This window comes from Bufo gargarizans, chromosome 6 (genome assembly GCF_014858855.1).
Source record: "Bufo gargarizans isolate SCDJY-AF-19 chromosome 6, ASM1485885v1, whole genome shotgun sequence".
NCBI lineage: Eukaryota > Metazoa > Chordata > Amphibia > Anura > Bufonidae > Bufo > Bufo gargarizans.
The window spans coordinates 181,041,840-181,113,928 of record NC_058085.1 but is presented as its reverse complement, the minus strand read 5'-3'; positions in this window follow the sequence as shown (position 1 = coordinate 181,113,928).

Below are 72,089 nucleotides of genomic sequence, written 5' to 3'. Positions count from 1 at the left end.
ACTACTTGTGAATGAATGAGTTGACATGCCTTAGGCCATTGATGGAGCTTAATTATCTTTCTGTCCCACTACAGACTAGACACAGCAAGGAGGCTCCTGCTCCTGCCACTTGTCTTACAGCTAGTCACATGACTGTGAGTAGGACACAGAAGTTCTCTATATATATATTTCTCAGTTTTAAGTGGGTCTCCCAAGATTCTAATATTGATATCCTCTGGAAAGAACACCAATATGCGACGGTCCAGATGTGAGGGGGAGGGTGTCTTCTGAAACCTGGGACCCCCGCTGATCAGAAGACACTGAGGTGCTCTAGTGACTTGAGTGCTGCAGCCTCTTCCTAGGCCAGTGATGCACGTTCGTCGGTCATATGCCCTAGGGGCAGCTCAGTTCTATTCAAGTGAATGGGCTGAGCTGCAATACCAAGCAGAGCCGCCGTACAGTGGGCGGTGTAGCTGATCTCATATTAATGGCCTATCCTGAGGCTAGATCATCAATATCAGAATCTCGAAAAACCATTTTAAGAGTAGTTTGAGGCAAACTAGGATAATGGAAAATGAGGAGATGAAGTAAGGAAGTTCTGGGATATTTTGTTGTGTATTTTCTGTGTTTAGTGTTCCTTTAATAATTATTATGTTATGCAGAAAAGTACCTGCCCAATGCTTTACAAAGGGAGATGCTCTGTTTTATATATGCTAATATTTTTTCAGATGTATACTGTTAACTGTACAATGAAACATGGTATATACAGAGTCTTATGTGGCACCTACTTTATAATGGTGATTGGTAACTTGTAAAATATTTTTATCTTACTTTCTACCCTTTACCATCCATATAAATCCACAAATTATGGTATTTCTAGGTATTTGTATATATTTGATGTAGTTATGGATTCATCAGCTTGTTATGATTATTTAGCATGTTGTTATTGCTTGCCCAGAGTTATAGGATTTGAAAATAAATCTTGGAATACTTTTCTTTTATGTACATATTAAAAATACATACTAATCCTGATTTTAATATTTAATAATTCACTTTAATCTTCAATCTACTTATAAAGCACAAAGTTAAACTCACAGCACAAAAGGGCTTACAGTGAACACTGGATTAAAATGATTTCCTCTATAATATAATATTAAAACAAAGTTGAATTCTATCAATGTTTTACTGGTAAATGTTCTGAGTGCTGAAACAGAGGAAGAGCTTGCGAACGAGCATATCTTAGGCTCTGTTCACATTTAGTTTTTAACACTGGTCGACATATATATCAGAAAATTCCCCTTGCTCTTAGCAGAAACCTAAAACATATGCAATTGTATGCTTTTCTGTTCCATAGGTTTCCATAGACCCCAATGTAAAAGAAATGTGTACCACACAGTTTAACCTTGTTAGTGGGATACATCTGCAATAAAGAGCTTAGTAAATTTTACATTCCAGTACAGCTGAAAACAAGGTCAACAAGTCAACAAGTACCACCAAAAATATGTCAAAAGGACATTCTTAATGGAACACTATGGCGTATGCATACAAAACAACAAAACAGAGTCCATTGGAGTCTGATTGTACAGAGATATTTTACAGAATTACTGCATGGAGCCTAGCGGAACATGCTGCAGAACAAAAAAAACAAACAAAAAACTTTCAACTTATGCACCTCTATGGAAGCGCTATTGCATCTAAGCCTGAATGGTGCGCTCACATAAACCACATTTGATCCAATTTGCTGGTATAATATTCTACCACATTGTTACATATGTTGTTGTTACATATGTTTTCGTTCCAATGATGGCAGATATTAACAAGGGACATGATGGCAGATATTTTGCATGTTACTTATTTACAAGAGCACTATGGTCCCACATTTAACAATATTTACAGGATGCACTATAATAGCACTCAATTTCAGGGGGTGTTATTTGTGGCACTATGAAACATTTGTCTAAGCACAGAAGATAGGCATGTGTAAAAGTAGGAATGTATAAAAGTGAAGAACTGAAGACTTTGTCATCATCATGATATAGGCCAAATGAAGAAAACACAAAAGGAGAATGATAAATCTGAAAAGATCACAAATAAAACATTGATGGATGGCAGCATTTCAGCCAAATCTGGATTTTATTGTGCTTTCATCCCAAACACAACAAGACGTTTTGGCTTCAAATAAGCCATTTTCAAGCTTGAACAAGGCTTCTGTGAGGCCGAAACATTACATAGTGTTTTGGATGAAGGCACGATAAATGCCATACTTGGTAGGAATGCTGATGTCCATCTTTGTATTATTTGTGATCTTCTGGAATGATATCAGCTAACCATATGGGACAGATTGTTGCATATGACCCTGTTTGATCAAACAAGGACAGTTGAGCCCTAAGGGCTCATGCACACGAATGTGTGCTGGCCAGGCCCATGCTGCGGACCGCTAATTGTGGTCTGCAATGCACGGGCACCGACCATAAGACCGCTGAATGCGGATGCAGAACCCATTCACTTGAATAGAGTCTGCAATCTGCATACGACGGCCCACACTGCAAAAAAGTAGTGCATGCATGGACAGAAAACCCATGCCTCCATTCCGCACCGCACCTTCTGGATTGCGGAACCATTCAAGTGATCAAATGGCCGATGCGCATATATTGTGGACCCACTGTTTGCGGGCCACAATACGGGCACGGACCGACAAAGGTCATGTGCATGAGCCCTAAGGCTAGAAACCTTCCTACTTGCAGGACAAGCCTTAGATAGCTAGAACGCAACTGGTCGGCGGTCCCTATGCTATTTAAGTGCAAAGATGGACAAACAAAAAAAGACAAGCAATCACAATCATACGTAATGTCATACGTAAATGAGTTAGAACCAGACATGCTATGCAGTACTGAATGAGAGACAGAGAGTGTTCAGATCACAAGCTGAGATCAAAACCAGACGACAATGCGAGAGACAGAAAGTCGTCAGAGGACAAGCCGGGGTCAGAGGAACAGACAATTCATATACACAGGAACACAGCTAGTGGGTCAGAGACTATCACTGGCACTGTTGTATGGCCAGGAAGGGGTTTAAATAGAACGCAAGGTCCCTGGATCAGAACCTGATAGATCTATGACTTGGTGGTCCATTAGTCAGAAACACTAGCACACAGTAATAGAACTGCTGAGCAATCAGCCCACTACTAATCTCCCCCAGCAAACCCCTGCCGCAGGGAGAAGCAGAGCATTGCATTCTGTTTCTAAGGATGCTGTCGCGTCACCAGGGCTCATCTGTCCTGGCTCAGCTGCGCTGAATGGAGGATCGCACCTCTGGTGCCGAGACAAGTTAGTTTCTTACAATAAGGGTCCATTCACCGACCGTAGTGCATTGCGGATCCGCAATACACCCAGCCGGCACCCCCATAGAAATGCCTATTGTCCGCAATTGCAGACAAGAATAGGACATGTTCTATTTTTTTCTGGAGCCGCGGACCGGAAGATCGGTGGCACGCTCCGGAAATGCGGACAGCACACTGTGTGCTGTCCGCATCCATTCCGTCCCCATAGAGAATGAATGGGTCCACACCCATTCCGCAATTTGCGGAACGGATGCGGACCCATTATTACGGACGTGTGAAAGGAGCCTAAGTGACATTTGTGCTGCTTCCACTTTCCATTTTCACAATAATCCAAGAAGATGTCACTGGATGTACAGTAAATGTTTATTCTGCCTGTGATTATGTCTGACTAGTGCTGTATCTGCTCACATTGCCAGCAGCATGATAATGGGTGGTATCATTCTTGCCTATCATTCTAACCCCAACATACCTTTACCATTGCTTGGATCATACTGAGAAATGTAATTTCACTTGGTTCAAATTTAATTTACAAGGGTTAACCTGACTTTGAGACTGATCTCTGAGCTTGGTTTTGTGTATGTATGTGTGACATGGTTTGTATATGTGTTGGTGCACAATAAAAGTGAACAATTGTTCATGGCTGTGAATACTAAGACTGGAGTTTGATGGCATTCGCAGGGCCGTCTTTAATATTGATTGGACCCCTGGATCCCGTCTTCCCACACCTTAGCAGGCAATCACGCCCTCCACCACAACACACACACATAAAAAATCCACACATCTGGTAGAGTACAGTGAATGACTGTAAATACTTCCAGTTCTGAAGACTGCAGCGGCTCAGGATCAGTGTTCTGGGCAGCTGGGCTCAGGCTGGAAGTGGGCACCGCTCTGCAGGAAGGAGACCAGGGCTCAGCTCACCCTAGTGTTACAGTGCACCCCAGCACCCAACAGTATGCAGTATAGCACCCTATAGTATATAGCACCACACAGTATGCAGTATAGCACCCCACACTATACAGTACCCCACAGTATATAGTAGAGCAGTATAGCAGCCCACAGTATACAGCACCCCACAGTATACACCACCTCACAGTATACAACACCTCACTGTATACAGCAACCCAAACTATACACGATACAGCCCCCCACACTATACAGTACAGCAATATAGCACTCCACACTATACCGCACCCACAGTATACAGACCCCCACAGTATACAGTACAGCAGTATAGCACTCTACAATATACAGCCCCCCACACAATACAGGCCCCCCACACTATACAGCCCCCCCCACACTATACAGGCCCCCTACACTATACAGGACCCCCCCACACTATACAGGCCCCCCACACTATACAGGCCCCCCCACAGTATACAGCCCCCCCCCCACAGTATACAGGCCCCCACACAGTATACAGCCCCCACAGTATACAGGCCCCCCACAGTATACAGCCCCACACAGTATACAGCCCACCACACAGTATACATTCCCACACAATATACAGCCCCTCACAGTATACAGGCCCCCACACAATATACAGCACCCCACTATACAGTAGTTTACAGTATATTAACATAACAGCCCCTGTCACCTTTTTCTGATGTAATCTTCACACAAAAAAGCTCCACAGTTAACTTCTGCAACACTACTGGTAGGACCTGTGATGACCTCATAGCCATGTGACCAGTAATTGCTAGGTTACTGGTCACATGGTGATGATGTCATCTAAGGTCCTAGATCACAACGTTAAAGTACACAGACAGCTTGACACACGGGGCAGTAGCTAGCAGGGCTCAAGAGGCAGCTGCCTTGGGCCCCCCAGGAGCAACTGGGCCCAGGGCAGCTGCCCCTTTTGCCCCTTGTTAAAGACAGCCCTGGGCATTTGTGAAGGCAGTGTTAGTGTATCTGCCCCGTTGCTTCTGTTTGCCCCATTTACTCAAATTGCTCAATCTAGTCAAGGAAGAATTTCTCCTCTGAGGTAGGATATATGTTCTACCAAGCAAGGTTAGGGAAAATCATTACAGATCACGTCTGCCTTAGTTTTGGTATTTCTGTAGTGATTAGTGTGGTTATAGCACCATCTAGCAGTGTTAAGTTGTATTACACTTAGTTTTTCCTGTTACAAAGACTGCTGCATTTTGGGTGGTGCAAAGTCTCCAGAACACAGTACAGAGCTGTCCTATGCATGTGCCACAGGGCGCCAGCTTCGCGCGCTTTCCCTTCGGTGCCGCCGGCAATAACTTCGGAGCGAGGATGTGCGCTGCGTCCTCGTCTCCAGGGCAACGGGGGGCGGAGAGGACCCGACAGCACACGCCTCCATAGCGTGGTCGGCGTCCTCCGCTCCCGTAGTTTCGGCAAAAAGTCTGAGCGCTGAACTGGGCACTCGGCGATCAGCAGTATGCAGGGGGATGAGTCATGTGACGCTGGCCACATCACATGACTCCCTCTCTCCCCTATTTAACAGGCAGCCTGCTGGCCACAGGTTGCCTGTGATTAAGGTCCTCACTTGCTTCTCCTGGTATTTACTCTCGGTTTGTACATTGACGCTGCTTCTGCTTGTTCCCTGGTACCGCCTTAGCCTCCTGGTTTTGACCTTGCTAGTTCCACCTCTCTTTGTTTGTCTGTTTTGTTTGTCTCTCCGCACTTACGCAGGTTAGGGATCGCCACACAGTTGCGCTTCATTGCCTAGGACGGGTAAGTGCAAGTAGGCAGGGACAGAGGTGTGGTGGAGTCAGTTTGCACCTACCCCTTCACCTTCTCGTGACAGCATGTCTCCTCCTCAAACTCCACCATCCTTTTAAAATCATATCTGGTAAGAGATCTACCTTAGTTTCAGGGACATTATGTTATGCAGTGTTTAGTTAGTTATAATTGTAACTTAGAGAGTTATAACTGTTAGACATGTAATCTTATGTATAGGCAGCCATTTTACCATGTGCCTCAGTGTTATGCAAATGTTACAGTACATGCTATTCAATATACACTCACCTAAAGAATTATTAGGAACACCATACTAATACGATGTTGGACCCCCTTTTGCCTTCAGAACTGCCTTAATTCTACGTGGCATTGATTCAACAAGGTGCTGATAGCATTCTTTAGAAATGTTGGCCCATATTGATAGGATAGCGATGGAGATTTGAGGGATGCATATCCAGGGCACGAAGCTCCCATTCCACCACATCCCAAAGATGCTCTATTGGGTTGAGATCTGGTGACTGTGGGGGCCATTTTAGTACAGTGAACTCATTGTCATGTTCAAGAAACCAATTTGAAATGATTTTAGCTTTTTGACATGGTGCATTATCCTGCTGGAAGTAGCCATCAGAGAATGGGTACATGGTGGTCATGAAGGGATGGACATGGTCAGAAACAATGCTCAGGTAGACCGTGGCATTTAAACGATGGCCAATTGGCACTAAGGGGCCTAAAGTGTGCCCATAAAACATCCCCCACACCATTACACCACCACCACCAGCCTGCACAGTGGTAACAAGGCATGATGGATACATGTTCTCATTCAGTTTACGCCAAATTCGGACTCTACCATTTGAATGTCTCAACAGAAATCGAGACTCATCAGACCAGGCAACATTTTTCCAGTCTTCAACAGTCCAATTTCGGTGAGCTCGTGCAAATTGTAACCTCTTTTTCCTGTTTGTAGTGGAGATGAGTGGAACCCGGTGGGGTCTTCTGCTGTTGTAGCCCATCCGCCTCAAGGTTGTGTGTGTTGTGGCTTCACAAATGCTTTGCTGCATACCTCGGTTGTAACGAGTGGTTATTTCAGTCAACGTTGCTCTTCTATCCGCTTGAATCAGTTGGCCCATTCTCCTCTGACCTCTAGCATCAACAAGGCATTTTCGCCCACAGGACTGCCGCATACTGGATGTTTTTCCCTTTTCACACCATTCTTTGTAAACCCTAGAAATGGTTGTGCGTGAAAATCCCAGTAACTGAGCAGATTGTGAAATACTCAGACAGACCCGTCTGGCACCAACAACCATGCCACGCTTAAAATTGCTTAAATCACCTTTCTTTCCCATTCTGACATTCAGTTTGGAGTTCAGGAGATTGTCTTGACCAGGACCACAACCCTACATGCATTGAAGCAACTGCCATGTGATTGGTTGACTAGATAATCACATTAATGAGAAATAGAACAGGTGTTCCTAATAATTCTTTAGGTGAGTGTATATGTTATACTTATACATGCTATTTGTATTCTTGTATTTTTATCAAACAATCCTGTTTTGCCAATCAATCAAATACTCCTGTTTTACCAATAAACAAGTTAGATTACAAAGAACAGTCCTCTTATTTGGAAGACTGGCATGGTTTATTCTGAATGTCAGACTGCACACTGCGTGAACGTGTATGAAGACAGAACAATATATTTAGCAGAGGCATAGCTATAGGGGTGGAGAGGCAGCAGCTCGGCCCTGGTGCCAAGGGGGGCCATACGCCCCTCTGCCTTATAGAAACACACAACAAATATCATTGGCACATGGTAGGTGCGTGAGTGGACTATTTCAAAGTAAGACCTGAAGTATGCTATGAAAACAGATATATCTCACTGTATTATTTTTTTCTACAGTTGTACTGAAGAGTACAGTCTATGAAGGCACCCGCCAGCTCCACAGAAAATCACGTTATCAGAATTTTAGAGACGCAAGGAAGATTTTTCTATGAATGTTGCCATCACAAGGCATGCCTGTTCCCTGGACAAAGGAGATGGCATTACAGTGAACCAGGAGAACTGTGTAAACTGGCAGTGAAGACTGAGCCGGGAGGAAATTCTGTACAAAGAGATCAGGTGATTGTCAGCTTAGCCAGTTGTAAGAAGGTCAGAAAGAGCTAAGGGAAAGCTCTAGCTCAGGGGAGGCAGAAAGTCTTTTTAAGCCAGAAGGAGATCTGATTTGCTCTGCTGTTTAGGCAAATATAAAGTGTAGCTGTTCTGTCTAGTTTTATTAAAATAACATTATACTTAAGGGGGTTCCTGCTTCTCTTCAGGAATTCCAGAATGTCAGACTATGAAGTATATATTAATAAAATTTTATTTTCTGTTGCTTTTATATTTCTAACTTATGCCACATAATTGTACTGAACTTGTCACCATTCATCAGTGTATGTCCCCAATAAGACTTAGGGCACAACTACCGCAGGACGAGCGCTGATAGACAATAAGCACATCCATCAGCGCTCGTTTGCATCCTATTAATTATTGGCAGCACATCCTGGATTACACAGGGAGATGTTCTGCTCCAAATCCTGCATCTTCTTCTGTTTTTTTTGTTTGAAAGATGAAAATCAACCATCAAACAAGCTTTTGCTAATTTATCGGCGGTTCAGCAGCACAATTATATGGGTCAATTATTGTGAATAGGTAGGTGTTCTTATGATTGCTTGTTTCCCATAATTGACCCGAAAATTGTTCAGTGTAATAGGTCCCTTACAGTCTAATTTACAGACATGCACACAAATTATGGCCAATTTCATAGGAAGCCAATTTCCCATCTGCATGTTTTTAGATACAAACTCCATACAGATGTTGTCCTGGGTCAAATTCAAACCTAGGACCCTGGTGCTGAAAGGCAACCGTGATAACCACAGAGCCATGGCGCAACCTTTTTAGTGTTGTTTTTGATGAATTTTTACAGTTTCACTACGTGTAATACAAAAATGCCCCCAACAATGCTTTCTATGTTTTGCATTTCATAATGCCCTGTAGACTGGTCTCCGGCCTAATAATAATGTGCAGCCCACCCCCACAGACCCGCGAAGGGAAGAATGCTTACTTGCCCACTGCTTGGTTTCCGTTCATTCGGTACAAGGCTCTGGTCACTTACAGAATAGATGGGGGTCACATGTGCCGCTGCAGCCAATGACTGGCCACAGCAGTGAAGTGCTATAGATAGGATATATTTAGAAGAGACATAGCTATAGGGGTGGAGAGGTAGCAGCTCGGCCCTGGTGCCAAGGGGGGCCATAGGCCCCTCTGCCCCATATAAACACACAACAAATAACATTGGCACATGGTAGGTGCGTGAGTGGACCATTTAAAAGTAAGACCTGAAGTATGCAATGAAAAAAATATATCTCACTGTATTCATTTTTTCTACAGTTGTATTGAGGTACCAGCTAGCTCTACAGAAAATCACATTAGCTGTATTTTAGAGACACAGACATGTGTCGCTGCAGCCAATGACTGGCCACAGCAGTGAAATGCCTCTCAAGTGGCATGTGACCCAGTGACATGCCGTTTAGGGGACACGTCACCCCTGCTGCCAGTCATTGGCTGCAGTGGCACATGTGACCCTTGTCCATAGCGAAAGTTGACAAGCGGGGACCGTAGTGTGGTGGACTGAAGGAACCGGAACTGAGGGGAGGGATGTAGGGCAGAGGAGTAGTGTAGGGTTTCCCTCTGCAGGTTCAGCAGGAAGGAGGACTGCCCAAAATTTGTTTGAAAACTGGGGAACCTCTTTAAAGTAACATGTGTTCGCATTATAAAACACTAAAGAGCTATTTAAAAGGGCTACAAAAAAATGAAAAAATCCTTTGTTTTTTTATGCTGTTCTGGTTTTATTTATACTGCCCAGACAATTCTTTACTCAAAGGATAGCATAAAACACTGTGAAGTTATGAGGAGTTATCTGTTAGTAAGTTACAATGCACCAGCAATGCAGCCTTGACAGATTTAGCACTGCTACATTTCTGTTATGTACAGTCAATGTCTGACAACACATTTAAAGGTACTGACTGAGTATTCAATGTGTACATTTTGCTATGCCACAGTCAACCGGTATTGGAAAGTTATCATTTTACCTGAATTATATTTTATGTTGTTTTTTATGCTAATACATACATTCATACAGTATGTAGAGGAATTAATGCAATTTTAGGACTGTAACAAGTCAGTAGAAAAAGCACACATAAAATAGGTAAAAACTCATGACAAACACTCTTCCATGTTGGCAAACTCAGCTTTGCTACATCTGTATGTTTTATGTGATTTAGATTCTTATTGACAGAATGCACATTTATTTATATCCATATATATATATATATATATATATATAGTTTTAGTCTTTTAATTTGAGTTTTGTGTGTAGGATTGTTACATACCCAACAGACATTTCTATTCAGATGTTTGCATATTCACGTGCTTATTTTGCAATAGAGAAGAAAATACAGCATATAGATGTAGCAGAGCTGAGTCATCAGAGGAGAACTATCATATAACATTGCTGTGTTTTTCACTATGACTGCAGGTAAATATAATACATTATCTCAACAGATTCAAGCACAAAACACATTGTTAACTTACAGTATGACAAATTCATCTCTGCTACATCCGTACCTGCCATTATTAAATGATACATACATTATACAGTGCAGTCTCCGCTTACTCCAACATCTGTTTCCTTACCTTTAAGTTAACTGAGCAGATGTAGAAGTGAGTTCCTCTTGATACAGAACAGCTATTTTCTTGGACACCTGGATTGAGATAAATAGCAAAATGAAGACAAGTGCTGCCACAGGTGCCCACGGTCCCTCCTCTAACCCACCCTCTTCGTGCTGTGTGGCAGGGGACAAGATGGGGTTTCAGAAGGAGGAGGGAGATAAGCTGAAATCTCAGCTGATTACAGGGAGGTGCATGCACTAAATCAGAATGTACAAGAAAGAAGTGCGGCAGAGAGACAATCCAGTTAGAAAAATGTCTTTTTACTATGGTTTCCAAATTAAACTCAAATAATCAACGGTTATTATAAGCCACTGTAATGTCTGTGTATAATCTGTCTGGTACAATAGTGTCATTGCCATGCTGCAGACGATTTACTCGAAACCTGGGATGACCCCCTCCCCAGATGAAGCTGTAGTGTGAACCTGGGTGCAGAGCCTGCTACTTTCTCCCTCGTCTGTGTATTTTGCTACTGATATTCCACGATGGGTATGATTTGTTGCGGCACACATACTGTATGTCTGTATTTATAATGATTGTATTTTTTTTGTCTTTATGAAGTATATATTATTATGTTAAAGGGAACCTGTCACCGGGATTTTGTGTATAGAGCTAAGGACATGGGTTGCTAGATCACCGCTAGCACATCCGCAATACCCAGTCCCCATAGCTCTGTGTGCTTTTATTGTGTAAAAAAACACCGATTTAATACATATGCAAATTAACCTGAGATGAGTCGGAGCTTGAAAATATGACTCTTCTCTGGGCACACAAGTAAGATATGACTCTTTAATGTTAATTTGCATATGCATCAAATAGTTTTTTTTTACACAATAAAAGCACACAGAGCTATGGGGACTGGGTATTGCGGATGTGCTAGCAACCCATGTCCTCAGGTCTATACCCAAATCAAGGTGACAGGTTCCCTTTAAGGCCTCATGCACACCACCGTTGTTGTATCCCGTGTCCATTGTTCCGTTTTCCGTGATTTTCTGCGGACCCATTGACTTTCAATGGGTCCGTGGAAAACTCGGCTAATGCACCGTTTGTCATCCACGTCCGTGATCCGTGTTTCCAGTCCGTGAAAAAAAATATGACCTGTCCTATTCAAGTCAATGGGTCAGTGAAAAAACACAGAGGCACACAAGATTGTCATCCGCGTCCGCGTGTCCACGTCCGTTTTTTTCCTATTATTTGCATGGCAAACTTGACTTAGATTTTTTTTTTTACTTTCCTTCGGAAACAAAAACGGACACGGATCACGGAAACCCCTTTTTGCGGACCGCAAAAAAATACTGTCATGTGCATGAGGCCTTAAGCTCACAAATATGACTTTTTGTTCTAGTGAGTTGTGATCTGTTTAACTCTCAATAAATGATGTTATCATTTGGTGGATTTAGGTGCATTATTTTGTAACTTTTCTGGTTCACTACAGGTATAGACTGACCAGGAATTTGGGAACTGATAAAAAGTCCAGAACGTTAGGTAGAGCCAAACTACTGCATAAATCTTTGTAGGGGATAGCGCACCTACAGTATATCTGACATTCTAATAAGTGATGAGCGGCAGGGGCCATATTTGAATTAGCGATATTCTGCTAATATTTGGGCGAATATTCGTCATATATTTGAAAATTTTCTTGATTGCGAAAATTAGCAATATAATATGCGCTTATTGCCCGTGCAATACAGACGTGGGTCACTGTTGCTACATTTTTTAAACTGCTAGAAGTTTCCTGAGACTGGAGAAAATGGTTGGCATGGAAGAACATCACAATAGCTTTCTATGCAGATAGAGTGCTCCAATATATTCACGATTGCGCAAATTGGCAATTAATGATGCGCATATTTTGGCGCAATACGTGCAACTTCACATTTTAGCAGGTCTGACTACATATTACTGATTGGTGCACTAAGTATTGTTGTAAACTTGTGACATTACAGCACTATAACTAACTAACTAACTAACTAACTAACTATCTATCTAATGTAATTAAAGAGTAAAGCACAGAGCACAGCAATGACACTGCTGTCTCTCTCAGAACTCCATAAAAATATAGAAAATGTCTCCTGGGGAGGTTCTTATATAGTAAGGGGTAGGCAACTTTCCTATTGGTTGCTAGGGATGTTGCTAAGCTCAGACAAGGACATTGTAGCCTTCTCATTGGCCAACAAGCAAGAAGAGAGGTTACTGATGAAAAAAAAAAATCTAGAATATTCGCCAATAAGAATACATAGCACTATATTCTAAATCTTTGCGAATTCTCAAAGTGGCGATGTTCACGATTAAAATTTGCGATTAGAATATTTGCACCCAACACTAATTCTAATTGAGTTCAATCAGAATGTTTTAACACAATTTGCATAAATGAACAGTACAAGAGCAGATAAGAAATTTTCATAAAAATGCCTCCAATTACCTCTCTACCCCCTGCCTTTTGCACTGAACATTCACTGTCAACTCACTGGTAAAATTGACAGATAGAAACGAAATGGGTTTTCAGCTTCACTGAAGGATCAGGTTACAGTTGCCACCCATAAACGTCTAGGAATCTGAGAGGACAGGGAGGAGCTGCAATGAGAGAGTGAGCGATATAGACAAACACAGACTATCTCAGATCAGTTCTGGATTCACGGCTGCATTGCTCAGTACTTCTTTATATTGCCCACCATGCTGCTTCTGAATGTATATAACACAGAGATAGGGGAGCAGGATCTCTACTCTTTTCTGGGGGCTGTATATGAAAAACATAAAAACATCACAGCATTTAGTCTCCACTGCTGAATTAAGAAACAACTGACAAATATTGATCCTGTAGAGAGAAAAATGGTTATAAATGCAGGATACAAGTCATATCATTTTTACATTGTGCATGTGGTTGTGGTGATTGCCTCCATTTTGGTGTTGCACTCTAGCCATCCGTCTTTCTCATGTCTATTTTTAATTAGTGCAGTATATAGCTGGATCCTACTTTCCGTGAATTCATTTGAGGGCGCATTCACACAACCGCGCATTGTTTTGAAGTCCACAAATTGCGGAACTGTAAAACATGGATGCCGCCTGTATGCCTTCTGCAATTTGCAGAATGAAACGGACGGCCCATTATAGAAATGCATATTCTTGTCTGCGATTGCGGACAAGAATAGGACATGCTCTATATTTTTTGTGGGGCTACAGAATGGAAAAATGGGTGCGGACAGCACATGGTGCTTTTGCGGCCCCAATGAAGTGAATGGGTCCGCACCTGTTCTGCAAAATTGAGGAACGGATGCAGAACCATTCATATAGTTGTGTGGATGAGCCCTGAGGCCTATTGGCTCAAGGAAAGAAGTCATTTTAGAGTAGGTTCCTATATATCAGAGGTCACCATTTTGTGTTCCTCATATTCATTTATATACCGAGTATGGCATTAATACCCTTTATAATCCATATATTCAATGTTTGCAGTGCTCTTCATTGGATGTTTACTTTTCTATTTCAGCCACACATAGTACCTGCACATCTATTTCATTTTATAGGATATGCTGTTTTTTTGTTTTTGCATAAGTCATATAATGCAGTGTATCAGTAGTGGGGCACTGTCTATGTAAGGGTACTTGCAGAATATTATTTCATGATCTGTATGTATATTGCTGTCATTCCTATACCAGGCTGGTAAACCACCACGTCACATCAGTCACCACTAAAGATATACACTTTCGGTTTTGCTCCCATTTTGCATGAGCTGAATCAAAGATCTGAAACATTTTCTACATACACAAAAGACCCATTACTCTCAAATATTGTTCACAAATCTCTTGAAATCTGTGTTAGTGAGCACTTCTCCTTTGCCGAGATAATCCATCCCACCTCACAGGTGTGGCATATCAAGGTTCTGATTAGACAGCATGAATATTACACAGGTGTGCCTTAGACTGCCCACAATAAAGAACCACTCTGAAATGTGCAGTTTGAACACACAGCACAATGCCACAGATGTCACAACATTTGATGGAGACGTGCAATTGGCATGCTGACTGCAGGAATGTCTACCAGAGCTGTTGCCAATGCAAAGAACTTTCATTTATCTACCATAAGCCGCCTCCAAAGGCGTTTCAGAGAATTTGGCAGTACATCCAACCGGCCTCACAACCGCAGACCACGTGTAACCACACCAGCCCAGGACCTCCACATCCAGCATGTTCACCTCCATCATCGTCTGAGACCAGCCACCCGGACAGCTGCAGTAACAATCGGTTTGCATAACCAAAGAACTTCTTCACAAACTGTCAGAAACCGTCTCAGGGAAGCTCATATGCATGCTCGTCGTCCTCATCTGGGTCTGGACCTGACTGCAGTTCGTCGTCGTAAGCAACTTGATGGCATCTGCGACATTGGAGAAGCGTTCTGTTCATGGATGAGTCCCGGTTTTCACTGTTAAGGGCGTCGTGTGGGTGAGCGGTTTGCTGATGTCAATGTTGTGGATCGAGTGGCCCATATTGGTGGTGGGGTTATGGTATGGGCAGGCGTATGTTATGGACAACGAACACAGGTGCATTTAATTGATGGCATTTTGAACGCACAGAGATACCATGACGAGATCCTGAGGCCCATTGTTGTGCCATTCATCCACGACCACGCCCCCCATATTGCAAGGATCTGTTGTCACCACCAGACATCTGAGAAGCTCTGACAGACGTCCTTCAGAACCTCCTCCTTGAGGTTCCTTTTGTTTTGCTTTCATTTTCTCATCTCGTTAGCCTCTCTCAGCTGTCATGTAGTTGCACTGATTGCATCCCTTTAAATCCCTCCCCATACTGCATCACTTTGCGGTTTATATTCCTTCCTGGAGTGTGTGCATGCTGATGCTACTACTGAGTCTTCTACAGATAAGTTTTGTTCATTCATTTGTGTTTTCCTGTTTGCTGGATCCCAGGTGACCCTGACTCCCTCCGTATCAAGTGTAGGGAGCCGGTGGTCGTGTCCCCTCACTATTATAGGGTGTTCAGGTGTTATACAGTCGAGGTACGAGGGTATGCGATCATCTACCATTGAGATTTTTGCATAGGCTGAGCAGTTAGGGAGAGAGCCAGGTCTGTTGCAGGGCTCTCTCTTTGGTTCCTTAGTTTTGGATCCAGTCAGTCGGATCTTCATTTTGTGTCTTCTAGTTTTCTGTACACCTTCCGTGACATTATAAACCGCCAAAACCGTCTTAAGCATGAATCCGGTTTCAACCTTGATTGACCGCATGCAGGGTCTTTTACTGGAGGTAGAAGATCTCCGGAAAACTGTCTCTCCGTTTGAGGTGACCGTTTCTGCTTGCGTTCATGGAATTTGTTCTGAGCCTAAAATCTCGCTTCCGGATACGTTCTCCAAGGGTAGTGAGAATTTTGTTCGTTTTAGAGAGGCTTGCAAACTCCATTTTCGCCTACTTCCTCATTCCTCTGGTGATGAGGAGCGGAGGGTGGGGATCATCATCTCGCTGCTCAGGGATAACGCTCAGTCTTGGGCCTTTTCGCTGCCGGTGGGGGCACGGCCCCTCCGTTCAGTGGATGAATTTTTTTTAGCCCTGGGTCAGATATATGATGATCCGGATCGTATTGCTCTGGCTGAGTCTAGACTACGTCTTTTATGCCAGGGTAAACAATCCGCAGAGATATACTGCTCAGAATTTCGGAGATGGGCAGCTGATACTGGTTGGAATGATGCTGCACTCCGAAGTCAATTTTGCCATGGTCTTTCAGAGGGATTGAAAGATGCATTTGCCTTTCATGAGAGACCTACCTCCTTGGACTCTGCCATGTCTCGGGCCGTTCGTACTGACAGGCGTCTTAGAGAGAGAGGAGAGATCACTCCTTCCTGTCATACTCAGTCCAAGGACAGTGCGGCGGTCTCATTCAGTGCACAGGGGTCTCAGTCGCTTTTAATCCCTTCTGAGCAGGGGCCCATGCAGCTGGGTTTGCTTGCCTCTGACAATAGAGGATTCAGCGCTCATAGGAAGGTTTGTTTCTGTTGTGGAGGTATAAATCATTTGGCAAATGTTTGTCCCACTAGGAGATTCAGGCAGTTTTTTGAGTAATAAAGAAACAAAAAGAAAAAAATCCTCTAAAAACGTTCCATCTGTTACTATTGGCAAGGTTGATGCGGAAATTGAAGGTTTTCCGTTTGCTTGTAGTTCTCGTTTTGTCCTACCTGCCAGGGTGGCGCTAAAGAGCAAGAACATTTTTTTGTGAGATTTTTGTAGATAGTGGAGCAGCTGTCAATCTCATTAATAGTCAATTTGCTATAACTCATGGTTTCCAGGTATGCACTTTGGGAAAGGATATACCTGTTTTTGCTATTGATTCCGCTCCACTTTCTCAGAAATCGTTAAAGGGCATAGTTCACAATATCCGTTTGATTGTGAGTTATACTCATGTTGAGGATGTGTCATGTTTTGTCCTAAGCGGGTTGCCTACTCCTCTAGTGTTGGGGTTACCCTGGCTCACTAAACATAACCCCACTATTGATTGGCAAGCGAGGCAAATAAATGGTTGGAGTGACTTTTACAGAGAGAATTGCCTCACGACATCTGTTTCTGAGGTTTCTACTAAGACTGTACCATCTTTTCTCTCTGAATTTTCGGATGTGTTCTCTGAGAGTGGTGTTCAGGACTTGCCCCCGCACAGGGAGTACGATTGCCCTATTAATCTCACCCCAGGCACCAAGCTGCCTAAATCTCGTTTATACAATCTCTCCCAACCTGAAAGGGTTGCTATGCGTGCTTATATCTCTGAGAGTCTGAGAAAGGGACACATACGACCCTCAAAGTCACCTGTTGCCGCAGTTTTTTTCTTTGTTAAGAAAAAAGATGGTTCTTAAAGACCATGTCTGGATTTCAGGGAGCTGAACAGTATCACAATTCGCGACCCTTATCCGCTTCCTCTGATCCCGGACCTGTTTAACCAGATTGTTGGGGCTAAGGTTTTTTCCAAGTTGGATCTAAGAGGGGCATACAACCTGGTCAGGGTCAGAGAAGGAGACCAATGGAAGACGGCCTTCAATACCCCTGAGGGCCATTTTGAGAATTTGGTTATGCCTTTTGGTTTGATGAATGCTCCAGCCGTCTTTCAACATTTTGTGAACAGCATTTTTTATCATTTAATGGGGAAATTTGTATTAGTGTATCTAGATGACATTTAGATTTTTTCTCCTGATTTCAAAACTCATAAGGAACACTAACGTCAGGTCTTGCTCATCCTGCGGGAGAATACATTGTATGCTAAACTGGAAAAATGTGTGTTTGCAGTTCCAGAAATTCAATTTCTGGGGTTTCTTCTCTCCGCTACTGGTTTTCGCATGGACCCCGAGAAGGTCCGCGCTGTGCTTGAGTGGGAGCTTCCTGAGAATCAGAAGGCGCTGATGCGTTTTTTGGGTTTTGCCAATTATTACAGGACGTTTATTTTGAATTATTCCTCTGTTGTTAAACCACTCACTGATATGACTAGAAAGGGGGTAGATTTTTCCTCCTGGTCGGTAGAGGCGCGTAAGGTCTTTTCTAATATCAAAGAGAGTTTTGCTTCCACTCCCATCTTGGTACAACCTGATATTTCTCTACCCTTTATAGTTGAGGTTGATGCTTCTGAGGTAGGTGTGGGTGCGGTCTTGTCTCAGGGTCCCTCTCCTGCCAAATGGCGACCGTGTGCCTTTTTCTTGAAGAAACTCTCCTCCGCAGAGAGAAATTACGATGTGGGAGATAGGGAGTTGTTGGCCATCAAGTTGGCTTTTGAGGAATGGCGCCATTGGCTAGAGGGAGCCAGACACCCTATTACCGTGTTTACTGACCATAAGAATCTGGCCTACTTGAAGTCAGCCAAGCGTCTGAACCCTAGACAGGCCAGATGGTCTTTGTTCTTTTCAAGGTTTAATTTTGTTGTCACGTTCCGCCCTGGGGTTAAGAATGTGAAGGCGGATGCCCTGTCACGTTGTTTTCCGGGAGGTGGGAATTTTGAAGACCCGGGTCCCATTTTGGTTGAAGGTGTGGTGGTCTCTGCTCTTTATCCTGAATTGGAGGCAGAGGTTCAGGTAGCCCAGTCAGAGGCTCCTGATCTTTGTCCTCCTGGGAGGTTGTTTGTGCCTCTCGCTTTAAGACTTTAAGGCTTTAAGATTTTTAAGAAATACCACGATACTGTCCTTGCTGGGCACCCGGGGGCAAGAGCCACAGTGGATCTCATCGCTCGGAGATTCTGGTGGCCGGCGCTTTGTAAGTGAGTTGAGGGTTTTGTGGCAGCCTGCGAGACCTGCGCTCGTGCCAAAGTCCCTCATTCACGGCCATCAGGTCCTCTCCTTCCGTTACCCATTCCTTCCCGTCCTTGGACACATCTGTCCATGGACTTCATTACGGACCTGCCTCGTTCCTCGGGGAAGACTGTGATTCTGGTGGTGGTGGACCGTTTTAGCAAAATGGTGCATTTCATTCCTTTTCCTGGCTTGCCCAATGCTAAGACGCTGGCGCAGGCATTTATTGATCACATTGTCAAATTGCATGGTATTCCTTCAGACATAGTCTCTGATAGGGGCACACAGTTTGTTTCCAGATTCTGGAAGGCTTTCTGTTCTCGCTTGGGGGTTCAGTTGTCATTCTCTTCTGCTTTCCACCCGCAGTCGAATGGTCAGACAGAGCGCGTCAATCAGAATCTGGAGACATATCTGCGCTGTTTTGTGGCAGAGAATCAGGAGGATTGGTGTTCTTTTTTGTCCCTTGCTGAGTTTGCTTTAAATAACCGTCGTCAGGAGTCCTCTGATAAGTCACCATTTTTTGGTGCATATGGGTTTCATCCGCAGTTTGGGACATTCTCTGGAGAGGGGTCTTCTGGTTTACCTGATGAGGACAGATTCTCCTCGTCTTTGTCATCTATTTGGCCAAAAATTCAGGATAATCTAAAGAGCATGAGTGAGAGATATAAGCGTGTGGCGGATAAGAGACGTGTGCCTGGTCCGGACCTGAATGTTGGTGATCTGGTGTGGTTGTCTACTAAGAATATCAAATTGAAGGTTCCCTCCTGGAAGTTGGGTCCTAAGTTTATTGGGCCTTACAAAATCTTGTCCGTCATCAATCCTGTTGCCTACCGTCTTGATCTTCCTCAGACTTGGAAGATCCATAATGTTTTTCATAAGTCCTTATTAAAACCTTATGTCCAACCCATTGTACCCTCGTCTTTGCCTCCTCCTCCGATTGTGGTTGATGGTAATCTTGAATTTCAGGTCTCTAGGATTGTGGATTCTCGTGTTGTCCGCGGTTCTCTCCAGTACCTCGTTCATTGGGAGGGTTATGGTCCTGAGGAGAGGATGTGGGTCCCAGTGACGGACATTAAGGCCACTCGTCTCATCAGGGCTTTCCATAAGTCACATCCTGAGAAGGTGGGCTCTGAGTGTCCGGAGTCCACTCGTAGAAGGAGGGGTACTGTCACCACCAGACATCTGAGAAGCTCTGACAGATGTCCTTCAGAACCTCCTCCTTGAGGTTCCTTTTGTTTTGCTTTCATTTTCTCATCTCGTTAGCCTCTCTCAGCTGTCATGTAGTTGCACTGATTGCATCCCTTTAAATCCCTCCCCATACTGCATCACTTTGCGGTTTATATTACTTCCTGGAGTGTGTGCATGCTGATCCTACTTCTGAGTCTTCTACAGATAAGTTTTGTTCGTTCATTTGTGTTTTCCTGTTTGCTGGATCCCAGGTGACCCTGACTCCCTCCGTATCTAGTGTAGGGAGCCGGTGGTTCTTGTCCCCTCACTATTATAGGGTGTTCAGGTGTTATACAGTCGAGGTACGAGGATATGCGATCATCTACCATTGGGATTTTCGCATAGGCTGAGCAGTTAGGGAGAGAGTCAGGTCTGATGCAGGGCTCTCCCTTTTGTTCCTTAGTTTTGGATCCAGTCAGTCGGATCTTCATTTTGTGTCTTCTAGTTTCCTGTACACCTTCCGTGACATCTGTACACAATTCCTGGAAGCTGAAAACATCCCAGTTCTTGCATGGCCAGCATACTCACCGGACATGTCACCCATTGAACATGTTTGGGATCGGCGTATATATGTCTCACGTGGGGTAATGGGGGAAACTCCCCACCATACAATGTAAGAAGGACAATGGTACCAACTAGGCCAGGACGCCGGGATAAGGGAGCAGGTCACCTCCTATTGCATCCCTAATCCTCTCCCTAACTCCTAACCGTATGAGCGGACCCTGATGGTGGGACGGCTCATACCCTGGATACCTAATATCCTGAGTCGCCCTGGAAATCCCTCACTTAGGAGCAGGGGAGAGACAACCTGTTCATCCACAACACGGAGGAAGAGGAGTCTCTAAAGGCCTAGAAGCAGGGAAAGGGAAACACAGACAGCTAAGGAAATGGCAGGTAAGCGAAACCAATAACACACTTACCTGCCACAGACACACTAACTGGAACCCGTGCACAAGTGCTGGTGTCCACACCAACATTAAAGGACACAGCACACACCACAAACCACACAGGAACCCAGGACACATGGCTGCAATGACATGAGACAGGGGAAAGTCTAGTAAACATGACACCAAACACCACCAGACATGTAACACCAAGCTAGACATATAAACAATCTGAACATAACCCAGTCCATACAAATAGGGACAGGAAGGGAAGGAGACACCAAGATGACATTGAACATCTATGACCACAAGGGTGGCCCTCACTGAAAAGATGGTAAAGCCAGGAGCAGTGAACCACCAGCACACACCAAGCCTGGAGGAACACATGAGTACAGGCTTCCAGCAGAGACTAAATAGCCCAAGCAGCCACACCCACAAACACATAAACCCAGTTTTCACAAAACACTAGGAAGGGAGTTAACCCTTCCAACACCAGCCAGAGGAAGGAAGCAACTTAAAGGGGAAGTGCACACACAAGCAAACTAAGTCACACGTTACCACCGGCAACAGCATGCGTGGCAACCATGTCACGGCAATCACCCAGAAGGCCGAGACACTGCCACTGCATGCTCTAACAGCAACACATTGCCGCGGGCAACCGCAAGTGTGGCAACAGTGTCACAGCGCAAACCAAAGGCCGTGACAATACGACAGCGTGTTCCAGTTCCTGCCAATATTCTGCAACTTCACACAGCTGTTGAAGAGGAGTGGACCAACATTCCATAGGCCACAATCAACAACCTGATCAACTCTATGCGACAGAAATGTGTTGCACTGCGTGAGGCAAATGGTGGCCACACCAGATACTGACTGGTTTTCTGACACCCCCCAGTAAGGCAAAGGTGTGCACAGAGTGGTCTTTTGTTGTGGGAAGTCTAAGGCACACCTGTGCAATATTCATGCTGTCTAATCAGCACCTTGATATGCCACACCTGTGAGGTGGGATGGATTATCTTGGCAAAGGAGAAGTGCTCACTAACATAGATTTAGACAGATTTGTGAACAGAATTTGAGAGTAATGGGTCTTTTGTGTATGTAGAAAATGTTTCAGATCTTTGAGTTCAGCTCATGCAAAATGGGAGCAAAATTGAACGTGTTGTGTTTATATTTTTGCTCAGTGTGTATATATATATATATGTATATATATATATTCAGTTGCAAGAAAAAGTATGTGAACCCTTTGGAATTATATGGATTTCTGCACAAATTGGTCATAAAATGTGATCTTATCTTCACCTAAGTCTCAACAACAGACAATCACAGTCTGCTTAAACTAATAACACACAAAGAATTAAACTAAATGTTACTATTCACAGTGCAGGTGGAAAAAGTATGTGAACCCCTAGACTAATGACATCTCCAAAAGCTAATTGGAGTGAGGTGTCAGCCAACGGGAGTCCAATCAATGAAATTAGATTAGAGGTGTTAAAGCTGCCCTGCCCTATAAAAAACACACACCAGTTCTGGGTTTGCTTTTTCACAAGAAGCATTGCCTGATGTGAATGATGCCTCGCACAAAAGAGAAGAAAACCACAGAAATAAGATAATCATGCACTTAGTAAAGTAGATGCAAGCACTATATATGGACAAAGTCCTCACTCTGATATGATAATATCTGAGACACTTAGTCAATATATTTTGATCAAAACACATCTAAGCCCGCCTACCGAATGCCAAGGTGGTCTCAGGTCAGGGGGGTCCTATGCTAAACCTACCTAAGCCGTTGGGCTTCTATGTTCAGGAGCGCAGACGCTGGTTTTTTTCAATAATATGGCCAGGGACATCCGCACATTTGTATATCATATCGTGCAGGATGTTTTTATCTTAGTTTTTTCTGTGGATTTTTTTTGTCTATGTAGTATTTGCTGGAGGGAGTGGCACCTTCAAGTCTGAATGCGCACCTATTTTATCTTGGGAGTAGCATTCCTCTGCACTTTTGCCCTGCCTATCCAATAGAGCGCCTTGATTAGGTGGTACATATGGGTGTGCTTGCTCCTCCTCCCATTGGTTGCTTGATGCACATGGAGGTGACTAGGAGCAGCACACCATATGTGCGGCGTCTGCGCTCCTGAACATAGAAGCCCAACGGCTTAGGTAGGTTTAGCGTAGGACCCGCCTGACCTGAGACCACTTTGGCATTCGGTAGGCGGGCTTAGATGTGTGTTGATCAAAATATATTGACTAAGTGTCTCAGATATTATCATATCAGAGTGAGGACTTTGTCCATATATAGTGCTTGCATCTACTTTACTAAGTGCATGATTATCTTATTTCTGTGGTTTTCTTCAATAATATGGCCAGGGACATCCGCACATTTGTATATCATATCGTGCAGGATGTTTTTATCTTAGTTTTTTCTGTGTAATTTTTTGTCTATGTAGTATTTGCTTGAGGGAGTGGCACCTTCAAGTGTGAATGCGCACCTATTTTATCTTGGGAGTAGCATTCCTCTGCACTTTTGCCCTGCCTATCCAATAGAGCGCCTTGATTAGGTGGTACATATGGGTGTGCTTGCTCCTCCTCCCATTGGTTGCTTGATGTACATGGAGGTGACTAGGAGCAGCACATCATATGTGCGGCGTCTGCGCTCCTGAAGATAGAAGCCCAACGGCTTAGGTAGGTTTAGCGTAGGACCCGCCTGACCTGAGACCACCTTGGCGTTCGGTAGGCGGGCTTAGATGTGTGTTGATCAAAATATATTGACTAAGTGTCTCAGATATTATCATATCAGAGTGAGGACTTTGTCCATATATAGTGCTTGCATCTACTTTACTAAGTGCATGATTATCTTATTTCTGTGGTTTTCTTCAATAATATGGCCAGGGACATCCGCACATTTGTATATCATATCGTGCAGGATGTTTTTATCTTAGTTTTTTCTGTGTAATTTTTTGTCTATGTAGTATTTGCTTGAGGGAGTGGCACCTTCAAGTGTGAATGCGCACCTATTTTATCTTGGGAGTAGCATTCCTCTGCACTTTTGCCCTGCCTATCCAATAGAGCGCCTTGATTAGGTGGTACATATGGGTGTGCTTGCTCCTCCTCCCATTGGTTGCTTGATGTACATGGAGGTGACTAGGAGCAGCACATCATATGTGCGGCGTCTGCGCTCCTGAACATAGAAGCCCAACGGCTTAGGTAGGTTTAGCGTAGGACCCGCCTGACCTGAGACCACCTTGGCGTTCGGTAGGCGGGCTTAGATGTGCGTTGATCAAAATATATTGACTAAGTGTCTCAGATATTATCATATCAGAGTGAGGACTTTGTCCATATATAGTGCTTGCATCTACTTTACTAAGTGCATGATTATCTTATTTCTGTGGTTTTCTTCAATAATATGGCCAGGGACATCCGCACATTTGTATATCATATCGTGCAGGATGTTTTTATCTTAGTTTTTTCTGTGGAATTTTCTCGCACAAAAGAGCTCTCAAAAGACCTACTATTAAGAATTGTTGACTTGCATAAAGCTAGAAAGGGTTATAAAAGTATCTCCAAAAGCCTTGATGTTCATCAGTCCACGAAGACAAATTGATTATACAGACGTGGACAAAATTGTTGGTACCCTTTGGTCAATGAAAGAAAAAGTCACAATGGTCACAGAAATAACTTTAATCTGACAAAAGTAATAATAAATTAAAATTCTATAAATGTTAACCAATGAAAGTCAGACATTGTTTTTCAACCATGCTTCAACAGAATTATGTAAAAAAATAAACTCATGAAACAGGCATGGACAAAAATGATGGTACCCCTAGAAAACACAGAACATAATGTGACCAAAGGGACATGTTAATTCAAGGTGTGTCCACTAATTAGCATCACAGGTGTCTACAACCTTGTAATCAGCCATTGGGCCTATATATATGGCTCCAGGTAATCACTGTGTTGTTTGGTGATATGGTGTGTACCACACTCGACATGGACCAGAGGAAGCAAAGGAAAGAGCTGTCTCAAGAGATCAGAAAGAAAATTATAGACAAGCATGTTAAAGGTAAAGGCTATAAGACCATCTCCAAGCAACTAGATGTTCCTGTGAGTACAGTTGCACATATTATTCATAAGTTTAAGATCCATGGGACTGTAGCCAACCTCCCTGGACGTGGCCGCAGGAGGAAAATTGATGACAAATCTAAGAGACGGATAATCCGAATGGTAACAAAAGAGCCTAGAAAGACTTCTAAAGAGATTCAAGGTGAACTTCATGCTCAAGGAACATCAGTGTCAGATCGCACCATCCGTCGTTGTTTGAGCCAAAGTGGACTACATGGGAGACGACCAAGGAGGACACCATTGTTGAAAACGAATCATAAAAAAGCAAGACTGGAATATGCCAAACTACATGTTGACAAGCCACAAAGCTTCTGGGAGAATGTCCTGTGGACAGATGAGACAAAAATCGAAGTTTTTGCCAAGGCACATCAGCTGTATGTTCACAGACGAAAAAATGAAGCATATCAAGAAAAGAACACTGTCCCTACTGTGAAACATGGAGGAGGCTCTGTTATGTTCTGGGGCTGCTTTGCTGCGTCTGGCACAGGGTGTCTTGAATCTGTGCAGGGTACAATGAAATCTCAAGACTATCAAGGAATTCTAGAGAGAAATGTACTAGCCAGTGTCAGAAAGCTTGGTCTCAGTCGCAGGTCATGGGTCTTGCAACAGGACAATGACCCAAAACACACCGCTAAAAACACCCAAGAATGGCTAAGAGGAAAAAATTGGACTATTCTAAAGTGGCCTTCTATGAGCCCTGACCTCAATCCTATTGAGCATCTTTGGAAGGAGCTGAAACATGCAGTCTGGAAAAGGCACCCTTCAAACCGGACACAACTGGAGCAGTTTGCTCATGAGGAGTGGGCCAAAATACCTGCTGAGAGGTGCAGATGTCTCATTGACAGTTACAGGAAGCGTTTGATTGCAGTGATTGCCTCAAAAGGTTGCGCAACAAAATATTAAGTTAGGGGTACCATCATTTTTGTCCATGCCTGTTTCATGAGTTTATTTTTTTACATAATTCTGTTGAAGCATGGTTGAAAAACAATGTCTGACTTTCATTGGTTAACATTTATAGAATTTTAATTTATTATTACTTTTGTCAGATTAAAGTTATTTCTGTGACCATTGTGACTTTTTCTTTCATTGACCAAAGGGTACCAACAATTTTGTCCACGTCTGTATATGGAGAAAGTTCAGCACTGCTGCTACTCTCCCTAGGAGTGGCCGTCCTGTAAAGATGACTGCAAGAGCACAGTGCAGACTGCTCAATAAGGTGAAGAAGATTCCTAGAGTGTCAGCTAAAGACTTACAAAAGTCTCTGGCATATGCTAACATCCCTGTTAGCGAATCTACGTTACGTAAAACACTAAACAAGAATGGATTTCATGGGAGGATACCACAGAGGAAGCCACTGCTGTCCAAAAAAAACATTGCTGCATGTTTACAGTTTGCACATAGGCACCTGGATGTTCCACAGCAGTACTGGCAAAATATTCTGTAGACAGATCAAACCAAAGTTGAGTTGTTTGGACAAAACACACACCACTATGTGTGGAGAAAAAGAGGCACAGCACACCAACATCAAAACCTCATCCCAACTGTGAAGTATGGTGGTGGGGGCATCATGGTTTGGGGCTGTTTTGCTGCATCAGGGCCTGGACGGATTGCTATCATCGAAGGAAAAATTAATTCCCAAGTTTATCAAGACATTTTGCAGGAGAACCTAAGGCCATCTGTCCACCAGCTGAAGCTCAACAGAAGATGGATGTTGCAACAGGACAACGACCCAAAGCATAGAAGTAAATCAACAACAGAATGGCTTAAACAGAAGAAAATACGCCTTCTGGAGTGGCCCAGTCAGAGTCCTGACCTCGACCCAATTGAGATGCTGTGGTATGACCTCAAGAAAGTGATTCACACCAGACATCCCAAGAATATTTCTGAACTGAAACAGCTCTGTAAAGAGGAATAGTCAAGAATTACTCCTGATCGTTGTGCACATCTGATCTGCAACTACGGGAAATGCTTGGTTGAAGTTATTGCTGCCAAACGAGGTTCAGATCACATTTTATGACCAATTTGTGCAGAAATTCATATTATTCCAAAGGGTTCACATACTTTTTCTTGCAAATATATATATATATATATATATATATACTAGCAGAAGGACCCGGCTTTACATGGGTATATTTAATCTATTTCATTTTATGTTTCCGTGTGTCTGAAAAAGTTCAACAGTTTCCCCATAACAGTGACCTCCACAGTGGCTTCCCCTTTAACATTGACCTCCCTCCAAAGTGCCTGCACCTTTAACAATGACCTTTACAGTGCCTGCCACTTTAACAGTGACCTCCACAGTGCCTGCCCCTTTAACAGTGACCGCCCCTTTAGCATTCACCACCCCTTTAACAGTGACCTTCACAGTGCTTGCCCCTTTAACATTGACCTTCACAGTGCTTGCCCCTTTAACAGTGACCTTCACAGTGCTTGCCCCTTTAACAGTGACATTCATAGTGGCCGCCCCTTTAACAGTGATCTTCACAGTGTTTGCCCCTTTAACAGTGACTTCCACAGAGCCTGCCCCTTTTACAGAGACCCCCACGGTGCCTTCCCCTTTAAAAGTGACTTTCACAGTGACCATTCCTTTAACAGTGATTTTCACAGTGACCGCCCCATTAACAGTGGCCGCCCCTTTAAAAGTGACTTTAACAGTGACTTTAAAAATGGCCGCCCCTTTAACAGTGACCGCCCCTTCAACGGTGGCTTTCACAGTGACCAACCCTTTAACATTGACTTTCACAGTGACCAAACCTTTAACAGTGACTTTCACAGTGACAGCCCCTTTAACAGTGACTTTTACACTGACTACCCCTTTAACACTGACTTTCACAGTGACTGCCCCTTTAACAGTGACCGCCCCTGTACCAGTGACTTTCACAGTGGCCGCCCCTTTAACAGTGACTTTCACAATAACTGCCCTTTTAACAGTGACTTTCACAGTGACTGCCCCTTTAACAGTAACCACCCATTTAACAGTGAGTTTCACAGTGACCGCCCCTTTAACAGTGACTTTTACAGTGACCTCCCCTTTAACAGTGACTTTCACAGTTTCTGCCACTTTAACAGGGACCTTCATAACGCCCACCCCTATAATAACATTGACCTCCACAGTGCCCGCTCATTTAATAACAGTGACCTCCACTGTACCCGCCCCCTTTAATAACATTGACCTCCACAGTGCCCGCCCCTTTAAGCAGTAAAGATAAATGGCTGGGTTATTATGGAAACCTGGAGTAAGAGTCTATTCACACGTCCGTAAGTGTTTTGCGTACAGCTGCAATTTTTGGACCGCACATCATAGACACTATAATAGAAAATGCCTTTTCTGGTCCTCAATTGCGAACAAGAATAGGACATGTTCTATTTTTTTCAGGAACGGAATTGCAGATCCCGAAAAAACAGATCCCCCAAAAATGGATGCGGATCCTAAAAATGCGGATGCGGATCCCAGAAATGCGGATTCTCATCCGTTCCAGCCCCATTGAAAGTGAATGGGTCCGCAAATTGCGGAACGAATGCGGACCCAAATTGCAGACGTGTAAATGGACCCTAAAACTGTGTTTATGGCAGTTGGGATTTGAAGAGAAATACTTGCAGGCTTGTATTGGCTAATGTGGATCATTTATTGGGAATATTTCAGGAACTGTACGTCCTAGAGAGCTGAGACCCAGTCTAAAACCTTCCCGGACACCTGATGTATCTGTGTGCCAGATTTGGTGAAGATCGGCGCAGTCGTTGGGTCGCGCATAAAGAACATCCAGACAGACAGACATCTAGACAGACAGACAGAAACTCATTTTTATATATATAAGAGACTAGCAGAAGGACCTGGCTTGGCACGGGTATATTTAATCCATTTCATTTTATATTTCCGTGTGTCGTAAAAAGATATCAACAGTTTACCCCATAACAGTGACCTCTACAGTGCCCGCCCCTTTAACAGTGAACTCCTCAGTGCCTGCCCCTTTAACAGTGACCTTCAAAATGGCCGCCCCTTTAACAGTGATAGCTACAGTGCCCGCGCTTTTAACAGTGACTTCCACAGTGCCCACCTCTTTAACAGAGACCTTCAGAGTGCCCGCCCCTTTAACAGTGACTTTCACAGTGACCGCCCCTTTAACAGTGACTTTCTCAGTGATCGCCCCTTTAACAGTGACTTTTACAGTGACCGCCCCTTTAACAGTGACTTTTACAGTGACCGCCCCTTTAACAGTGGCCACCCCTTTAACAGTGACTTTCACAGTGACCGCCCCTTTAACAGTGACTTTCACAGTGACCAACGCTTTAACAGTGACCGCCCCTTTAACAGTGACTTTCACAGTAACCTGTCCTTTAACAGTGACTTTCACATTGACCGCCTGTAATGGATCTCCTGGCACCCCGACCGGGTACCTCCGTCGATAGATGCTCCTAGTGCTTTCCGAGGACTCCAAGCACTCCACTTGACACCGTACGCACTGCAGACCCCACGAACCGCCGCAGCTTAGTTGGGGTCTCACCAGTTCTCCACCCACGCTGGACCCAAGACCGGGCTTCAGCTTCCAGTGGGTGAACCTCTCCTACATCCAGAGAGCAGGAACCATGAACAAGCTCTTACAAGAGCTTATACTCAGGGGAGTATTGTGATATAGCAATCCGCAAGAGTGTAGTTATCCTATTCCCCAAACATGAGCCAAAACTTCATGAAGGTATAAAGCAGCCTCTTTATTTTAACACACAAGCATTTTATACGCATCTTCCAACAAGGTTACCACCCACAGGGTTTTGTAAAAACAGCCAATAACCACGTACAATACACTCAGACACTCCCACACAAAATCCTCCCCTCTGCCCGTGATAGAATTACCTCACACTGAGTTGATGCAATCATCACAGGCAGGCGAATACACAATATCCTCTGTCCTGGAGACAACCGAGAAGTAATTCAATTATATCTCAGGACAAAGGACATCGCCAATACACACAGAGAGACAATGGAACAGACCTCCCTACTCAAGGTATACAATGTCCCACCCTTTTCAATACACATAGACATTTTACATCCCAAAATGGCACGAATTAGACCAGGGGTTCAAGTTAGTCCAAGTCCTTTGTGAACAAAGGAGGCCTGGCTGATGAGAGGGCCCATAATCCTGGGGCAAGAGGCTAGTAGCCAGGCCCCTCCAAAACCCAGTGGCGAGGTTGGTTTCGCCACACCGCCTCTTTAACAGTGACTTACACAGTGGCCGCCCTTTTAACAATGACCGCCCCTTTAACAGTGACTTTCACAGTGACCACCCCCTTAACAGTGGCTTTAACAATGACCGCCCCTTTAACAGTGACCTTCACAGTGACTGCCCCTTTAACAGTGACTTTTAAAGTGACCGCTCCTTTAACAGTGACTTTCACAGTGACCACCCCTTTAACAGTGGCCGCCCCTTTAACAGTGATTTTGACAGTGACCGCCCCTTTAACAGTGACTTTCACAGTAACCACCTCTTTAACAGTGACTTTAACAGTAACCGACCCTTTAACAGTGTCTTTTACAGTGACCTCCCCTTTAACAGTGACTTTCACAGCGACCGCCACTTAAACAGTGACTTTTACAGTACCCGCCCCTTTAACAGGGACCTTCATAGCACTCGCCCCTTTAATAACAGTGACCTCCACAGTGCCCGCCCATTTTATAACGGTGACCTCCACAGTGCCTGCCCCTTTAATAACAGTGACCTCCACTGTACCCCTCCCTTTTAAAAACAGTGACCTCCACAGTGCCCTCCCCTTTAAGCAGTAAAGAAAAATTGCTGGGTTGTTATGGAAACCTGGAGTAAAACTGTGTTTATAGCAGTTGGGATTTGAAGAGAAGGACTTGTAGGCTTGTATTGGCTTATGTGGGTCATTTTTTGGGAATAACTCAGGAATGGTACGTCCTAGAGAGCCGGTCTAAAACCTTCCTGGACACCTGCTATACCTGTGTGCCAAATTTGGTGAAAATCGGTCCAGTCGTTTGGTCGCGCGTAAAGAACGTCCAGGCAGACGTCTAGACAGACAGAAACTCATTTTTATATACAGTACAGACCAAAAGTTTGGACACACCTTCTCATTCAAAGAGTTTTCTTTATTTTCATGACTATGAAAATTGTAGATTCACACTGAAGGCATCAAAACTATGAATTAACACATGTGGAATTATATACTTAGCAAAAAAGTATGAAACAACTGAAATGATGTCATATTCTAGGTTCTTCAAAGTAGCCACCTTTTGCTTTGATTACTGCTTTGCACACTCTTGGCATTCTCTTGATGAGCTTCAAGGGGTAGTCACCTGAAATGGTCTTCCAACATCTTCTTGAAGGAGTTCCCAGAGATGCTTAGCACTTGTTGGCCCTTTTGCCTTCACTCTGCAGTCCAGCTCACCCCAAACCATCTCGATTGGGTTCAAGTTCGGTGACTGTGGAGGCCAGGTCATCTGGCGCAGCACCTCATCACTCTCCTTCATGGTCAAATAGCCCTTACACAGCTTGTCCTGTTGAAAAATAAATGATGGTCCAACTAAACGCAAACCGGATGGAATAGCATGCCGCTGCAAGATGCTGTGGTAGCCATACTGGTTCAGTATGCCTTCAATTTTGAATAAATCCCCAACAGTGTCACCAGCAAAGCACCCCCACACCATCACACCTCCTCCTCCATGCTTCACGATGGGAACCAGGCATGTAGAGTCCATCCGTTCACCCTTTCTGCGTCGCACAAAGACACGGTGGTTGGAACCAAAGATCTCAAATTTGGACTCATCAGACCAAAGCACAGATTTCCACTGGTCTAATGTCCATTCCTTGTGTTCTTTAGCCCAAACAAGTCTCTTCTGCTTGTTGCCTGTCCTTAGCAGTGGTTTCCTAGCAGATATTCTACCATGAAGGCCTGATTCACACAGTCTCCTCTTAACAGTTGTTCTAGAGATGTGTCTGCTGCTAGAACTCTGTGTGGCATTGACCTGGTCTCTAATCTGAGCTGCTGTTAACCTGCGATTTCTGAGGCTGGTGACTCGGATGAACTTATCCTCCGCAGCAGAGGTGACTCTTGGTCTTCCTTTCCTGGGGCGGTCCGCATGTGAGCCAGTTTCTTTGTAGCGCTTGATGGTTTTTGTGACTGCACTTGGGGACAGTTTCAAAGTTTTCCCAATTTTTCGGACTGACTGACCTTCATTTCTTAAAGTAATGATGGCCACTCGTTTTTCTTTACTTAGCTGCTTTTTTCTTGCCATAATACAAATTCTAACAGTCTATTCAGTAGGACTATCAGCTGTGTATCCACCTGACTTCTCCACAACGCAACTGATGGTCCCAACCCCATTTATAAGGCAAGAAATCCCACTTATTAAACCTGACAGGACACACCTGTAAAGTGAAAACCATTTCAGGTGACTACCTCTTAAAGCTCATCAAGAGAATGCCAAGAGTGTGCAAAGCAGTAATCAAAGCAAAATGTGGCTACTTTGAAGAACCTAGAATATGACATATTTTCAGTTGTTTTACACTTTTTTTATGTATATAATTTCACATGTGTTAATTCATAGTTTTGATGCCTTCAGTGTGAATTTACAATTTTCATAGTCATGAAAATAAAGAAAACTCTTTGAATGAGAAGGTGTGTCCAAACTTTTGGTCTGTACTGTATATCAGGATATAGGAAGTCTGAGGGAGATGATGGTGAAAGCCAGGTGAAACCAGATAAAGTTATGAAGTAAAGTGCAGCAAGGGCCTAACTTTTAGCTACCCCTCTAAGTTGTGTGCAGACCAAGGGTAAGCCTGAACAGAAGAAATACAAGAAATACAGTGTGTTGAGAGAGCATACGGAGAGCCTAGTGGAGTTGTGAGTGTTACCTTAGCCCATAGACTCCATTAGCACGCAATGTGAGACAGGAGTTAACTTATGTTGCCTGTTCACACTCTACAAGCTGCATTTGGAGCCGCATAGCTCTATGGACAGTGTGGACAATACACACATGGAAGATAGTCAGCGAGAAGTTACCACAGCCTGAGTGTGATAACAATCTATACCTCACCAAGACCCTGTTACTAGGATTACCGCCACAGCTAACGGTGATGTGCTGTGTATGGATTACAATACAACTACCTCTTCCATGCAATGCACCTGTACATCTATCTCAAGGCAGCTGATTGCCAGTAAATGTTCCATTTCGGCTACTTTCACCCTTGCGGTTAACTTTTCCGGAGAAAAACACTTCCATTTTGTCCCTGTTCATTGTCAATGGGGACAAAACTGAACAGAACAGAACGGAATACTCCAAAATGCATTCCGTTTCGTTTGGATGCGTTTCCATACCGGAGAGCAAACCACTGCAAGCTACGGTTTTCTGTCCAGGGGATGTGGAGCAAAACAGATCAGACACAATAGAAAGCGGCACCAATTGACTTACAATGGTATTAATGCCGGATCCGTCATTGCTATTTTAAAGATAATACAACCGGATCTGTTCATAACGGATGCTGCCGGTTGTATTATCTCTGCCGGATAAGGCAAAAACGCAAGTGTGAAAGTAGCTTTATTAATATAAACTGACTCCTCTTCATTTCCACACCTCATTTGCACCCAAGGCTGCTGGCATTAGGAACCTCAGACCCTGCCTTTCCTGCACCTAAAACCCTGTACCATCAAGGGCACCTCAACCAACATCCGGCAGGAGATCCCTCAACACCAGAGTGTCCCCAGAAGGAATCTGGTGCCTTCCTTCCCTTCACTGCACACCAGTCCAGGGAGCTGCAGAAACGTGAGTACCAACTACTACACTCATCAGGCCACCTCACTCATACACTGTCAATCACAATGACATTCCCGACTGCCTGTGCCATAATGCAGGCAGCCAGGGCAGCAGGCTGGAATAAGTCTGCATTGCAGCCAGCCAGAGGAAAATTAGTATATTTTATTTTTATTAGTTTGTGGAAACTATAGGGGGCACTACAAGTGAAGTGGTTGGTGCATTATGTAATAGGGGGCACTATATTTAAAGAGATCACTACTAAGAGGCACTATATTTAAAGAGGACACTTTTGGCTGTGTATAGGGAGAAGTAACCAGTACTATGATTGTTTTTTCCTCATACAGATTCATTAGTTCTGGGCAGCAGGTCCTCGTTTACACAGGCCAATTTGTTGTCCAGAACATATAGTTTTGGGTGCTGCCCAAAGATACACTGACAGCATTGTGCAGGGACCCCCTCCCTGTAATGGGTAACACAGTTAGACTTTTATTAAAAACTGGTGGGAATAATGGGGTAATAGCACAACAGAGTTTTATGAAAAGATGCTCCAGAATTGTTACATGAGGAATACAAGCAGTTACTAAAACAGACATGTCAGGAGAGGTGACAGGTCCTCTGTTTGACAGTGTCCTTGTTTTATTAGACAGTGTTTTGGGAGAGATTTGTACCTCTGACACACTGCAGACTTGAGTGGTGACTTGGGAACTGATGCATGGATCCCAAGGGTCTGACAGATATCAGTATATTGGGCACTGGGGACTTATCAAGAACAAGCACTTCTACAAACACTCATCCATGATAAACTGACCCAATGACCATCCAACCTTTTCATTTCTAAGAGAAATGTCCTTAAATGGGGATTATTTATTACATATAAGGGATATTTGTTAAGATTAGTGAAAAAAATCTTATTCCGTAACCCCTTAATCTTGATACCACATTGAAGTAAGTAAGAAATATGTAGTACTACAATGAAAGCATTGTGTCAGCAGAGGGAGCTCCAGTACTGTGAAATGATACAAGTACTGTACAGGCAATAACAACAGATATACCAACACCACAGTGATAGCAAGAAATGCAGGTATATTACATAAAAAACTAGTATCCAGATCACCGCTGCACTGTTATAGAGAGGGCAGTCAACTGTCTGTTCAGCAAGCATCCAACCAAAGTGCCCAAATCTTAGCAAATCTGTTGTAGCTACCACAGAGGTATATGTGACCTTTCCATAGAATCACAAGAGTGATCAAGTGTTCAAAAGTGTGTGCTTTATTCAGACTTTGTGAGGATTGTTACCCTGCCCTGATTCAGAACCAAGTTCCAGCTCATGGCCACATCAGTTATCCACAGGACCAGCCTGCTCTGAAATGCACCCTAGGGAGTGTCCTCTTATGGAGGGTTTAAAAAAATGTGGACATCATTTTAGGTAAGGCAGGAGTCCAAGATAATGTCAGATATGTTGTATTTGTGTATAATTTTGGTAGTCCCAAACTTTTGGCCAATTGTATGCATCAACTGAACATATTTGTCTATAAAAGGAAGATTACTGTAAGTAGAGGAGAGTCTGCTGCAAAGCTCACCATGTCCCATCTTAAAAATGCTGACTCAAGAACTTAATTAAGCCAGAACCTCATCTGAAGACAGCTGTGTTTGGGTGATTTCCCCTCATCAGTCCAGAGCAGAGAGTTCTGACTAATTTTTTATATACACAGCTGAAAAAAGTAACAAAATACTAATTAAAAACAATAAGTTGAGAACAATATATACTAGTGATGGGCAAGCATGCTTGGCCGAACACCATTTTGACTTGAGCATCGCGATGCTCGGCACTTCGCTGTGTTCAGCCACTGCCATTACCTGCGCTACATCTCCTGTATAACATTTGCGCATCCTAAATATCTGTGACATTCTGTGTAATTTTTTGGCCGCTGGTGACAGCTACACTACCTACGCTACTTCTCCTATGTAACGTTTGCGCATCCTAAATATCTGTGACATTCTGTGTCATTTATTTGCAAATACACTTACAAAACTGCACTTCTGTATGTGTGACATACTTGCAAGCATATATACCATTTAATATGCTCAAGGCGAGCAGTAAGGGACGGGGAAGTGGCCGTGCTGCTGATAAAACTGTGCCTGCTGCCAGAGCACAAGAAACACAGTCATCCACGGTACCTAGCTTCATGTCCCAGTTTGCAGGGGCGGCGCAGGACACCACTCTCGAAGCCACACCAGTGCGACCAAGTGGTCGGTTGAATTGCAGCAGATAATGCATCCAGTCAGTTAAGCACCACCCTGTCTTCTACAAAGCTCAGTCTCAGTAGCCAAAAGTCTGGTCAACAGAATCCTCACCCTGATCCTCCTTCCTCCCACCATGGAGTATCTTGGCAAACAAGTAATTCCTCCACTCGGACATTCTGAGATGCTCTTTTGATCGCCATTCCTTGATTTGGCCCTTTCGCTAAGCCCGTTTGAAGAGGGATATGAGGAGATCTTGTGCACTGATTCCCAAACTCTTGAGCATCCACGGTCAGAAAAATATGACGGTTGGGAACGGCATATAGTGTTTCACGAGGAGGATGATGATGATAAGACACAGTTGCCAATAAGTTAACGGCAATTAGTGTCTCAAGAGGTTGTTGCTGAGGATGAGGAAGTGGAGTCTTGTCCTTTTTGGAGGTAAGTGTGGACGATAAAACAAAATGAGCAGGGGCGTGAACACTAGCAACCTCACCACCACCACCATGATCCGCCACATGGCATCAAAGCACCAAAATAGGTGGGCCGAACGCCTGGGTCCGCAATCAGTGTCTGAGGGTCACACCACTGTCTTCTCTTCCACTGTGTTGCGTGCTAGCCAATCCCCTATCCAAGACGCAGGCCCGGATGCCTCCCACCCTGCACCCGGACCTTTGTAAGCACCATCATCTAGCACATCCACTTCTGTGTCCCAGTGCAGCGTACAGATGTCCATGCCCTAGGCCTTTAAACGAAAGCACAAATACCCAGCCATCCACCCACAGGCCATAGCACTAAATGCGCACGTTTCCAAATTGCTGGCCCTGGAAATGTTGCCATTTAGGCTTGTGGACACAGAGGTTTTCCGCAGCCTGATGGCGGTGGTCATCCCTCTTTACTCAGTCCCCAGCCGCCACTATTTTTCCCGATGTGCCATCCCCGCCTTACACCAGCATGTGTCCCGTAACATCACCCGTGCCCTGACCAATGCAGTTATTGGGAAGGTCCACTTAACGACTGACACATGGACAAGTGCTTTTGGCCAGGGACGCTACATTTCCCTAAAGGCACACTGGGTGAACATTGTGGAGGCCGGGAGCGAGTCGTACCCTGGGATGGCACAGGTGCTACTGACGCCAAGGAGTGCAGGCCCTACTTCCATCAGTATTTCTGCCACCACCTATATTAGTGACTGCAACCCCTCCTTCTCCTCCTTCACCTCCTCCTCCACTTCCACCTCTGAATTCTTATCTTGCAGCACCAGTCAGCCATCAGTCAGTAGCTGGAAGCAGTGTAGCACTGCAGTGGGGAAGCGGCAACAGGCCAGGCTGAAACTAATTTGCTTAGGTGACAAACAGCACAACGCCGCAGAGGTGTGGTAGGGTATAATGGACAAGACTGAGCTGTGGCTCTCGCCACTCAACCTACAACCAGACATGCTTGTGTCTGATAGTGGCCATAACTTGGTGGCGGCTTTGGAGCTCGGTGAGCTCACACACATACCATGCCTAGCCCACGTGTTCAACTTAGTGGTTAAGCAGTTTCTCAAAACCTACCCCAATTTGCCTGAGCTACTGGTGAAGGTGTGCTGCGTGTGTGCCCATTTACGAAAGTCACCTACAGCTGCCGTCAGTCTTGCAACGCTGCAGCAGCGCTTGCAATTAGCCAGCTCACCGACTATTGTGCGACATGAGCACGCGCTGGAACTCTACGTTTCCCATGTTGGCCAGGCTTTGTGAGCAGCAGAGGGCAGTAGTGGAATACTAGCTGCAACATGGTCTTTGCCTTTCCAGTCAGCTTCCGCTCTTCACAAGCAGCGAGTGGGCATGGATGTCTTACCTCTGTTAAGTTTTACGGAACTTTGAGGAATCAACACAGATGTTGAGTGGCGATAACGCTATTATCAGCGTAACCATCCCACTTCTGTGTTTACTGAAACTCTCGCTGCTAACAATGAAGGCGGACGCGTTGCATGTGGAAGAGGTGGAAATGGGGGTAGACACTACACAGGGTAATAGCCAGACCAACCTCAGTTTGGGTTCTCAACGCGAATTGGATGATGATAATGATGAGGAGGAGCAGGAGGTTGCATCTGCTACAGAGGGTAGTACACATAGAAGGTTTATTCCATCTGTTCAGTGTGGATGGGCCGAAGAGGATGATGAGATTGAGAGTCATCCTCCTGATGAGGACAGTGAAGTCTTGTCTGTTGGGACTCTGGCACACATGGCTGACTTTCAGTTATGCTGCCTTTCCCGTGACCCTCACATTATACGCATTTTGGCCAACATCGATTACTGGTTGTTCACCCTTCTCGACCCCCGCTACAAAGAGAACTTCTCATCTCCAATTCCTGTGGTGGAGAGGACTAGCAAAATGGTGCAATACCAGAAGGTGCTTGTGGAAAAATTGATCCAAAAAGTACCAGCTGACAACGCTGTCGGCAGATTATGTAATTCCTTGGGCCACCGAGGAGGGAAGACGAGGGGAACACACAGCAGTTCCAACAGAGGCAGGACAGTACTCTCCAAAGGCTGGGACAGTTTCATGACACCCTGCCAGCACCCTGATGTGCGGCCTAGTGTCACAAGGAGGGAAAAGTTTTGGAAGATGGTGAAGGAGTACGTAGCAGACTGTGTCAGCGTCCTCAGTGATCCCTCTGTGCCTTACAATTATTGGGTGTCCAAGCTGGACATGTGGAATGAACTGGCGCTCTACACCTTGGAGGTGCTGGCCTGCCCTGCCGCCAGCGTTTTGTCAGAGCGGGTATTTAGTGCTGCTGGGGGCATAATAACTGATAAGCGCCTGTAAACTGAAAATGCTGACAGGTTGACTCTTATCAAAATGAACAAGGCCTGGATTTCCCCTGACTTCTCTACTCCACCAGAGGAAAGCGGCTGAACATAAAGGCACTTTAAATGTGGCTTTTATGGTGTATTGAATACACTGTATTCCCATGCACCCTTTCCACCACAAAAAAGGGTATATGGTTCAATCTTCCTGTTCTCACCCTCCTCCTCCATCATATCAACATGCTTATTAGGCTGTCCTCGCTCCTAATGTTTTGGAGCGTCATATCAGCAGCAGGCCCTCGCTTCTAATGTTTTAGAGGGTCAGCTCAGCAGCAGACCCTCCCCTCTAATGTTTTCCATGGTAAGATCAGCAGCAGACCCTCACCCCTAATGTTTTAGATGGTCAGATCAGAAGCAGGCCCTCGCCCCTAATGTTTTAGAGGGTTAGCTCAGTAGCAGACCCTCCCCCCTAATGTTTTCCATGGTCAGCTCAGCAGCAGACCCTTACCCCTATTGTTTTAGATGGTCAGATCAGCAGCAGGCCCTCGCCCCTAATGTTTTAGAGGGTCACCAGCAGGCCATCAATCATAATTTTTCAAGGGTGTGTATGATGCCCTCCTTTATGTATAGCAAAGGGTGTATTGGAGTGTCGGTTCCTTGTAATTTTTGGCAGCCCTTTCACTTAGTGCTTAGGCTTTATGAGTGTAGGATTCCCACTACCCTACCTTTATGTGATATACAGGTTGTATCGGAGTGCCTCTTCCATGTAATTTTTGGCAGCACTTGCACTTTATATACAAGTACAGGTAAATATACAGGAAAGAATGTTTCCTAACAATTTTTCCTCTAAAATCGATTTTATCTCCGGTTTTGTGCGTATTATTGTCAGTCTGTAAAAGTGGCGTACTACTCGGACAACATCATTCTCAGCAACGACCTGGGAGTCCAAAATGCATCCAGACATCCTCACCATGCTGGCTCCGGCAGCATTCCGCAACATCCAATATTCTTTTATTGTAACCTCAAGACACAATACAGCAACGTTTCGACTGCAAAGTAGTCTTTGTCAAGCCTAAAGACATCAAAAACCTTAGGCATATATATACCCCCCACATAAAATGCACGCCCCTTACCATCATCAATGTAAATCAATATATAATAGAATGCACATGTCCACAAACTACCTTGCACCTGATTGTAAACCCGCCGAGGTCCTGTTGTTCAAGTCGGCGTTCTCCAATGTGTAGTGCGCAGCCGCGTCTCAATACATTTGCGTACCCGGATGTGTCAATCGTCTCCATGGTGACCAGCGGCGCCCGTACCTTGAACCAATCAGTAGTCGCGAATAGCCACTGACATCGTTAGTGATGCGTCCACATCACAGACGTCATCCGAATGCGCACGTCTGTGCGTCACCCTCATGGATCACGTGGGTGCCCGCATCCAATGTCAGTACAGTGCAAGCACCGGTGGCATGGTAACGATGACGCATCCATCAGGACAACATCCTATACTCATAGGTGATCAAGACTCCATCCTTATACAGCAAATATACAGCAAATATATATGCGATACTTCCGATCAAGGCAAGTTTGGCTTTAGTACTGGGGAATCAGATTCTGCTGATGAGTCTGGTGCATCCAATTTTTTAGGCCCAAGCAGGAGAAGAGGGGAAGGCGATATATAAGGGGTGGTAGGAAACACCACCGATCCAACAAAAACTCTCCCCCCAATACAAACGGAGGTTCCTGTGTACACACAGGGGAGAATCACGAGACGCGGACAGCGGAAATGATGAATCTCGTGGTGAATATTTCCTCCTCCCAACTTGACACTGCACAGGTTAATGTATTGAGCCGGGGCCTGACCTTTTGCCCCACAATATCACGGGACTGGTTTGAATTTGAGCTTGACCTCCAGAGGTTTTTTAGGCGCTTGAGATTGAAAGCCTTTTTTTCAGTGAAGGATAATGGTGTATCTGTCACACAATCTGATGTATCCACTAATACCTTATCTTGTAAAAATCTGGAATTAAAAAACAAAAGTCATTTTGTTCCGCCGCAGAACAATCATGTGGTTGAAACTTATATTGGTTTTGTCAGGAAACGCATTGATCAATTGAAGGCCGAGGGAACCCATAAGTTCAAACACAATCTGTCTCAAGTTGAAAGACAGGCTGTCTTTGAGCTGGAACACAATAAGGAATTGACGATCAAGCCAGCTGACAAGGGGGGTGCCGTGGTCGTGATGGATACCTGCAAATATATTGATGAGATCAAAAGACAAGTAGAAGATGATAATGTCTATGAAATTTTGCCCAGGGATCCTAAATTGGATATAGCGGATATCATAGGGGTGATATTGGATGAGACTCTGAGCCAAGGAATCATTGATGATGAGCTAAATAGCTATTTGCGCGTGAGCCATCCGATGACCACCCTGTGATATACGTATTACCAAAGATCCATAAGAGTCTGGTGGATCCCCCTGGCCGACCCATTGTGTCGGGCAGGGGCTCCATCTTTAATACTGTATCCATCTTTTTAGATAAGGTGTTGCGGATCCACGCGACCACGGCCCCCTCCTACATCAGGGATACTGGCCATTTCTTGACTAAGCTGAGATCACTTGATTTACCGGCGGATTTTCTGCTTGTGAGTTTTGATGTTGTATCCCTTTATACATCTATTGAGCACTCGTATGGTCTTAATGTCGTCGATGTGGCCCTGGCCAGCACGGACCTCTCTCTTGGGGCACGCTGGCTGATCCTCGCCCTCTTGGAGGTGGTCCTGAGGAGGAATTATTTCCTCTTCGGGGACGCCTTCTACCAGCAAAAACGTGGTGTGGCGATGGGGTCCAATGTGGCCCCCACCTATGCAAACATCTTTATGGCAGAGGTCGAGGATCGGCTGGTATATCGCTCCAAATTTTCTGAGAGAGTTCTGTGCTGGTGGCGCTACATCGACGACATTTTCCTGGTCTGGACGGGTACTGCATCGGATCTAAATGAGTTTCATGCGCACCTGAATTCTGGGGTCCGGGACCTGCAGTTCACTGTGACACATTCTGTCCGTGAGCTGCAGTTCCTTGACGTCCGAATTCAGGTTCGGGATGGAGAGATCTTTACTGATCTTTTCCAAAAACCTACGGATAGGAACACCTTGTTGATGTATGACAGCAGCCATCCTCAGAATATGGTAAACTCCCTACCATGGAGTCAATTACTCAGGGTACGGCGCATCGTAGCTGATGACAACCTTTTTGGATACAGAGTTGATGAAATGTGTAATAAGTTTAGCAAGAGGGGGTACCCCAAAAAATTGATTAACCGCACCAAACAAAAGATTGCATCTATTGAACGTAGTTCCACCTTTGCAAGAAAAATACAGAAGCAGAATACCCCTCGGATTCCGCTTGTTTCCGTCTTTGGGAGTGACAGCGGCAATATTGCCACTATCCTCAGACAGGAATGGCAGATCTTACAGAAAGGATTGCCTACAGTCACTGAATTTACAGTTCCCCCAATGATGGCATACAAACGGTGTCCGAATCTGCCTGACAGAATAGTGAAGGCTGACATAGGGGGTAAGGACATTGAGAGACAGAAAAGGTTGGCACCGCTGAGGAGTGGTAATTTCCCTTGCCTTTCATGCTGCCACTGCGGTGGCATCATGAAAGGTGACAGTTTTACACATCCATACAGTGGTAAACGGTTCAAAGTCAAAGGACATTATACGTGTAGATCCACTGATGTGGTGTACATGATACAGTGCCCGTGTAGTTTGATATATGTGGGGGAGACCACGATGGAATTGAGGGAAAGAATTAATAAACATAAAAGTACAATAAGAACAGGTGCACTCGATAAACCGGTTGCAAAACATTTTATTGAATTCAAACACTCTATTAATCAATTGAGATTCCGTGCTATTGATAGCGTGGGATATTTAAGACGTGGGGGTGACAGAAAGGGAATCCTGAGGAAAAAGGTGCTAAAATGGATCCATACCCTCAGGTCCCTACAACCGTTTGGCCTTAATATAGAATTCAATGTCGTATCCATCGACTAATATGAGTAGCTGATATGTCCTCTAGGTATAGGGACATCATGTTTTTAACATATATCTAGCACATCCCTGTGGGATTTATCCCCCGTTTATATGATAATTATATATTATATATCATGTCTATCAAGGTATTAATATGGTATGTATATGTATTATACTACATACATCTTCGATATAGATGATTGATGTGCACCAGATGCAGTGTGACATACACCTCCTCCACCATTGCTACATGTGCTGCTTTATGCGATGAACTGCGATTTTTTTGTAGAATATATGAATGTGTTGGGGACGTGTATCTCATAGTATAACTGATCGGAAGTATCGCATATATATTTGCTGTATATTTGCTGTATAAGGATGGAGTCTTGATCACCTATGAGTATAGCATGTTGTCCTGATGGATGCGTCATCGTTACCATACCACCGGCGCTTGCGCTGTACTGACATTGGATGCGGGCACCCACGTGATCCATGAGGGTGACGCACAGACGTGCGCATTCGGATGACGTCTGTGATGTGGACGCATCACTAACGATGTCAGCGGCTATTCGCGACTACTGATTGGTTCAAGGTACGGGCGCCGCCGGTCACCATGGAGACGATTGACACATCCGGGTACGCAAATGTATTGAGACGCGGCTGCGCACTACACATTGGAGAATGCCGACTTGAACAACAGGACCTCGGCGGGTTTACAATCAGGTGCAAGGTAGTTTGTGGACATGTGCATTCTATTATATATTGATTTACATTGATGATGGTAAGGGGCGTGCATTTTATGTGGGGGGTATATATATGCCTAAGGTTTTTAATGTCATTAGGCTTGACAAAGACTGCTTTGCAGTCGAAACGTTGCTGTATTGTGTCTTGAGGTTACAATAAAAGAATATTGGATGTTGCGGAATGCTGCTGGAGCCATTTCTTCTTTTTTATGCATACTACATGGCCTGATGGATCAAGGGCCTATGGTGAACATATGCACCATCGAGAGACCACACAGTGCTGCTTCTAAATCACTATTTGTATCCTCACCATGCTGTTCCCAAACCATTTCAGTGGTGTTTCCATCAATTTCTGACCTTTTCCAGTGGACCTGTCACGCCCATGTTTATGGTCGTGACTCCTTGGGAGCCGCATGCAGTTGCCCGCGGTCTGGGTGTTGTGTCAACCGCAGCTGGGGGCACTTAGTTGTTTGCCTCAAGTGCGATTGCCGCGGACAACAGGTATGCGTGCGGTTGCCTTTGGTGGTGTGGGTGTTTGTATCCACTTTCTATGTCTGGTGTGCACAGGGTTTATGTATGTGTGCACTGTGACACTTCCCTTCGCCTGTGGCTGCCTGTGGCAACGTGTTATTTTGTTTACATGTGTTGGCAGTGTCTCAGCCTTTTGGCCGGCTCCCAGGACACAGTTGCTACGCATGCCGTTGTCGCCGGTAACAGCTGCAGTGTTATAGTTGTTTGTGCACTTCCCCTTTTAGTTGCTTCACTACCCTGTTTGGTGATGGAAGGGTTGACTCCCTTCCCACAGTGTGTCTGTGTGGGTGTGGCCACTTTGGGCTATAAAGTCTCTGTGGAGACCTGAAGCTGAGGGGTTCTTCAGCCATGGTTTGCTGGAGACATCCTCCTGGTTATTCACCATCTCTCCAGTGAGGACCACCCTTGTGGTCATAACTCTTGTTTGATGTTATGAAGATGTGTTTGTGTTATGCTTGTCTATTGCACCTTATGGTCCTGGGTTCCTGTGTGATGTGTGTTGTGTGCTGTGTCCTTTTGTAGTGGATAGCAGCACTTGCACATGGGTTCCAGGCTTAGTGTCCTGCCATTGCCATAAGTTGTATATGTTCCCCCTTCCTTGCAGCTTGGCCAGTGAGACTCCTGTTCCTCCGTATCCAGAAGGAACAGGTCGTCTTACCCTGCTCCTAGTTTAGGGCCACTCTGAGGGCTAGCAGGGACTTCAAGGTTCCGGAGTATGAGTCCTCCTACCATCAGGGTCGGCTCATACAGCCAGGAGTCAGGGTCAGATTAGGGATGCGTTTAGGAGGTGAGCTGCTCCCTAATTCTGTCGTCCTGGTCGAGCAGCGACCACCATCTTCTTTCATCACACGGCTGAGGGTTTTCCCCATCCTCAGCCGTGACAGAACCAGACACTTCCACTCTTCAGAGCAGGGGATGCCTGGTTTATTGCTCTGGTTCTCCCATTGACTTCTATTGTGCTCGGGTGCTTTGTAGAGCACCCGAGCATCCTAATGTGTTCTACTCGAGCATCAGAGCACCCGAGCACTTTAGTGCTTAATCAACACTAATATATACGAAATCAAATGCCATCACAGTGCCCTGCACTGGAGATGAGCTAATTTCTCAAAAATTTTTTAGGAAGGTTCACCAAATTTTCCAAACAGATTCGCTTCGATGCAAATGTATTTGCGGTGAATCGCCTTAAAAAACAGCTATTTCCTGGCTGCAGAGAGCCTGTATAGTGGTGTATAACCACTTGCAGTAACATGCATAGGGAGTCTTCTGTGGTAGTGAAACAATACTGTGAGTCAGTATGACACGCATTTGACAGGCGTTGCCCTTAGAATCACTTCACACTTCACTTATAATAACTTGTGTGAACTCAGCCTTACAGGTTGATATTAGCACCAGATATAAAGAACCGTGCAGAGGCCCAAGATCCTACTAGCGTGAAAGAACGCACTACTTTTACACCGTCAGCTGATTCCACATAGATTTCTACAGAACCTGTTCTATTAAACACTTATACAAGTAGAGTCCCCCTGACAGAGTGGAGAGGATGTCAGCAGTAAGTTTGTGTTGACATCACTGATCATTTTGTCCTCTCTCTAATCCATCAGAACAATAACCCCCCAAAAAGCATCTTCACTTGGTCAGCATTTGGTCAGTAATCCATTAGTATTGCTAAAGCCAAAAAACAACAGGAGTCGATCCAAAACAGATGACACGTAAATGGAATGATTGCATGTCTTCTGTGTTTTGTACCCACTCTGGCTTTTAGCTACGAAATCATAAGCAAAATCATAGGCCTTACAGCTGCTACACAGACAGGATCCGTTGTGTGTCTCATTTTTCCTTCCTTTAGATTAGAAGAAGGGTCAAATAAATGATGATGTCAACCAGGCCAAAGAGGCCAAATAGTAGCCCAGTCATGGAATGGGGAGAGTGGAAGAACAGCTTGAGAAGTCCACAGAGTGGCCCAATTACATAGTGGTGAAGTAGCAGCAGCATGAGGAGATGACAGAGTGGCCCAGTGACATAGTGGGAAGGTGGCAGCAGCAGCATGTGGAGACCATAGAGTGGCCCATTTACATAGTGTTGAGGTGACAGCAGCATGAGGAAGCCACAGAGTGGCCAAGTGACATAGTGTTCAGTTAGCAGCAGCATGAGAGAGCCACGGACTGGCAAGGTGACATAGTGTAGAGGTGGCAGCAGCAGCAGCATGAGAAGGCCACAGAGTGGCCCAGTGACATAGTGTTGATTTAACAGCAGTATGAGGAGGCCACAGAGTGGCACAATGACAGAATGTGGAGGTGGCAGCAGCAAGATGATACCACAGAGTGTCCCAGAGACAGAGTTGTGAGTTGGCAGCAGCATGAGGAGACCACAGAGTGGCAAGGTGACATAGTGTGGAGGTGGCAGAAGCGACATGAGGAGGCCACAGAGTGACTCAGTGACATAGTTTTGATTTAGCAGCATTAGGAGGCCACAAAGTGGCTAGGTGACATCCTGTGGAGGTGGAAGCAGCAGCATGAGGAGGCCAGAGAGTGGCCCAGTGCTATAGTGTTGAGTTAGCAGCAGCATGAGGAAACCACAGAGTGGCCCAGTGACATAGAGTTGATTTAGCAGCAGCAGCATAATGAGACCACAGACTGGCAAGGTAACGTAGTATGGAAGTGGCAGCAGCAGCAGCATAAGGAGGGAACAGAGTGGCAAGGTGACATAGTGCTGATGTGGCATCAGCAGCAGCATAAGGAGCCAACAGAGTGGCACAATGACAGAATGTGGAGATGGCAGCAGAAGCATGAGGAGGCCACAGAGTGACCCAGTGACATAGTGTTGATTTAGCAGCTGCATGAGGAGACCACAGAGTGGCTAGACGACATCGTGTGGCGGTGGAAGCAGTAGCAGCAGCATGTGAAGGCCACAGAGTGGACGAGTGACATAGTGTTGAGTTAGCAGCAGCATGAGAAGGCCACTGAGTGGCCCAGCGACATAGTGTAGATTTAGCAGCAGCATGAGGAGACCACAGACTGGCAAGGTGACATAGTGTGGAGGTGGCACAAGCAACAGCATGAGGAGGTCACAGAGTGGCAAGGTGACATAGTGTTGAGTTAGCAGCAGCATGAGTAGGCCACAGAGTGGCACGGTGACATAATGTGGATGTGGCAGCAGCAGCTGCATGAGGCGACCACAGAGTGGCAAGGTGACATAGTGTGGATGTGGCAGCAGCAGCTGCATGAGGAGACCAAAGAGTGGCAAGGTGACATAGTGTTGAGTTAGCAGCAGCATGAGGAGGCCACAGAGTGGCAAGATGACATAGTGTGGAGGTGGCAGCAGCAGCATGAGGAGGCCATGGAGTAGCAATGGGACAGTGTTGATTTAGCAGCAGCCAGAGGAGGCCACAGAGTGGCAAGGTGACATAGTGTGAAGATGGCAGCAGCATGAGGAGCCAACAGAGTGGCACAATGACAGAATGTGGACAGGGCAGCATCAGCATAAGGAGGCCACAGAGTGACCCAGTGACATAGTGTTGATTTTGCAGCAGCATGAGGAGACCACAGAGTGGCTAGGTGACATTGCATGGAGATTGAAACAGCAGCAGCATGAGAAGGCCACAGAGTGACATAGTGTTGAGTTAACAGCATCACGAGGAGGCCACTGAGTGGCCTAGTGACATAGTGTTGATGTAGCAGCAGCATGATGAGACAACAGACTGGCAAGGTGAAATAGTGTGGAGGTAGCAGCAGCATGAGTAGAGGAAAAAAAGAGACAATGCAGACGCACCCTGCAAATCAGATAAAGTACAATAATGCCAAAAATTATAGTGCTAATGCTACGCTTATTGATAAATTGAGATGCTTGGCCAATGCATTTTGTACAAAACCATCTGAGCCCGTCTGCCGTACAACAAGGCGATGTCTGTTAGACGGGTCCTAACACTAAATATTACCTGTTATGCGCCATAATGGCCGCCATAAGGTTCAGGGAGTGTTGGATCCACATGCATGCTGGATCCACTCTGCTGTAGCCTGCTCTCACTACATTCATTGAAAGCTGTCTGGCACAAGGAAAGGTATAGAGTGGGCTCGGCATGCATGTTGGTACTTGCATACCAAAAATGGTAAAAAGAGTGGATCCAGCATGCATGTGGATCCAAGACTCCCTTAACTTTATGGCAGCCATTATGGTGCATAACAGGTAGTATTTAGTGTTAGGACCTGTCTAACAGAGATCACCTTGTCGTACGGCAGACGGACTCAGATGGCTTTGTACAAAATGCATTGGCCAAGCATCTTACTTTATAAATAAGCGTAGAATTAGCACTATAATTTTTGGCATTATTGTACTTTATCTGATGTGCAGGGTGCTGCTGCATTGTCTCTTTTTTTCCTCTAGGTCTTTGCCATGGCAGCGTGCACCTGCGCACTGGGAGGTCCTGACTAACCTCCTTTTTATCAGCAGCATGAGTAGGCCACAGAGTGGCAAGGTGACATAGTGTGGAGGTGGCAGCAGCATGAGGAGACCACAGAGTGGCAAGGTGACATAGTGTTGAGTTAGCAGCAGCATGAGGAGGCCACAGAGTGGCAAGGTAACATAGTGTGGAGGTAGCAGCAGCAGCATGAGTAGCCAACAGAGTAGCACAATAACAGAATGTGGAGGTGGCAGCAGCAGCATGAGGAGACCACAGAGTGGCCTGGTGATAGAGTGGGGAGGTGGGTAGCAATAACAGTATCCGCTGAGGATTGTTGTGCCTTTTCATGAGTGCCTTTAAGAGCAATGTTGGTTTATATTCACTATTTTGTATGGATTTTAATGTAGGCCGAAGTAAGACCATGGGAAGATTACTGCGCCGTTCAAAGAGCTAGTGTAATTGTAACAATCTATTATACATTTAGACAGTTAGAAGATACAGAACACCTGCAGAAGTAAGAGGCTTTATTGTATTTCTTATCTGAACATGAATTCCACAGTGTGAGAATTGTCTAGATGTTCCTCAAAGTATATATTTATGTATCAAAGTTTGTCCCTCAGCTCTGAGACACGTCCTCCAGATGTCAGAGGTGTGTAATGTCAGGCATGTATGAGTTAACCCTTAATGGTATAATGCTTATAGCTCATACAACAGTGCCACCTACAGTACAGACCAAAAGTTTGGACACACCTTCTCATTCAGAGTTTTCTTTATTTTCATGACTATGAAAATTGTAGATTCACACTGAAGGCATCAAAACTATGAATTAACAAATGTGGAATTATATACATAACAAAAAAGTGTGAAACAACTGAAAATATGTCATATTCTAGGTTCTTCAAAGCAGCCACCTTTTGCTTTGATTACTGCGTTGCATAGTCTTGGCATTCTCTTGATGAGCTTCAAGAGGTAGTCACCTGAAATGGTCTTCCAACAGTCTTGAAGGAGTTTCCAGAGATTCTTAGCACTTGTTGGCCCTTTTGCCTTCACTCTGCGGTCCAGGTCACCCCAAACCATCTCGATTGGGTTCAGGTCCGGTGACTGTGGAGGCCAGGTCATCTGGCGCAGCACCTCATCACTCTTCTTCATGGTCAAATAGCCCTTACACAGCCTGGAGGTATGTTTGGGGTCATTGTCCTGTTGAAAAATAAATGATGGTCCAACTAAACGCAAATTGGATGGAATAGCATGCCGCTGCAAGATGCTGTGGTAGCCATGCTGGTTCAGTATGCCTTCAATTTTGAATAAATCCCCAACAGTGTCACCAGAAAAACACCCCCACACCATCACACCTCCTCCTCCATGCTTCAAGGTGGGAACCAGGCATGTAGAGTCCATCCGTTCACCTTTTCTGCGTCGCACAAAGACACGGTGGGTGGAACCAAAGATCTCAAATTTGGACTCATCAGACCAAAGCACAGATTTCCAGTGGTCTAATGTCCATTTCTTGTGTTCTTTAGCCCAAACAAGTCTCTTCTGCCTGTTACCTGTCCTTAGCAGTGGTTTCCTAGCAGATATTCTACCACGAAGGCCTGATTCACACAGTCTCCTCTTAACAGTTGTTCTAAAGATGTGTCTGCTGCTAGAACTCTGTGTGGCATTGACCTGGACTCTAATCTGAGCTGCTGTTAACCTGCGATTTCTGAGGCTGGTGACTCGGATGAACTTATCCTCCGCAGCAGAGGTGACTCTTGGTCTTCCTTTCCTGGGGTGGTCCGTATGTGAGACAGTTTCTTTGTAGCGCTTGATGGGTTTTTTTAACTGCACTTGGGGACACTCTCAACGTTTTCCCAATTTTTCGGACTGACTGACCTTCATTTCTTAAAGTAATGATGGCCACTTGTTTTTCTTTACTTAGCTGCTTTTTTCTTGCCATAATACAAATTCTAACAGTCTATTCAGTAGGACTATCAGCTGTGTATCCTGATTTAAATCTTTTTATTTCCATTTCGTACAATAAATACTTCCGTAACACAACATTATCCCAATAATACATATGAAAAAGTTATTAACAAATGGTGGTTACTGTTCATCTTTCATTTCTATTCTATTTCTTTCTTTCAACCCATTCCCAACCACCTCCCGGCACCCACCCTCCCATTACCCCCCGCGTGGAGAGAAGAAAAAAAAAAAAACAAAAAAAAAAAAACAAAAAAAAAAAAAACAAAACCTACCCAATTTTTCCAAACCTGGTCGAGATTTGAAAACTTTTTAATATAATTCTTCATCCCACGTTCTTCTTTAATTAACTTGTCTATTGTTTTCCTCCACTGTTCCACCGTCGGTGGATCTACCTTTATCCATTTTCTAAGTATCAGGATTCTAGCCTGGAATAATACTTTATTTAAAACCAATCGTATATTTTTATTTAATTTCAAGTGTTCAGTTGCCCCTAAAATACAAATTACTGGGTCATTTGGTACTCGGACCTTCAGTAACAAAAACACGGTTTCCATAATTTCTGTCCAGTATCTATGAAGCTTGGGACACCTCCAAAAACAGTGTATCAAATCAGCTCTCTCTTCCCGACATTTTAAACATTTGTCTGTTGGTCTCACCCCCATTCTTTTTAACATCCATGGAGACCGATGCAGTCTGTGTATTATAAAAAATTGTGAGATCTTATGCGAACCCCTATCTGAAATTGTCGCGTAATTTCTGAGGGCATCGCTCCATTTTTCCTCTGTAAAGGATACTAAGTCTTTCTGCCATTTCTTCGCGGCAAGCATTGTAATTGTTTTTCTTTTTTCCTCCATCAAGATCTTATATCTTCTTGCAGTTATCCCAGCTCCTTCCCCTGCTGCAATAAACTTATCTAACGTATCTGATGTTTCCCTTCGGTATCTATCCCCCTGTACCGCTATCCGCAATGCATTCCTAAGCTGGAAATATTTATACAAGTCCCTATGGGGGATCCCAAATTCCGACACCATTATATTAAAGTCCTTCAGCTTATCTCCCACAAAAATCTGTTCTAGGTAATTCACTCCTTTTTTTTCCCAATCTATATAATCCCTTATTGTTTCCAATTCCTTTAAATTAAGATTTTTCCATATCGGTGTATATTTCAAAAACCCTTTAATCTCCAATAATCTCTTAATTTCCCCCCATACATATTCTAAGTGATTGAATATCCTATTACTAGTATTTTTTTCCCCAAAAAAACCTGACTCCAACACCTCTAAGTGATTAAATTTTTCTTTCCATCCCCATCTATTTATTTATTGTCTACCCACCTCACTATCTAAACTATCCTTTATATTCCCGTATTGTGTTATTAAATAGTAGAAAAATAGATTAGGAAGCGCTAATCCTCCTTCTTTCACTGGGAGCTGAAGGACTTCCTTCTTTATCCGAGGGACCGCACCCTTCCACATAAAATCCCCCATTAATCTATCAAGTAGTTTAAAACTATTCTGTGATATTCTTACTGGGGCATTTTGCAATACATAAAGTATCTTTGGGAGGAAAACCATTTTTATTAAATTTACCCTGCCCTGCATTGACAGTGGTAATCTTTTCCATATGTGTATTTTAGTTCTTAGTTCTTTTATTAGAGGGAGAAAATTTAATTTTTCATATTCATCTATGTTCCCGGAGATTTGTATACCGAGATATTTGAAATTTTCGTGTCTTTTTAAACCTGCACCCGTGTATCTCTCTGTAGTTGCCCCTCTCCTAATAATAACATGTGTGATTTACCCCAATTAATGTTTAAACCGGAATAAAATCCAAACTTATCTATTATCTCTACTATTTTGTTAAACTGTTCCCCGGTGTTTTGCAAAAAAAGTAAAATATCATCTGCATACATCAACAATTTTTCTTCTCCACCCACATATGTAAAACTTTTAATCTCCCTGTCATTTCTTATTATATTTGCCAGGGGTTCAATTGCAATTGCAAATAACAATGGGGAGAGAGGGCATCCCTGCCTTGTACCACGTGATAGGGCAAACGAAGGGGATAGGCTCCCATCCACAACCACTCTAGCCCTGGGGTTACAATAAATTAGCTGAATCCAGCCTATAAATCCTTCCCCTATGCCAAATCTCCTTAATACTGCCCATAGATACTCCCATTCGATGCAATCAAACGCCTTTTGAGCATCCAATGAGAGTATCGCTTTTTCCCCTGCATCTGATCTATTAGCTTCAATATTAAGGAATAGTCTTCTTATATTGGAGTATATTGTTCTTCCCGGTATAAAACCTGTTTGATCTTTATTTATTATTTCTTTAATAACCTTAGAGAGCCTATCTGCTAGAACTTTTGCCAAAATTTTTGCATCTGTATTCAAGAGGGATATAGGCCTATATGAGCCAGGGTCTGTGTGTTCCTTCCCCTTTTTTAGAATTAATGTAATAATTGCTTCCTTCATAGAGCTCGGTAGATCACTTAATTTTCGGGCCTCATCCAATGTTGTTTTTAATTCTGGAACTAATACCTGTGCAAAAGTTTTATATATTTCAAAGGGCAATCCATCTCCACCTGGTGCTTTCTCGGATTTTACCTTGCCCAGAACTAAATTTATATCTGCCACAGTTATTTCTTTTTCCAGAAATTCTTTTTGAACCTCAGAAATCCTATAAAAGCAATCTTATCTAAATAGGAATCTAACTCTTGTTTTGAGTATTGTACCCTGGACTTATATAACTCTTGGAAGTAATCCCCAAACACTTTTTTTATATCTTCAGGTACCGTGAGTAATTTTCCCATTTTATCTTTAATCACTCCAATCCATGATTTCCCTTTTTGATTTCTGACTATATTTGCTAATATTTTTCCGACCTTTTCACCCTCCGAGGCCAACTTAATCCCCTGAAGGAGCAATTCTTTCCTACTTTTTTCTAATTGATATAGCCTCAACTTTTCTTGTTCTTCCTCCCAAACTCTCTTATTAAGTACAGTAGGGTGTCTCATACATACCATTCCAGCCTCTTGTAATTTTTTTTCCAATGCCTTCCCATTCTCTCTAGTATTTTTTTTCCAATAATTTACTTTTTTAAACAATATTCCCCTCAAAAAAGCCTTAAAGGTGTCCCAAACCACAAGTCTACCGGCAGAACCATTATTTTCCAAAAAAAAGAGTTTCAACTCTTCTATTATACTCTCTTTATCTGAGATTAATAATAACCAATGGGGATTGAACTTAAACGACGGCAAAATATTATTTTTATTCAGATCTAGCTCCATTACCATTGCACTATGGTCCGATAAAGCCATGGGTATATACTTTATCCTAATCCTATTTTGAGATATTAAATTTTTATTTCCCAGAATCATATCTATTCTCGACCAGGTTTGGTGTGTTTTTGAGTAGCAAGAATAATTAATTTCATCCGGGTTCTGCACCCGCCAAACATCTACCCAATTAAATTCGTACACTAGTTTGCGTAACTCTACATTTTGTGCTCCTCCCCTTCCACTAGACATCCTATCCTTGAGTGGATCCATAACCGCATTATAATCTCCGACCGCAATCAGCATACATTCCTGTTTATTCAACATAAATCTATACAGTTGGTACAAAACATCTGATTTATAAGGTGGTGGAATATATATATTTGCAAGTACAGTTTTTTTCCCTTCTACATAGCAATATAGAAAGAGGTACCTGCCGTGATCATCGACCTCACATGCCAGGGCCTCAAACTTAATTTTATTATGTATCAGAATCGAGACCCCTCTAGAGTAGGTAGTATATACCGAATGATATCCCGCCACCATCCATCTCCTCTCCAACCACCTGACTGATTCTTTGTCTAAATGTGTCTCCTGGAGGCAGATGACGGCTGGCAGGAACCTCTTGATCCACTCAAGGATAGCAAACCTTTTAACCCTCTCGCGGAGCCCTCTCACATTCAATGAAAGAACCCTAACCATCTATCCAAATAGACAAGAAAAAAAAAAAAAAAAAAAAAAAAAAAATTATAAATAAACAAATAATAATATTGCTTCTCTCCACGCCCCACCCCCCCAACCCCTCCATAATAGTCCCCCCTTCTGCTGGTCGGCAGTCCGGGCGACTCCATATCTTAGCATATTAGCGCCTATCACCTCCTCCCCCCCAACCTCAGAGACCCTCCCCGTCTGCCCACTCGCTAGCTTCCTCCGGAGTCTGAAAAAAAATAAACTTGCCATTGTGTTCCACCCTTAATTTTGCTGGAAAAAAAAGGCTATACTTTTTACCTGCTTCCCTTAATCTTTTTTTTACCAATATAAACTCTCTTCTTTGTGCATTAGTACTGGATGAGTAATCTGGAAAAAATTTAATCTTTACCCCCTGTATGTGATATCTTTCCGAGGTTCTAGCGTCGGCTAATATTCCATCTCGGTCCTTAGATAGTAGACATTTCACTAATATCGGTCTGGGAAAATCTCCTGGTACCCTATTTTTTGTGGGGATCCTATGTGCTCTTTCAATGGAGAACAGGGGAGAGAGAGTACCTTCTCTACTGTTTTCCCTTAACCATCCCTCCATAAAATCGGTACAGTTATCTCCCTCCGCTCGCTCTGGAATCCCCACACATCTTATATTTGACCTTCTTGATCTATCCTCCTGGTCTACCAGTTTTTTTTTCCATCTTAGCGTTTGTCTGTTTTAAAGCAATCACTTCCTTCTCTAATTTCTGAACAGATTTCTCAAGGGGGGGGATCTTTTTTTCCATCTCCTGCAACCGCTGTCTAACTTTTTCCATCTCCGCTCGTATAACCATAACATCTGTCTGTACTGCCCCAAGCTGGGTTACTAGATTGCCCATTAAATTTTCCATCCGTGAGACAGTACAGAGTATATCCTGCACCATTTTTACATCCGTTTCTGTATATGTCACTGGGGGTCCCCTCTCTGCCTCTCCCCCTTCGACTGATGTCTCGTGCGTTAAGCCCTGCGATCTCAAGTCTACAATTTTTTCTTTTTGTGGGGATCTTATCCCCGGTGAATTCGGGACCAGATATTTGTTTAGGCCCGATTGTTTAGACCCACTTTCCAAACCTGCAGTTGATCTCCTAGCGGTGTTTCCCGCGGGAGCACGCGGTTCCTCCCTTTTCTTGGACGGCATTTCAGTTCTCACCAGTTTTTTTTTTTTTTTTTCCCCTTCCCTCCTCCCTTCCTTTTCCCTCCCTTTTCCCTCCCTTTTCCCTCCCCCTCCCTCTCTCAATACCAACACGGTTTATGAGCCCGAAGGAACAACTGCAGATATAACCCCCCCTTCTAAATTAATCACAATCAAAATGTAAACAATAAATCTTTTTCAAACAATAAAAAAAGAGATCGATTCAATATCCGTCCAATACAGGAAAAATCATTTCAGAAGGAGAAAACATTAGTAATATTAGTACTGTTAATTGAAGCTTTGGCCGGGAAAGGTGGATTTCTTGCAAAGTTATAACACACGCATTAGCATCCGCCGTATCGGAAGGTGCATAAAGTTAGTTAGTTCGTTAAATCCAGAAAGAACAATGTCATTAATTATACAACCAGGGTGGAAGCGGGGTCATATATCCTTTTCTTTTATATATATATTATTATTATTATAATTTTTTTTTTTTTTTTTTTCCCCTCCCTTCAGTCGACAATATCTTCAAACCGCATATCCATCCGTGCAACCATAATCACCGTGGGAAACCAGCCCTCTATCAGCTGCCATCACCGGGGATATCGTCCCCACTACTTGTATACCTTCACAGTATACCTTCACGGTAGAGGCAGACCTAAGGGCAAAGGCTGAGTATAGGTTACGGTGGGAGGCAGTACAGACTGTACCCCCCAAGTTAGTCACTCCTGGCGGTCATATATTAAAGTTAAGAGGACCTGTTTTTCAACAATATCGTCGGACAGTACAGTCCAGGTTAACCTGTCCGCCTCTCCCACAAAGGCAACCGGGGCAGCAGGAATCCACTTCAAAGAAACTGTAGCGTCCTGTGAAGCCCTTTATGCACCCTTCATTTCTCCAACATCCCAGCTCCTCCACAACAACTCAGAAGACAGCCGACACACCAACTCACCACCCGATATCCCCTTGCCTTGCAGAGTGAAACGGAGGTCAGTATATAAACTCCGGCATTATGGTGGGGGCAACCTCGGCATTGCGGCGTCTCAGACTTTCAGCCCGACAGCTATTCAACTGTTCAGCTGTTCGGCAGTTCCACAATCCAGCGAGCAGGGGCGGAACGGTAGCAGCGGAAGCAGGGGAGTGCAGGGAACACAGGGCAGGCTCAGCATAGCGGTGTCTCCGACTCTCGGCCCATCAGCTGTTCGATAGTGCGGGCTGCAGGCGGCCAGCGGGCGGCGGCGGGGCAGAGGCAGGGGAGGAGGAGGAGGCGGAGCCCTAGCGTCCTACGTCAGACGCTCTCTCATGCTGACCGATCTCATTCCATCAGCTGTGTATCCACCTGACTTCTCCACAACGCAACTGATGGTCCCAACCCCATTTATAAGGCAAGAAATCCCACTTATTAAACCTGACAGGGCATACCTGTGAAGTGAAAACCATTTCAGGTGACTACCTCTTAAAGCTCATCAAGAGAATGCCAAGAGTGTGCAAAGCAGTAATCAAAGCAAAAGGTGGCTACTTTGAAGAACCTAGAATATGACATATTTTCAGTTGCTTCACACTCTTTTGTTATGTATATAATTCCACATGTGTTAATTCATAGTTTTGATGCCTTCAGTGTGAATCTACAATTTTCATAGTCATGAAAATAAAGAAAACTCTTTGAATGAGAAGGTGTGTCTAAACTTTTGGTCTGTACTGTAGGTATGAGCAAATAGCACTACACCAGTAGCAAAAGTGCATTCTGGGTAGTGTTATGACGTCACATTCATTATCAATGTACATGCCTATCCAACAATGATTGGAAACTTCCAAACTCGGAAGGCGTGCTCATCTGATAAGTGTTGGTTAAGAAACCACATACCAAAAAGGAGGGGGACACACAAAAAGAGGGAAAAACAACGCTGCCTATCATCTACATCCTTGGGTAATGAATACTTTTATTTATATGTAGTATTGATCTAAATTAATTGGCTTGATATTTAGCTGGATACCTGCTTATTGGCAGACGTATAGTGTTAGTACTACATCACTATCAATAGCATTCAGTGAAAATGCATATCACTGAATACAAGATCTAAAAATGGTTACAAGAGAGCTTCTCTGTTGGGAATCTTTATATTCCCTAGTTTGATATTAAGCCGATAATTTATAAGTTTTATTGCAATACTATCATTATCTGAGATTGGTCATCATTTCGGGCAGAGCAAGGGCTCGTATCTATCATTTTCTTGATTGAGTTTCTGCGCATAATCAAATGATTTTATACTTCTCACAATTTTCAAGCAGTATTGCATAATATTCTTGTGTTGGTTGAGTAGTGATTTGTTGGCACCATATAGTGGCGAATTCTGGGTACTGCATATCATTGTATATTATTGAGATTTACTTTGATTAATTTTTGATTGTATTCTAAATTATTGTAAAATAAATCATGTATACTTTCCATAGACAATTGTACCCTGTTTTTTTTTTTTACTGATTGCACAAAATAATTAGGTTCTTGATTGAACTCTTGGAGATGTTTATGTCCATCTCACGGATCAATATCATTTGATTCATTTTTCTTTTGATCCATAATTTGGTCTTTATATAACCCGACATAAAATTTGAGGTCCCACCGAGATCGAGTTAATTCTTTGCTTATTTGTGCAAATAGTAAAACGCTCCATACTTTTCTTCGCTAACAATATTATTCATAGATGTGTATAACTGTGTTGTAAGAAAATGAGTGCAACCGGTAGTGAAGCGGATAGTGATGTTGCAACAGGAGATAGTCCATCTAGCCCGGAGGAGTTAATTCATAATGTTGTTGAATATGTCAATTCACATTTAAATTTAGATCATGATGTGGCTGCATGGATAAGTGAGTTGCAGGCAGAAGCCAAGAGAGAATGTGTGGATGTATTGACACAGTCAGGAGACATCTAACTTTTCTTGATGTGCTTAAAAATACTGCCAGTAAAAACCAACACCTCCCTAAGTTGTTGCCATCAATTCTGTTTGCATTATTAGAGGTCAGCATTTTCTCAGAGAGTAGACTTGTGCATATAACGAATATGCAAGCATATGTATCCCATATGGAAGAAAGATTATAATCTGCAAAAGGCATCGATCGAGGACTTAAAATGCGAGCTCGATCACAGCCATACTGCCTATCACAAATTAAAAAGTGAGGCAGAGGAGCTGCACATCCGTTATAGCAGTTTGCAGCAAACAAACAAAATAAGCCAAACTGTAGCCATTATTGAAAGTGATATGTCTAATCATGAGTAGAGTTGAGCGGACACCTGGATAATCGGGTTCGAGAAGTTCGGCCGAACTTCCCGAAAATGTTCGGGTTTGGGATCCGAACCCGATCCGAACTTCGTCCCGAACCCGAACCCCATTGAAGTCAATGGGGACCCGAACTTTTTGGCACTAAAAAGGCTGTAAAACAGCCCAGGAAAGGGCTAGAGGGCTGCAAAAGGCAGCAACATGTAGGTAAATCCCCTGCAAACAAATGTGGATAGGGAAATGAATTAAAATAAAAATTAAATAAATAAAAATTAACCAAAATCAATTGGAGAGAGGTCCCATAGCAGAGAATCTGGCTTCACGTCACCCACCACTGGAACAGTCCATTCTCAGATATTTAGGCCCCGGCACCCAGGCAGAGGAGAGAGGTCCCGTAACAGAGAATCTGTCTTCATGTCAGCAGAGAATCAGTCTGCATGTCATAGCAGAGAATCAGGCTTCACGTCAGCCACCACTGCAACAGTCCATTTTAATAAATTTAGGCCAAGCACCCAGGCAGAGGAGAGAGGTTCCGTAACACAGAATCTGGCGTCATGTCAGCAGAGAATCAGTCTTCATATCATAGCAGAGAATCAGGCTTCACGTCAGCCACCAATGCAACAGTCCATTGTCAGATATTTAGGCCCAGCACCCAGGCAGAGGAGAGAGGTCCCGTAACAGAGGATCTGGCTTCATGTCAGCAGAGAATTAGTCTGCATGTCATAGCAGAAAATCAGGCTTCACGTCAGCCACCACTGCAACAGTCCATTGTCAGATATTTAGGCCCAGCACCCAGGCAGAGGAGAGAGGTCCCGTAACAGAGGATCTGGCTTCATGTCAGCAGAGAATTAGTCTGCATGTCATAGCAGAGAATCAGGCTTCACGTCACCCAACATTGGAACAGTCCATTGGCATATATTTAGGCCCCGGCACCCAGACAGAGGAGAGGTTCATTCAACTTTGGGTAGCCTCGCAATATAATGGTAAAATGAAAATAAAAATAGGATTGAATGAGGAAGTGCCCTGGAGTACAATAATATATAGTTAAGGGGAGGTAGTTAATGTCTAATCTGCACAAGGGATGGACAGGACCTGTGGGATCCATGCCTGGTTCATTTTTATGAACGTCAGCTTGTCCACATTGGCGGGAGACAGGCGGCTGAGTTTGTCTGTAATGACGTCCCCTGCCGTGCTGAATACACGTTCAGACAAAACGCTGGCCGCCGGGCAGGCCAGCACCTCCAAGGCATAAAAGGCTAGCTCTGGCCACGTGGACAATTTAGAGACCCAGAAGTTGAATGGGGCCGAACCATCAGTCAGTACGTGGAGGGGTGTGCACACATACTGTTCCACCATGTTAGTGAAATGTTGCCTCCTGCTAACACGTTGCGTATCAGGTGGTGGTGCAGTTAGCTGTGGCGTGTTGACAAAACTTTTCCACATCTCTGCCATGCTAACCCTGCCCTCAGAGGAGCTGGCCGTGACACAGCTGCCTTGGCGACCTCTTGCTCCTCCTCTGCCTTGGCCTTGGGCTTCCACTTGTTCCCCTGTGACATTTGGGAATGCTCTAAGTAGCGTGTCTACCAACGTGCGCTTGTACTCGCGCATCTTCCTATCACGCTCCAGTGCAGGAAGTAAGGTGGGCACATTGTCTTTGTAGCGTGGATCCAGCAGGGTGGCAACCCAGTAGTCCGCACACGTTAAAATGTGGGCAACTCTGCTGTCGTTGCGCAGGCACTGCAGCATGTAGTCGCTCATGTGTGCCAGGCTGCCCAGGGGTAAGGACAAGCTGTCCTCTGTGGGAGGCGTATCGTCATCGTCCTGCCTTTCCCCCCAGCCACGCACTAGTGATGGGCCCGAGCTGCGTTGGGTGCCACCCCGCTGTGACCATGCTTCATCCTCATCCTCCTCCACCTCCTCCTCGTCCTCCTCGTCCTCCAGTAGTGGGCCCTGGCTGGCCACATTTGTACCTGGCCTCTGCTGTTGCAAAAAACCTCCCTCTGAGTCACTTCGAAGAGACTGGCCTGAAAGTGCTAAAAATGACCCCTCTTCCTCCTCCTCCTCCTCCTGGGCCACCTCCTCTTCCATCATCACCCTAAGTGTTTTCTCAAGGAGACATAGAAGTGGTATTGTAACGCTGATAACGGCGTCATCGCCACTGGCCATGTTGGTGGAGTACTCGAAACAGCGCAACAGGGCACACAGGTCTCGCATGGAGGCCCAGTCATTGGTGGTGAAGTGGTGCTGTTCCGCAGTGCGACTGACCCGTGCGTGCTGCAGCTGAAACTCCACTATGTCCAGCATGTGCAAGGTGGAGTTCCACCTGGTGGGCACGTCGCATATGAGGCGGTGAGCGGGAAGGCCCGCACTTTATGCAGCAGCTCTGACATGTCGGGGTAGTTGTGAATGAACTTCTGCACCACCAAATTCAGCACATGCACCAGGCAAGGGATGTGCGTCAAACCGGCTAGTCCCAGAGCTGCAACGAGATTTCGCCCATTATCGCACACCACCAGGCCGGGCTTGAGGCTCACCGGCAGCAACCACTCGTCGGTCTGTTGTTCTATACCCCGCCACAACTCCTGTGCGGTGTGGGGCCTGTCCCCCAAACATATGAGTTTCAGAATGGCCTGCTGACGTTTACCCCGGGCTGTGCTGAAGTTGGTGGTGAAGGTGTGTGGCTGACTGGATGAGCAGGTGGAAGAAGAGGAGGAGGAAGCCGAGAAGGAGGAGGTGGCAACAGGAGGCAAAGAATGTTGCCCTTCGATCCTTGGCGGCGGAAGGACGTGCGCCAAACAGCTCTCCGCCTGGCGCCTAGCTGCCACTACATTTACCCAGTGTGCAGTTAGGGAGATATAGCGTCCCTGGCCGTGCTTACTGGTCCACGTATCTGTGGTTAGGTGGACCTTGCTACAGATGGCGTTGCGCAGTGCACACTTGATTTTATCGGATACTTGGTTGTGCAGGGAAGGCACGGCTCTCTTGGAGAAGTAGTGGCGGCTGGGAACAACATACTGTGGGACAGCAAGCGACATGAGCTGTTTGAAGCTGTCTGTGTCCACCAGCCTAAATGACAGCATTTCATAGGCCAGTAGTTTAGAAATGCTGGCATTCAGGGCCAGGGATCGAGGGTGGCTAGGTGGGAATTTACGCTTTCTCTCAAATGTTTGTGAGATGGAGAGCTGAACGCTGCCGTGTGACATGGTTGAGACGCTTGGTGACGGAGGTGGTGTTGGTGGTAAATCCCCTGTTTGCTGGGCGGCAGGTGCCAACGTTCCTCCAGAGGCGGAGCAAGAGGCCGAGGCGGCAGCAGCAGAAGAGGCCGAGGCGGCAGCAGCAGAAGAGGCCGAGGCGGCAGCAGCAGAAGAGGTAGCAGGGGGAGCCTGAGCGACTTCCTTGTTTTTAAGGTGTTTACTCCACTGCAGTTCATGCTTTGCATGCAGGTGCCTGGTCATGCAGGTTGTGCTAAGGTTCAGAACGTTAATGCCTCGCTTCAGGCTCTGATGGCACTGCGTGCAAACCACTCGGGTCTTGTCGTCAGCACATTGTTTGAAGAAGTGCCATGCCAGGGAACTCCTTGAAGCTGCCTTTGGGGTGCTCGGTCCAAGATGGCGGCGGTCAGTAGCAGGCGGAGTCTCTTGGCGGCGGGTGTTCTGCTTTCGCCCACTGCTCCCTCTTTTGCTACGCTGTTGGCTCGGTCTCACCACTGCCTCTTCCTCCGAACTGTGAAAGTCAGTGGCACGACCTTCATTCCATGTGGGGTCTAGGACCTCATCGTCCCCTGCATCGTCTTCCACCCAGTCTTGATCCCTGACCTCCTGTTCAGTCTGCACACTGCAGAAAGACGCAGCAGTTGGCACCTGTGTTTCGTCATCATCAGAGACATGCTGAGGTGGTATTCCCATGTCCTCATCATCAGGAAACATAAGTGGTTGTGCGTCCGTGCAGTCAATGTCTTCCACCACTGGGGAAGGGCTAGGTGGATGCCCTTGGGAAACCCTGCCAGCAGAGGTCTTCAAACAGCATAAGAGACTGCTGCATAACTTGAGGCTCAGACAGTTTCCCTGATATGCATGGGGGTGATGTGACAGACTGATGGGGTTGGTTTTCAGGCACCATCTGTGCACTTTCTGCAGAAGACTGGGTGGGAGATAATGTGAACGTGCTAGATCCACTGTCGGCCACCCAATTGACTAATGCCTGTACCTGCTCAGGCCTTACCATCCTTAGAACGGCATTGGGCCCCACCATATATCGCTGTAAATTCTGGCGGCTACTGGGACCTGAGGTAGTTGGTACACTAGGACGTGTGGATGTGGCAGAACGGCCACGTCCTCTCCCAGCACCAGAGGGTCCACTAACACCACCACGACCATGTCCACGTCCGCGTCCCTTACTAGATGTTTTCCTCATTGTTATCGTTCACCACAACAACAAAAATATTATTTGGCCCAATGTATTGTATTCAAATTCAGCTGAATATAAATTTGAGGCCTAGTATTTAGGCGCTGGGTGACAGGTATAGATTTACTGACAGAATTAGACTTGGAAATGCACAGTAGCGTGTGTGTGAAGTTATTCTGAATGACCCTATGTGCACCTTGAATATTATATACCCTTTTAGGGATGTATTTAAAGTAGGCCTGATACAGCAGAAACCACTAAATTAGGAAATTGCTAAATTGGGAATTGTATTTCAACCCAGAACAAAAAATGTGCTTTGACGGACACTAAATAACTTGCCCAGCCAGAACAGTACAGCAGTAACGACAGATTTAGCGGGGTATAAATTTGAGGCCTAGTATTTAGGCGCTGGGTGACAGGTATGGATTTACTGACGGAATTAGACTTGGAAATGCACAGTAGCGTGTGTGTGAAGTTATTCTGAATGACCCTATGTGCACCTTGAATATTATATACCCTTTTAGGGATAGATTTCAAATAGCTCTTATACAGCAGAAACCACTAAATTAGGAAATTGCTAAATTGGGAATTGTATTTCAACCCAGAACAAAAAATGTGCTTTGACGGACACTAAATAACTTGCCCAGCCAGAACAGTACAGCAGTAACGACAGATTTAGCGGGATATAAATTTGAGGCCTAGTATTTAGGCGCTGGGTGACAGGTATAGATTTACTGACAGAATTAGACTTGGAAATGCACAGTAGCGTGTGTGTGAAGTTATTCTGAATGACCCTATGTGCACCTTGAATATTATATACCCTTTTAGGGATAGATTTCAAATAGCTCTGATACAGCAAAAACCACTAAATTAGGAAATTGCTAAATTGGGAATTGTATTTCAACCCAGAACAAAAAATGTGCTTTGACGGACACTAAATAACTTGCCCAGACAGAACAGTACAGCAGTAACGACAGATTTAGCGGGATATAAATTTGAGGCCTAGTATTTAGGCGCTGGGTGACAGGTATAGATTTACTGACAGAATTAGACTTGGAAATGCACAGTAGCGTGTGTGTGAAGTTATTCTGAATGACCCTATGTGCACCTTGAATATTATATACCTTTTTAGGGATAGATTTCAAATAGCTCTGATACAGCAGAAACCACTAAATTAGGAAATTGCTAAATTGGGAATTGTATTTCAACCCAGAACAAAAAATGTGCTTTGACGGACACTAAATAACTTGCCCAGCCAGAACAGTACAGCAGTAACGACAGATTTAGCGGGATATAAATTTGAGGCCTAGTATTTAGGCGCTGGGTGACAGGTATAGATTTACTGACAGAATTAGACTTGGAAATGCACAGTAGCGTGTGTGTGAAGTTATTCTGAATGACCCTATGTGCACCTTGAATATTATATACCCTTTTAGGGATAGATTTCAAATAGCTCTGATATAGCAGAAACCACTAAATTAGGAAATTGCTAAATTGGGAATTGTATTTCAACCCAGAACAAAAAATGTGCTTTGACGGACACTAAATAACTTGCCCAGTCAGAACAGTACAGCAGTAACGACAGATTTAGCGGGATATAAATTTGAGGCCTAGTATTTAGGCGCTGGGTGACAGGTATAGATTTACTGACAGAATTAGACTTGGAAATGCACAGTAGCGTGTGTGTGAAGTTATTCTGAATGACCCTATGTGCACCTTGAATATTATATACCCTTTTAGGGATAGATTTCAAATAGCTCTTATACAGCAGAAACCACTAAATTAGGAAATTGCTAAATTGGGAATTGTATTTCAACTCAGAACAAAAAATGTGCTTTGACGGACACTAAATAACTTGCCCAGACAGAACAGTACAGCAGTAACGACAGATTTAGCGGGATATAAATTTGAGGCCTAGTATTTAGGCGCTGGGTGACAGGTATAGATTTACTGACGGAATTAGACTTGAAAATGCACAGTAGCGTGTGTGTGAAGTTATTCTGAATGACCCTATGTGCACCTTGAATATTATATACCCTTTTAGGGATAGATTTCAAATAGCTCTGATACAGCAGAAACCACTAAATTAGGAAATTTCTAAATTGGGAATTGTATTTCAACCCAGAACAAAAAATGTGCTTTGACGGACACTAAATAACTTGCCCAGCCAAAACAGTACAGCGCTAACGACAGATTTAGCGGGATATAAATTTGAGGCCTAGTATTTAGGCGCTGGGTGACAGGTATAGATTTACTGACAGAATTAGACTGGGATATGGCCAAAAAATAACCACACTATTGCTGGTTAAATGCACTTGGTGTGACAGCTTGACCAACCACACTACTGAGGGTTAAATGCACTTGGTGACAGGCGCAGCTTGCCCCTGATGTAGTATATGGCCAAAAAATGAACAGACTATTGCTGGTTAAATGCACTTGGTGTGACAGCTTGACCAACCACACTACTGAGGGTTAAATGCACTTGGTGACGGGCGCAGCTTGCCCCTGATGTAGTATATGGCCAAAAAATAAACAGACTATTGCTGGTTAAATGCACTTGGTGTGACAGCTTCACCCTGATGTAGGCTTTAGCCAAAAAACAACCACACCATTGAGGGTTAAATGCACTTGGTGACAGGCGCAGCTTGCCCCTGATGTAGTATATGGCCAAAGAATAAACAGACTATTGCTGGTTAAATGCACTTGGTGTGACAGCTTCACCCTGATGTAGGCTTTAGCCAAAAAACAACCACACCATTGAGGGTTAAATGCACTTGGTGACAGGCGCAGCTTGCCCCTGATGTAGTATATGGCCAAAGAATAAACAGACTATTGCTGGTTAAATGCACTTGGTGTGACAGCTTCACCCTGATGTAGGCTTTAGCCAAAAAACAACCACACCATTGAGGGTTAAATGCACTTGGTGACAGGCGCAGCTTGCCCCTGATGTAGTATATGGCCAAAAAATAAACAGACTATTGCTGGTTAAATGCACTTGGTGTGACAGCTTCACCCTGATGTAGGCTTTAGCCAAAAAACAACCACACCATTGAGGGTTAAATACACTTGGTGACAGGCGCAGCTTGCCCCTGATGTAGTATATGGCCAAAAAATAAACAGACTATTGCTGGTTAAATGCACTTGGTGTGACAGCTTCACCCTGATGTAGGCTTTAGCCAAAAAACAACCACACCATTGAGGGTTAAATGTACTTGGTCGCAGCTTGTGCTGGCGCACCACAAGACACAAAATGGCCGCCGATCACCCCAGAAAAAAGTGACTGACAAATGGTCTGGGCAGCCTAAAAACAGTGAGCAATTGAGTATCAGCAGCTCAATGACCCACAGCTGCAGATCGATCAATAATCAAGTCCTTTGGAGGAGTTAATCTGCCTAATCTCGCCCTACTGTCGCAGCCGCAACCTCTCCCTACGCTAATCAGAGCAGAGTGACGGGCGGCGCTATGTGACTCCAGCTTAAATAGAGGCTGGGTCACATGGTGCTCTGGCCAATCACAGCCATGCCAATAGTAGGCATGGCTGTGATGGCCTCTTGGGGCAAGTAGTATGACGCTTGTTGATTGGCTGCTTTGCAGCCTTTCAAAAAGCGCCAAGAAAGCGTCACAAAAGCGCCAAGAAAGCGAAGAACACCGAACCCGAACCCGTACTTTTACGAAAATGTCCGGGTTCGGGTCCGTGTCACGGACACCCCAAAATTCGGTACGAACCCGAACTATACAGTTCGAGTTCGCTCATCCCTAATCATGAGGGATCTCCAAACCCTCCAGTTCTTACATCCCAAAATGTAGATATGTCATCATCACGTGCTCTTAAAGCGCAATCCATCCGAGACCCTAAGCCACCCGAGTGTGATGGCATGATTACACAGGAGGCCTTAAACCAATTAAGTCAGGCGTGTCAAGCTGTAACCGCCTTACTAAGTGCTAGCAGCACAAAAGGCCACAGAAATCCCCCTCCACATCCTCCCCTAGAGAGGAATGTTAGGGTTAAGTCACCTATGCCAAGTGGGTCTGATGTAAGTGAGCGGAGCGTGAGTGATTGTGACAGTGATGTGGGAAAGCGTGTGATCCATTCCCTACCACGCAGGCATGAGTTTGCCTATCAGGGGGATAAGAGTTTCAGATGACCGACATATGCTGAGGTGGTCTCTAGAAAGAAAAATACTCAGTGTTCAGAAAAGGATCAGAGCTCCTAGAGTATCATTAAGCTTTCTAAATGTAACTGTGCCCAAATTCTCTAAAAAGGGTTCTCCTGCAGGATATTTTGCACGAGGAAAAATTAGAATTCGACCCTTACCGTACTGTGACTGCTGCAAAACATGATATCTATAAACTCACATGTAGACCCAATCAAAGTCCCCGGGAATTCCTCCCTTATCCTTAAAAATGCCTATGGGTTGGTGTATAGACCCCCAAACTGGGAGTCTGAGGAGTTCAAACAACTCTTTTATGATGCAATGCTCATACAAATTAGGCTCAGCTTGGCTAGAGATCTTGATCTCAAAGCTCCCTTGGACAGGTTGGTGACGGCTGCCACCTCACTGTATAATATCAGTGAATCCCATGCTACAGGTGAGAGGAGATATAAAAAGTACCCAGAACAAAACGTAGCAGAAGCTATGGTAAACCCTGGCTTGAAATTTGAAAAGCAGCCACGTAAGTACCCTCAGTCTACAGGACCTGTGCAACAAACCTAGCGACAACAGGTAGGACCCAAGCAAACAAAACCTCAGAGCCCCAATGGGCCATAGGGGGATAACGCTGGTGCTGGGAGGTCTAACTACCGTCCCCAATATTACAATAGGGGTCCCCAGGGATTCAGGCACTGGAATAACAGGCCCAGACAACAGAAGGAAAGTAGGCCTGAACCCCCTAATTCACCTAGAAGTTGGTTACCCACTTCTAATAAGGGCACACCACAAGTCCAAACTGTACGCAAATCAAATAATTGATTGGATCAGTTGGCAGATCAAGTGGCCAAATTAAATGAGATCATTAGTAAAATGTAACCAGGTGTCCACTGGAAAACAGCCTGAGTCTTTTTTTAGGGGCAACTGCAGGTCCCAGCTCAGCCCCATAATACAGGCAGGGCGGTGTCAGAGTCCAGGCCGGTGCAAGGCTACAGAGATGGTTGTAAGAGAATCTAATGTGATTTCTAATCCTACTTTGCCTTGCAGCGTTATTGACCCTAAAATTGAGGACAAGGAGGAGATTCCTAACAAGTTGTATATGTTGCAGTCTAACCATGTTGATCCGGGCACTAATGTGTCTTCTCCAGTGAGTGATCCTATTATCTCCAGTTGCGAGCTGCCGTCTGTAAGCTGTGATGTGATCCAGTTTTCCCCAAAGGTGGGGGCTGCTACTACTCCTGCGTGCCACAAGAATTCCAAGAATTCACAAGAGGTCACAATGCTGCAGAAAGGTCAAATCCTTAATAAGTGTCAAATAAATGAACACCCTAATTTCTTATGTGATTTATTTCAGGTTGAAGGAAGGCCGATATTTTTTTGATTCTTATCTCCAAAATGAATTTATCAGGCCAATCAGGGGTTTACTTGACACAGGATAACAAGCCACTATATTGTCATATAGTTATTTCCAACAAGTATTAGATGTTACGGCAAAGAGGCCGAGATTGAAATCGTTTGATGGCTCTTTGATAAGTGTCGGCGGGGACACTTTGCAGGTAAGAGGTACATCATGATTAAAATTTTAAATTGGCAAGAAGATAATTAGACATCCCACACTGATTCATACGAATCGACCTCCTAAAAAGATTGAGTTTCATAATAGACTTCATCAATGAAGCTGTCTGGATTCAAGTGAATGCACCCATTGCCTATGAATACTCTTGCAATGCACAACCCCCAACGTAGTTGTCATGTGATTGAGGAAAGTTCATTTTAGGAACAATCAAATGCCGGATGTCACGATCCAGAAAAATGGTAAGCCCGAGGAAGCCGTCAATGGTACCGCTCGTACCATAACCATCCAGAAGGAAAGAATTGAAAAGGTAACCCTGGATGGGGATGCATTAACTATTTCTCTTAAAGGGGGAAGTTATGAAGTCCCGGACATGACCAGACATACTCAATCCATGGTACGGATTGAGAAGGTTAATGATAACTTATTGATTCCCATACAGGTGAACAATATGGCCCAGTTGAAATACGCCAAGCTAGATCTGAAATCCGAAGCCAGTTACATGACCTTAAGTCTCTCGAAACAGATCGCTAACCCTAAAATGATTAAAGTTTCCTCTCCACAGTACCAGTGGGTTCATGACCTGGATGGAGATTCACAGAGTCATAATGTTATTGCAAGATCTCTATTGTCTATTTCCATAGGAGATAACTTTTGTTCATCGTGTTGAATGAACCACGGTACCAGATGTACATAGGTAAAGACCTTCTACACCGATTTGCCGTGCAGACTGATCTGGTCAACAATACTCTATGGTCCAGATTACCTGGAAACCTGGAGAGATTCCAGGATGAAGAGCAAGCCTTGAGAGGGGGACAACAGATGCCCTATGCCGTGAGTATATCATGGTTGCTGATGAGGTTAAAATTCCTGAAGGATGCAAACCATTTATTCTTCCCATTCAATTAAAGAAGGGACAAAGACTGAAGAATGCAGATGCTTTGATCTGTTTGTCCAACCAGATGCAGCAAATCGGCCTGAAGGTAAAGCCCACTCCTATGATAAATATCCGTTAGGATTAGGGTTGAGCGAACCCGAACTGTAAAGTTCTGGTTCGTACCAAACTTTAGGATTTTTGGACCCCGGACCCGAACATTTCAGTAAAAGTTCGGGTTCGGTGTTCAATTTCTTAGCTATGTGGCTATATTCAGTTATTTGACCTTAGAAGCTATCACAGCCATGCCTACTAATTGCATGGCTGTGATTGGCCAGTGCAGCATGTGACCCAGCCTCTATATAAGCTGGAGTCACGTAGCGCTGCACGTCACTCTGCTGTGCTTAGTGTAGGGAGAGGATGCTGCTGCTGTGAGGGAGAGAATAGGAAAGAATCTGTTATCAGAACTCCAATTGAACTAAGCAATCTACATAGATATAGTTGTGTAAGGCAAGAAATCCCACTTATTAAACCTGACAGGGCACACCTGTAAAGTGAAAACCATTTCAGGTGACTACCTCTTGAAGCTCATCAAGAGAATGCCAAGAGTGTGCAAAGCAGTAATCAAAGCAAAAGGTGGCTACTTTGAAGAACCCAGAATATGACATATTTTCAGTTGTTTCACACTTTTTTGTTATGTATATAATTCCATATGTGTTAATTCATAGTTTTGATGCCTTCAGTGTGAATCTACAATTTTCATAGTCATGAAAATAAATAAAACTCTTTGAATGAGAAGGTGTGTCCAAACTTTTGGTCTGTACGGTATATTGATATATGGCAGTATAAGAAATTTAAGTAGCCAAAAAAAAAAAAAAGACTTTAGTGGGGTGACAGAAGCCCTTTAAGGACCAGACCATTTTTTGGAAATCTGACCAGGTTCACTTTAAGTGCTGATAACTTTAAAACGCTTTTACTTACCCAGGCCGTTCTGACATTGTTTTTTCGTAACATATTGTACTTCATGACACTGCTAAAATTGGGTCAAAAATGAAAAAAAATTTGCATAAAAAATACAAAATGTACCAAAAATTTTGAAACATTTGCAAATTTCAAAGTTTCAGTTTCTCTACTTCTGTAATACATAGTAATAGCCCCAAAAATTATGATGACTTTACATTCCCCATATGTCTACTTCATGTTTGTATCATTTTGGGAATGATATTTTATTTTTGGGGATGTTACATAGCTTAGAAGTTTAGAAACAAATGTTGAAATTTGTCAGAAATTTTCCAAATCCCACGTTTTATGGACCATTTCACGTCTGAAGTCACTTTGTGAGGCCTACGTTATAGAAACCATCCAAAAATGACCCAATTTTAGAAACTACACCCCTCAAGGTATTCAAAACTGATTTTACAAACTTTGTTAATCCTTTAGGTCTTCCACAAGACTTCATGGCAAATGGACCTAAAATTTCAGAATTTTGATTTTTGGGGGAAATTTTCCAATATAATCAATTTTTTCCAGGAACAAAGCAAGGGTTAACTGCCAAACAAAACTCAATATGGGTTGCCCTGATTCTGTAGTTTGCAGAAACACCCCATATGTGGTCGTAAACTACTGTTTGGCCAAACGGGAGGACATAGGAGGGGAAAGCCATATGTTTTTTGGAAAGCAGATTTTTCTGGACTGGTTTTATTTATACCATGTCCCATTTCAAGCCCCCCCGTTGCACCCCTAGAATAGAGATTCCAAGAAAGTGACCCCATCTAAGAAAGTACACCCCTAAGGGTATTTGTAACTGGGTTTCCAAACTTTGTTAATCCTTTCGGTGTTCTACAAGAGTTAATGGCAGATGGAGAAACAATTTTGTAATTTAATTTTTTTTGAAAATTTTCTATTTTAACCCATTTTTT